Source organism: Megascapheus bottae, chromosome 2 (assembly GCF_031878675.1).
Source record: "Megascapheus bottae isolate mThoBot1 chromosome 2, mThoBot2.hap1, whole genome shotgun sequence".
NCBI classification, from domain to species: domain Eukaryota; kingdom Metazoa; phylum Chordata; class Mammalia; order Rodentia; family Geomyidae; genus Megascapheus; species Megascapheus bottae.
Window position 1 is genome coordinate 57,846,413 of NC_143510.1, and position 53,875 is coordinate 57,900,287.

At 40.4% G+C, this 53,875-nt stretch overlaps 1 protein-coding gene across 1 annotated transcript; it reads right to left on the reverse strand.

The window, feature by feature from the left end:
* Positions 1-5,814: 5,814 nt before the first annotated feature.
* C2H12orf56 (chromosome 2 C12orf56 homolog) lies at positions 5,815-49,107 on the reverse strand. Its single transcript, XM_090353616.1, has 13 exons — positions 48,856-49,107; positions 42,425-42,587; positions 36,564-36,636; positions 30,956-31,358; positions 28,226-28,299; positions 26,708-26,852; positions 21,317-21,423; positions 20,156-20,245; positions 15,201-15,321; positions 11,685-11,759; positions 10,337-10,411; positions 8,850-9,028; positions 5,815-5,944 (listed from the first exon to the last, which is right to left on the reverse strand). Exons 1-13 carry the CDS (start codon positions 49,105-49,107, stop codon positions 5,815-5,817), a joined length of 1,887 nt encoding a protein of 628 aa, XP_090209742.1.
* Between the last annotated feature and the right edge of the window lie 4,768 nt (positions 49,108-53,875).

The following is a 53,875-nucleotide window of genomic DNA, read 5'->3' on the forward strand; positions in this document are numbered from 1 at the left end:
GTATAAATGAGTGCCAATGGCTATCTACTTAACCTCCTAGCTCCTTAGGAGACTGAGATTTTAGGATCATGCTTCAAAACCAACCTAGATAGGAAAGTCATGAAAGATTCCATGTAACTAGCAAAAAGCCAGAAATATATATATATATATATATGGATTAGTAGTAGAATGCCAGCTTTGAGCAATAAATAAATAAAATAAAAAATAAAAGAAGCCAAGGGACAATGCCCCAGGCCCTGCATTAAAATCTCAGTACCAGCATAAGAAAATAAGAAAGCAAAGAAAAGAGGAAAGGCAAGGCAAGGCTCTCAAACTTTCAGACAACATCCAAGTATTGCCCCCACACTCTGTGCCAATGTCAGAGATAGATGGTACATTTTCCCTTCTTCTCTGACTCTTGAGTTGCCCTAGTTGGAACTTGATAAATATGAAATAATGCTAATAATAGTCCTCCTCTGAAGGAATGAGGACTTGAGGTTGCCAGGATACTAACATTAGTTTTGCTGCAACAAACAATTTGTGTATTTCAGTTTGGGTGTCACTTTAGTTCTTGGATCAGATCCAATTCACACACTCACAGACACACCCACTCCCATGCTTTGTTCTAGAACCACTGCATATATTTTTTAGAGAGAGCTTACTCGGCCTCCTTAAAAATGACTGTTTCATGTCATCTTTTCCATTTTGTTTACACTGAATCATCTAAAGTCAGGCTGGCAACTGGATCCTGTCTTGAGACTTGGCACTGAGGAGTCATTTTATTGTGTTGCAATCCCCTACTCACAATGTCAGCCAAATTGTGTCATCTGGTTATAAAACTACTATCCAGTCTTCCAACTTTTTTCAGTAAATGTGATTATCTCAGAAGTTTTGTTTCTAAAATGACTTTGTATGCTTTCAGGAATAAATGGAACTAATACAACGAAATCGTAGCACAAGGAGTTTTCTCACACCTAGATTTATAAAGTAGATATTAAAGACAGAAAGAAATATGATTTGATTTTGAAGGTTTATAGATTTTAGGGTTTGAGGATTAATGCTGATAGAATATCACAAATACAGGGAAAAATGAAAAGGAGACAAGTGAGATAAAACCAAACTAGGAAATTTCCATATAACAAAGGAAATGATCCATAAAATGGAAAGAGATGGAATAAGATAAAAACTGTTGCAAATCATATTGATAATAGAGTAATATTCAAAACAGATAAGGAGTTCATTCAGTTCAAAGCAAAAGGATGATGTGATTTAAAAATCAGCAAAAGCTCTGATCATATAAAATGATATTTATCAAAAATAATTCTAGGTGGGGCCAGGAGTTTAGCCTAGTGGTAGAGTGCTTGCCTAGCATGCACGAAGACTCAGGTTCAATTCCACCGTACCATATACATAGAAAAAAGGTCAGAAATGATGCTGTGGCTCAAGTGATAGAGCTCTAACCTTGAGAAAGCCCAAGGACAGTGCCCAGGCCCTGAGTTCAAGGCTCAGGACTGACAAAAAAAATAACAATAATAATTCTAGGCAATAGAGTTGTTTCTTTGTTGTTGCTTTTGTTTTCTGTTTCTCTTGTTTATCTGTCTTTGGGAGAGCAAAGAGGGCACAGAAAGGGGCAAAGTGAGAAATAGGGCTGGAGTGTGGCCTAGTGGTAAAAGTGCTTGCCTAGCATGCACAAAGACCCTGGGTTCAATTTCTCAATACCACATACATAGGAAAAGCTGGAAGTGATGTTGTTGTTCAGATGGTAGAGTGCTAGCCTTGAAGAAAGCCCAAGGACAGTGCTCAGGTACTGAGTTCAGTCCCCAGAACTGGCGCGCACGCGCACACACACACACACACACACACACACACACACACACACAAAATGAAAAAAATACAGCAGTGATATGAGACACTTGAAAATGAACTATAACTTGTGGGTGGGGATGGGAGGAAAAAACTGGGAGAGAGCAAGGGAAGGGATGGCATTGTCCAAAAAGAAATGTACTTATTACTTGACTTATGCAACTAACCCCTCTGTACATCACCCTTATAAAAACAATTTTTTAAAAAATGAGCAGAGGGCCAGGTGCCAGTCACTCATGCCTTTATCCCATTTACCAGGCTGAGATCTGAGGGCTGACTTCAGTTAACCACCAAAAACTAAAAGTAGTTCATCTGAGCACTATTCACAACAGCCAGGCAATGGAAACAATCCAGATGCCCTACTGCAGATGAATGGATACAGAAAATGTGGTATATATACACAATGGAATTCTACATAGCCAACAGACAAGATAAAATAATGGCATTTGCAGGGAAGTGGATGAATCTAAAGCGAATCATGTTGAGTGAGACAAGTCAAGACCAAAGGAACAAAAAGCGCATGGTATCCTTAATATGTGGCTATTAGATCCAAACAGTACAAGAGCGAGGACTCATTATTCATGTACCCAATGCTATGGACATCGTATTGGAAATATAAACATAACTACATAGACATAAAAACCTATGACCCTATAGACATAATGTTTTATTACATAGATTAATATGTATCTATGACATATAAACCCTCAGCCTAATTTTAATTATGGTCTAAAATCTAAGTGCCATTGATTGTATATAGAGAGTCTCTTCCTAAATACTTGTTTGTTCAACATGTCATTTGAAATATGATGTAAAAATCAATGTTAATAAACTATTTAATAAATTTTTTTATTTAAAAAAAGCCAAAAGTGAAGCTCTGGATCAAGTAGGAGGGTACTAGCCTTGAGCAAAAATCCCTGAGTTCAAGCTCCGGAACCAGCACCACAAAGTGAAGAGAGGAACAAAAAACCTGAAGAGATATATTTCCAAAGAAGGCACACAAATATGTGAACAACAGTTACATTCAAAGACACCCAACATCTCTAATCATCAGGGACACATAAATCACAGTATGCTTTCACTGCTCACTGCCAGGACAGCCATTATCAAAATGACATAAAATAATGAGGGTGACCAGGATATGAAAAATTAGAATCTCTGTGCACTGTCGGTAGGAATGTAAAATGATGCAGCCATCCTAGAAAACAGTATAAAGACTCCTCAAAAAGAAAATTAGAAATTGAGCTGCCACATAACCCAGCAATCCAAAATTATTTAAAACAGGATTTCAGAAATTTGAATTTGTGTGTTCATTACAGCATTATTAATAGTGGTGAAGAAGAAACAGCCTGAATGTCTAATAAAGACATAAAGAAAATAATAATAAATATGCAACCTATGGTGAATAGGCAGCCTTAGAAAAAAAAAAGTAAAGTCTGTTATATACGACAGCCTGGATTTTGAGCACATTATACTAAGTAAAATAAATTAGTCACAAAATAAACAAATACTGCATGTTCACACAAATATGAGACCAAAAGTAATCAAATTTAAGGAAGCACAAAGTAGAAAGGGGTTCTTAATAGGTAAAGAGTTTCAGCAATGCAAAATGAGAGTTCTTTTTTTTCCATACATTTTTATTGTAATTAATAGAAGGGTTACATTGTATTCACCAGATAGAAGGTGCATTACTTCACAAACATTGATACCCTTTCTCATGTCTTGCAAAATGAAAAAGTTCTAAAGATCTGCTATGTGAAAAAGTACATATATTTTTGACAAGGTATATATACCTAAAAATTTTTGGATAGTTTCCTTTTTAAAAATGAAATTGTGTGTATTTGAGGCAGACAACATAATAACATACATAATGTAACACAATAATTGCTTTAGTTAGTAAAATTAACATATGCAGTATTTTTAACAAATCAGTGTTCCATGGTGATGCCATAATTGGGTCTTTCTCTCCTTAATCCACTTATGCCCTCTGGTGGTTATAGTTGCCAATGGAAATAAAATACTCTATGATTATAAATATATGCTTTCCAAAACATTTGTAGAAGGGCAGTATAGAAGACAAGATAAGTTTCATATAGAAACAATGTTATATGGGCTGGGAGTTTGGCCTAGTGGTAGAGTGCTTGCCTAGCATGCATGAAGACCCAGGTTCGATTCCTAAGTACCACATACATAGAAAAAAGCCGGAAATGGTGCTGAGGCTCAAGTGGTAGAGCTCTAGCCTTGAGAAAGTCCAAGGACAGTGCTCAGGCCCTGTGCTCAAGCCCAGGACTGGCAAAAAAAAAAAAAAAAAAGAAAAAAGAAACAATGTTATATGAAATGGCAAGTATTCCAAGACAGCCTGGGAAAACTCAACATTTACAATTATCACATAATTTACAATTATCACATAATTTACAATTATCACATCCATATTAGACAAATGCCCTACCACTGAACTATACTCCTAGTTCAAACACGTCTGGTTTTTGTTTTTTGGTTTTTTTTTTGCCAATCCTGGGGCTTGAACTCAGGGCCTGAGCACTGTTCTTGGGCTTTCTCAAGGCTAGAGCTCTACCTTTTGAGCTACAGCACCACTTCCAGGTTTTTCTATGTATGTGGTACCCAGGAACTGAACCTGAGTCTTTGTGTATGCTAGGCAAGCACTCTACCACTAGGCCAAACTCCAGACCCCCAAAAGTCAGTTTTTACATCAACTGTATACAAAGCTATATAAACACTGAATCTAAGACACCATCTTAGAAAAATCAGTAACAATCAATACAAATGAGATCATCTGTGAGATTTATCATTATAAAATTAAATATTATGGAACCAGTTAATAAAAACTGTTAAGTCTTCTCAACAAACGTTAACGTTACACGCAAAGGCAAGTCTGGCCAGGGATCTTTGAGGTAGATTTTTCCTCAATTCCTAGTAAGTTTGAATGGAAAGCCTATTTCCTAGGTTCCTGGAAGTCCAAATTCTATATAATTCACAAAGTTAAGTATTTGCTTGGTTAGTTCGTAGCTGTAGGATAGAACAGAGATTATTTTTTAATAGTGTGGAGAGGCATAACCACTCAAAACAATGTCTGCTCAGATGGACTCAGAAATGCCTGAGGCAGAGTGACAGAATACATTTCATTTTGTCAGAGAAAGGCCAGCCTTCTTTCCCTGTGACAGATGAGGAACTGGCACTCTGGTGCAGCTATGTGTTTGTTCTCTTGTTCCTTCCTCCATGGATACTTGATCACTAGGACTTGAACAGGGGGAGAAGGCTTTTGTCCTATTCATTGTGTCTCTGTAGTTTATACTTTCCACAACAACCTTTCTCTGGTGGTTGCAGTTAATGGCTTCACACCACTAACCATTATGACACCAACAAAACACCAGGTATTAGTTTCTTTCTGTGGGCTTAATTTCATTTTGTAGATTTTCATATCTTTAAAAACTTCTCTTCAAGGGCTGGGAGTTTGGCCTAGTGGTAGAGTGCTTGCCTAGCATGTATAAAGACTGGGGTTCAATTTCTCAGTACCACGATACATAGAAAAGCCAGAAGTGGTGCTATGGCTTAAGTGACAGAGCCCTAGTCTTCAGGGAAAAGCCCAAGGATAATGCCCAGGCCCTGAGTTCAAGCCCCAGGACTGGCAAAAAAAAAAAAAAAGAAAAAAAATTCACAAACTTTTCTTCATAAGAAATGCTAGTTTTGTTTGTTTTGTTTTTGTTTTGTTAGCACCACTTCTTGTATTCAGAATGGATTAGGATGTTTTTTACTGAGTAAAATTTCTCAAGATATATTGTATTCATAAACTGCTTTGTTAAATGGCAACTCCCTTATATAACTACTTAAATAAAAACAAACAAAAACCAAGTGATAAATTGTTTTGTCTTCATCCCGACAATTCAGGTGACCAGGAACTCCTTTAAAGAAGTTTCTTATAAATATTAACTTCCACTTAACATTTTTATGTCCTTAAAAATGTTTTACACATTGTTCCTGTTCAATCAATTTCAGAACTTCATGAAAGAGCTGAGTGGTCGGCTGGGCAATTGGATAACACCATGGGAGCCTCTTTTCCAAGGCTGGCATGTGAATGAAGTACCTGCAATTATTTTTTTAAAAAAAGAAAAAAAGGGGGGAGGAGGAGGGGAGGGGAAGAAGGGAAGAAACAAACAAACAAAACAGCTTTAAGATTAAGAATTTTCACACTGGTCTCATCAATACAGTCACAGTCCCTGGCACAGGATTGTGGTATGGGAATCTTAACCACAACCTTCAGTCAGCATTTTCACCTCTCTCCTCCATTAAAAAAAAAAAAGTGACCTAGAAAAATCTTTGATACATGGTGACTTTCTGCTCCCTGAAGCACTTTACTTTAGCAAAGGAAATGAATTTCATTAATAATGTATTAGCCACTCAAAGCATTACTGAGGAAGCCAGGACTGTCCTCAGCACAGCAAGTTCTGAGGCTCCAGCTTCCTGGTTTTTCTACCAGTACAGAGTAGGGAGCTGATAGCAGGGACAAGGAAAGAGGAAGGGGTGGTTTTTATGCCCAGGGCCTCTGTAAAATGATAGGAAAAGCCCAGGAAGAGACAGAACTAAGTCTTCAGATAACTCAATGGATATCATAAAAGAATGGTTCTCAGCCCTGAGTTCTGGAAAGCTTTTTTAAAAACACTGCCAAGGGGGCCTGGAGTTTGGTCTACTGGTGGAGTGCTTGCCTAGCACGCATGAACACCCTGGTTCGATTCCTCAGTACATAGAAAAAAGCCAGAAGTGGTGCTGAGGCTCAAGTGGTAGAGAAAGTCTAAGGACAGTGCTCAGGCCCTGAGCTCAAGCGCAGGACTGGCAAAAAAAAAAAAAAAAAAAAAAAACCACTGCCAAGGACCTACTCCAGATAAACGGAAACAAATTTTATATACGAGACCAGTATTGTGATGTGCATGCATGCATGTGGTACTGACTTGAACTTGGGGCCTAGGACACCATCCCTGAGTTTTTGCTCAAGGCTAGTGCTTTACATTTGAGCCTCAGCTCAACTTTCAGTTTTTTGGTGGTTAATTGCAGTCCCAATGACTTTTTTTTTTTTTTGGTGGATCACAGGGCTTGAACTCTGGGTCTGGGGGCTATCCCTGAGCTCTTCAGCTCAAGGCTACCCACCCTAAACCTTAAGCCACAGCCCCACTTCACCTTTTCTGGTGGTTAATTGAAAATAAGAATCTTACAGTCTTTAGAGCTCAGACTGGCTTTGAACCATGATCCTCATATCTCAGCCTCCTGAGTAGCTAGGATTACTGGCGTTAGTGTGCCTGGTATCTCAATGACTTTTCTACTTGATCTGGCTTTGAACCATGATCCACAGATCTTAGCCTCTTGAGTAGCTATCTGGTTTGAGGCCAGTATTTTTAATAGTTACTGAAATATTTTAAAAGTAAGTCGAAAACCAGTTCAAACTTAAGCTGGGGGCTGGGAGTTCATGCCTGTAGTCCTCAGACTGTGACACCACTTTTGCCAGTTATCCTGATTTTTATATATTAATAATTTTAAAAAACTGAATGTCATATATGCTATACCATGGATAAACCCTAAAACCATCCTAAATAAAAGGCATCACACATAAAAAAGGCCATGTTTCCAGGTGATGTCATTTAGACAATCCATAAAGATAGAAAATAGATTAGTGGTTGCTAGAGGCTGAGTGAGGGAAGAATGAGATGTACTTAACCAGTACTGAGTTTCTGTTGGGCTAATGGCAATGTTCTGCAGTTCAATAATAATGATAGTTATAACCATTGTGAAAAGTATTTTAAAACTCACTGAATTATACACTATTTCAGGCTATGTGAGGTTTTCCTTACTACAAAGGAAAAAAGATGCTGGGCACAGTGGCTCACGCCTGTAATCCTAGCTACTTAGGAGGCTGAGATCTGAGGATCAAGCTTCAAAACCAACTGGGGCACTAGAAAACGCAAAGTGGGGCTGTGTGGTTCCAGGGGTAGATTGGTAGCTTTGAGCTGAAGAGCTCAGGGACAGCGTCCAGGCCCAGAGTTCAAGCCCCATGACCCCCCTCCCCCCAAAAAAAAGAGGAAAAAAGGGAGGAGAGGCTAGGAGTGGGAACTAAACTATTGGGACCAGCTCAGAGCCAGGCAAATCACTTTTATGGTATATGAAATGTACCGTATAGTGGAACACATATGAAGCAAAAATAAAGTCTACCAATAGGGATGAATTTTATTTAAAAGCCAATCTAAGGCCAAAGTGTAGGTCTTCACATCCTTTGTATCTCCCTCCAAGCTAATGACAAAGCTGTGCTGGCTGCATTCTTTTTATCTGAAGGTAGACAGGACATGGGTTTCTCCTTCAGTACTAATGCAGGTGTGCTGCTAAGGGCACTTGACTTTGCCAGCCTTTAAATAGAAGTGGCACCCCTGAGGTGCAAGAGAAAAGGCTGGCTGATGAAACCAGCCTCCTCTGCTTTTGTCAGAATGAGAGAAGGGAAAATGAAACAAGAAAAACAGAGAGGCATTCATTGTTCCTCCTTTATGAGGTTTTTTTCCAGTGACTCAAGTAAATTTACAGTCCATAATTTTGATCACCACACAAAATTTGTTGCCCTTAAGTATAGCAGAATAACAATTATTTCAACTTCTGTGAGATGATGGATTTAAGAAAAGACAGTGAATGAGAATTAGCTCTTCCAAGAGTTTCACTAGTGATTTTTGGCCTGAAAGTAACCATCAAAGGACAATAATTCTTACAATTTTCTCCTATCCTATCTTGCCTCTGATCAAAATATATATTCAAATATATTATTATAGTCATATTTGTGATATTCCTATATTATTCAAATATATTTTATTTATATAAAAAATACATTCAAATATATTCAAAGCAAAGATAGAAATGTCCACCACTTGATCTTCTGATGGTTGGACTATGGTGCAAGTTTGCATGAAAATCAGAAATGAGCAGTTTTGTTGCAGATTAGATGCAGACAGTTCTTTTACCTGAATTCTTCACTGTAGTCATTGCTAATATACTCAGCAAGAGTCTTGCTGTACTTCAGGCAGCTCTTGAGGATATAAAATTGCTGGTACAACAGCACTGCCTGGCACGGACTCAGCAGCTGAAATGAAGCTGAAAGCCCCTTCATGACGCGTTTCACAATACTGGCCACAAAAGTAATCTAGACAAGGAAAATGTGGTTATATGTAGGTTACATGTCACCCACAAAGGCCCCAAGTTTAGCTGAAGCCTCATTTGCAAATCTGCTTGAAACCTTCAACTATACACCTACATATTTGTATTATATCTCACTGAAACAGTACTCTGAAATACCAGATAACAGACCCACTGGGGATGTCATGTTATAAGTTCCCTCCTAGCCTCGTGTTTCAGCTAGCAAAAACAGTCCAAGCTTGTTTGTACATTCAGCGCATACTATAGTTACTTTACTTGCAAATTTCTCTCTGCCAGCCTCCTGCCCTCTATTTAGAACTGGGTTAATATGGAAGCTCTAGATGGGGTCAGTGATCCTTTCTCCTTTGCTATCTTTGATCCTAACATGCTTCATGGTGACAGGCAGGAATCAGCTCTAGAGGTTGATCTAAGGACAGTGCCCAGGCCCTGAGTTCAAGCCTCAGCACTAGCCAAAAGAAAAAAAAGAAAAAAAAAAAAGGAACTCATCAAAATGAAAGCTTAGTGTGGATAACTATCCTTTGAAGACATTTCCAATTAAATATATGGTGATTATGGTGATTATGAATGAATAAAGAGAAATTTGGTTCAGGGAGGTGGAATGAGATTTTTTTAGAATTCAGCATGTGTTTTGACAGTTATTCTGCATCCTTGTTACCCTTATAGCACTTGCAGTCTGTTCAGAGAAAAAGCCATTATATCAGTCATGATGAATTGGATTATACAGCAAACCTCTCAAAACTACCAATGCTTTACACAGAATAGAATAGGTTTATTATTCGTTCTCAGGATATGTTCCCATGGTTCAGTATGTTCACTGTAATTAGTGCCGGAAGCTAGGGGAACAGTCAGTCTCCATGCCAAAGGAAAGGGAAATGTACAGAAGCCATGCACTGGTTCTTACAGCCTCTGCAGTACAAAGGGTTCCTCCTTATACATGGATTAGTTAGTTCATTGTTCATATGGATAATAGGTAATGGATATATCATAGATAATAGATAATTCACTGGAGTAAATTCATTATTAAAGGCAAGTTTGTTATAAAAATAGTTCACATCTCACCTCAAATGTATTCTGGTTTCCTTAAAACCAAATCATGTTTAAGATATTTCAGTACCCTATTTCAGATCTCAAATGTAAAACATTTTAATCAAATAATAGGATTATCGAATTGGTATTTTGTTTGTTTCATAAACCTGATCACATCATAGAGAAAATTTGTGTTTTATTGATTAAGCACAAAAATATCTGTTTAGGTTTAAGTGGTAGTATTTTTTTTTAACTTCTAGGTACTTACTATGGTAGGACAACTTTGTAGAAAGGACATCATCCAGCTAATAGCAAACTTCGTTGATCCCAATCCAAGATTTCCCTAAAAACTCAAGGAAATAAATTATACTTGTTAAGTTTAATTTTTATCTAAAAGGATACCTATTCTCAAATGTTTATCTTGATTAAATCAGGATTTATAAAATGAGCTAGATATGCATTTAAGAGCAAAGACCTGCCAGGTGTGGTGGTTCACACCTGTAATCCTAGCTACTCAGGAGGCTGAGATCAGAGGATCTCCATTCAAAGTCAGCCCCGGCTCATTAACCACTAGAAACCTGGAAGTGGCACTGTAGCTCAAGGGCAGTACCCAGGCCCAGAGTTCAAGCCCCACAACCGACAAAAAAAAGAAAGGAAAAAAGGCAAAGACAGTGTAATTTAAATGTGTGTGGTAATCACAGTACTGTGAAGGTTGAAGTAGGAGGATCAAGAGTTTACCCTATGTCTGGGGCCGCTCTTTAGCTGAAGGCTATCACCCTACCCTTGAGACAAGCCCACTTCCCATTTTCGAGAGGTTAATTGGAGATAAGAGTCTCAGGTCCTTTTGTGTCCAGGCTGGCTTTGAACCTTGATCCTCAGATCTCAGCCTCCTAAGTAGCTAGGATTACAGGAATGAGCCACCAGGCTTGACTCCAGTCTCAAATTTAAAAAAATAATAAAAGCGGTCAGGTGCCAGTGGGTTATGCCTATAATTCTAGCCACTCAGGAGGCTGAGATCTGAGGATTATGTTAAACACCAGCCCAGGCAAGAAAGTCCATAAGACTGTGATCTCTATTAGTCACCAGAAAGGCCAGAATTAGAGCTGTGGCTCGAGTGTTAGAGCACTATCCTTGAGTTTCTGAAGCTCAAGGATGGCACCCAAGCTACGAATTCAAGCCCCAGAACCCACAACCCCCCAAAAAAAATTGAAAAAGAGAAAAAAGGTGGTAGTATTTAAATCAACTGGTTTTGGAGACCTTCTTTTTTTGCCCTTGCTTGTGGGACTTAAATTCACAGCCTGAGAGCTGTCCTTCAGCTCTTTCACTCAAGGCTAGCACCCTACTACTTGGAGCCACAGCTCCACTTCTGGTTTTCTGGTGCTTAGTTGAAGACAAGAGGAGTCTCATGGATGTCTCCTGCCTGGGATGTCTTTGGACCTTCATCCTCAGATCTCAGCCTCCTGAGGATTCAAGATTACAGGTGTGAGCCACCAACACCCAGCAATGCGCTCTTTAATACAAGCTTCTCTTGTATCCTGTTAATCATTATATATGTGTATGTGCATGAGTATGTATACATAATCACATACGATATGTAATAAGAATGTGTACTATACCTGCTGAAAGACAAGAAGTATCTCATATAAAAGTGCTGTCGCTGTATCGGTGTATTCCCAGATAAGCTTCTGTAACTAGAAATTTCAAGAGTAATCAATACAATAGAACAGGCTGAGTCAGAAAAACAGTCGTTTCTTCTGGTTTCATTTAATACTTCTAAAAGATTTTAAACTAAAATTGTAATTAATATGGTGCATTTTTCTATTGCATTCTTAAGAAAGTGAGTCTCATACAGAAACTAAGGGGCCATTTAATAATGGTAAAAAAAAATAGGTCAGGGAAAGGAAACATAATGGCTCATAGAATGCTAGCACATAACTACACATTAATTTGCAAAATCAGTGAGATCCACAAAGAACTGGGATTTCTTCTGTAGTATAAAGGTCTTAGAAACATCTGATTGCTCTCAAGAACTCAAGACAATTGGAGAGCCTATCTTGTGGACCATCACTCTGAACGTGAGAATTCTATTTGGGGAAGAGCTTCAGTTTGAAATGCCCTTCTCTCTTAAGCCTTGGACTCAAAATTTAGATTCTCTCTTGATGGCCACACTAACTTTCCATATGCAACAGATCAGACAATCCAAATGAATATTAGACTGGTGTATTCTGTCCAATAGATACTTTCATTTGGAAACACCATTGGTAAATCAAGTTAAAAAAAAAAATTCCCCCTTTGAGCCTATCTTCTTGTAATTCCCATCTGAATCAGGCCATGATCTAAATGTCATCTCATCTTGATACTTTATTTTCACTTAGTGCAATTTACTAAGAACTTCTGACATCTTCTTCCTTGACACTTGTCATGTTTCCTCTTTGCTTCATGACTATATTCAACACATTTGCATAGACACTGTGTTAGGTCTGGGAATGTAATGAAGAACAACATAGACATAGTCCTTGCTTAGGGACTAAACAATCTAGTTGAAAAACTGATAGCAGTTTAGCAATCAAATAAACGAGTAGATAGCTCAAAACGGAGTCAAATGTGATGACAGATAAACAAAGGAAGTTAAGAGAGCTCATGGGCTGGGAATGTGGCCTACTGGTAGAGAATTTGCCTGGCATGCATGAAGCCCTGGGTTTGATTCCTTTGTACCACATAAACAGAAAGAGCTGGAAGCAGTGCTACAGCTCAAGTGGAAGTGGTAATCTTGAGCAAAAGAAGCTCAATGAGAGTGCCTAAGCCCTGAGTTCAAGCCACAAGACTGGCAAATAAATAAAGGAAGGGAGGAAGGAAGGAAGGAAGGAAGCAAGCCCAGCCAGGCACGGTGGTTCATGCCTATAATCCTAGCTATTCAGGAGGCTGAGATCTGAGGATCAAGGTTCAAAACCAGCGTAGGCACTAAAGACTGTGAGACTCTTATCTCTGATTAACCACTAGAAAACAGGATGTGGGGCTGTGGCTCCAGGGGTAGGGCAATAGCCTCTAGCTGAAGAGCTCAGGGACAGCACCCAGGCCCAGAGTTCAAGCCTACTGCCCTACCCTTGGAGCCACAGCCCCACAAAAATAAATAAATAAACAAACAAACAAACAAATAAATAAGGAGGGCCAGGAGTCTGGCTTAGTGGTAGAGTGCTTGCCTAGCATGCACGAATACCCAGGTTTGATTTCTCGGTACCACGTATTTAGAAAAAATGGTGCTATGGCTCAAGTGGTAGAGTTCTAGCTTTGAGAAAGCCCAAGGACAGCACTCAGGCCCTGAGTTCAAGCCTCAGACCTGGAAAATAATAATAATAATAATATAAATAAAAAATAAGTAAAATGGAGAGAGCTCTAAAGAGGGAAGCTTCCATCTAGCCTGTGTCATCTCTCATCTAAACTTCAGCACTAGCTTTCTTGATTTATTTATTATTTTTCTTGTAAAACAAGTTATTAGCCAGGACTATAGTAATGCACACCTATATTCTCAATAATTCCAGCCTGGATTATGCAGCAATACTTTCTCAAAAAAAAAAAAAGTGAAAGAACCATTAGGATGTTGTTCAAGGCTGGCCTTGAACTGACTCTCTTCCTGCCTTAGCTTCCCAACTGCTGGGATTACAGGAATGTACCACCACACCCAGAATGTATTAGCTTCTTAAACAGTTCTGCCTATCTGTATCTTGAGTCTAACTCTAACCCTAATCCAGTGAGTGAGTTGAAAATAGTTGGCAGACACGTCACATACAGACTGTAATTATACATTCATGAGTATTTGATTAATGTCTGTTTCCCATTACTTTATAAACTACTGAAGCAAAGAATGTATCTGGGTTTTTTTGTTTGTTTTTTGTTTTGTTTTGTTTTGAACTCAGGGCCTGAGCACTGTCCTTGGGCTTTTCTCAAGGCTAGCATTCTGCCACTTGAGCCACAGCACCACTTCCAGCTATTTTCTATGTATATGAAACTGCGGAATTGAACCCAGGTCTTTGTGCACGCTAGCCAAGCACTCTACCACTAGGCCAAACTCCTGGCCATATTTTTTTTCTTTTTCTCCTACTTGTGCAATCTGCCTAACACAGTTTGATGTTTGTATGTGCTCAGTCAATATTTTCTGAATAGACGAGTTTTCTAAAACATAATTCTAATTGCATGTTCAAGAACTATCAAATCATGTTTCATCTTTTAAAAACATGTATGTTGACTTGTTTTTTTAAAAAAAAAAACTCTAGAAAATGGAAAGTGGGGCTTGGCACAAGGGTAGGGTGGTAGCCTTCAGTTGAAGAGCTAGGGGACAATGCCCAGGCCCAGGGGTAGGATGGTAGCCTTGAGCTGAATAGCTCAGGGACAGTGCCCAGGCCAAGTCCAAGCCTCCTGACCCACAAAAAAAAAATCCTCATAATAAGCTGATTTATTCTGTAAGAAAACACACTAGACAGTTTGATATTTCTCATGATTTACTATAACCTCCCCCCCCCAAAAAAAAATAGCTCAAGCTGGGAGCAAGTCCTACAGTGTTTTACATAAGTAGAGAGATCGTAAGTTAAATCCCAGGTTAACCCTAAAATTTCTAAGACAGTACTGGTACTTTTTGCCATTTGCAACCTTAATATTAAATTAATATATATCAATATTATAATCTTTTAGTCTGACAGAAACAGATTTATATAATTTCTAAAGAACACTATTTCCCTCAGTTGATATATATATATATTTTTTTTTTTAATTTATTTTTGTGGGTCGTGGTATTGAACTCTGTCCCTGAGCTCTTCAGCTCAAGGCTTCTGCTCTACCCCTCAAGCCACAGGTTAATTGGAGACAAGAGTTTCACATTCTTTTGTGCCTAAGCTGGCTTTGAACTTCGATCCTCAGTCTCCTGAGTAGCTAGGATTACAGGCGCGAGCCACCTCAGTCGGCATCTCAGTTTATATTCTTAAAACATATAAAAGGTATATAGTAACATTTACAGAATAGTTATGTGAGCTCTTAGGTTAGTAACAAAACATTTACTCTTTGATTTATTTCCATGTTCTATATCATCATGAGCCACATTATAAACTATATTTAATCTATTCTCAAAATGTTCATCTCACCTCAGCATCAAAAGACATTTCAACTAAAGTTGAATCATCCACCTGGATGTCAAACAAGGAACAAGATTTTGGAATTTGAGGCTTACTAATTAAAATGACCAAGAGATTAAAGAGAGTTCCCCTGAAAAATAAATTAAAAGATCACTAATTAGTCAGGTTTTAAAAGGGAAAACAGTAAATTCAAACATGCACACACTTCTTAACTGATTTTTGAGCCCTTGAACTGGCAGAAAAATATCTGGAATGAGAAATAGATTATTTTTTTGAAGTAAGAAATGTAAGTGAAAATGCAATTTCTGATCTTTTTTTTTGCTCAGAGGAAGGATATTTCTACTAATTCACATAATTATATGTCTTGATTTAAGTGAAAATTGGTAATTTCAATAATAGCAATATTTTTCAAAGGACTTTTTATGGATCAACTATTTATGGATTATTAATTATTTATGGTTTAATGATTAGATTAATTCTAATTCCAAGCAAAATTTGCAAACAAAATAGGATCTATGCTCAAAGGAAGTAGAGGCAGTACTGGGTTAAACTAAGTTGATTGGGAATTCTGGTAGCTAAACAAACCAGAAGGAAATTGGCGAGACTAGAAAGGATGGGAAGAGATGGAAAATAGGTGTAGAATCACTTAAGACAGGGCATTAAACAGTGTTAGAGGAGTTACAAAAAGAGTTAAGAAAATAAAATGGAAACAGAATGTGAAGCTAAAAACTTTTAAGAGGAAGCTTGTCCATAAATCATATGCCAATAAATGCATTTATGGCATAAAAACCACTTTAGGGTCCAGGAGTTTGGTCTAGTGGTAGTGTGCTTGCCTAGCATGCACAAAGACCCGGGTTCAATTCCTCTGCACCACATACGTAGAAAAATGCCAGAAGTGGTTCTGTGGCTCAAGTGGTAGAGCTCTAGCTTTGAGAAAGTCCAAGGACAGCGCTCAGGTCCTGAGCTCAAGCCCAGGACTGGCAAAAACAAACAAACAAACAAACACCTTTAAAAAGGTGATTTCTCTACATCTTACACATTTTATTTACAGCATATATATTTATCTTAATTTAAATATTTTATAATTTAAAAGACTAAGGAAAGAACAGCTTAGAATAGAAGAAAAAAGACAGAAAAGGAGAAAGGAAAAAGAAAGGGAAGAGAATGTTGGGTGTGGTGGCTCATGCCTGTAATCCTAGCTATTCAGGAGGCTGAGATGGCAGTTCAAAGCCAGCCCAGGCACTAAAGACTGTGAGATTCTTCTTATCCATAGTTAACCACTAGAAAACTGGAAGTGGCACTGTGGCTCAGGGAGTAGGGGGTAGCCTTGAGCTGAAGAGCATAGGAACAGTGCCCAGGCCCAGAGTCCAAGCCCCATGATCACCAAAAAAAGAAAGAAAGAAAGAGAAGGAATTAGAAAGGAAAGATATCAACAAAAGTGAAGCGGCTATTTAACATAACATATTATCAAGCAGCTTAGAGGCAGAAAAGTTGTAAAATAATTTAAAGGTGGAACTTCATATAAAAATTCTCTGTATCCATAAGCACTCTTTTCATAATGGGATGCTATAAACAATAGTTGTTAAGTAATCCTAGAGGCTTCCTACTCTTCTTTTTTTTTTTTTTTTTTTTTGCCAGTCCTGGGCTTGGGCTCAGGGCCTGAGCACGGTCCCTGGATTTTTTCTCAAGGCTAGGGCTCTACCACTTGAGCCACAGCACCACTTCTGACTTTTTGCTACGTATGTGGTACCGAGGAATCGAACCCAGTCTTCCTGCATGCTAGGCAAGCACTCTACCACTAGGCCAAACTCCCGGCCCACTTCCTACTCTTTTTGCAATCATTTAAATCATTGTCGTGATCAGAAGTTCATGACAAAGAACATTTCTAACAAAAATACAATTTTCTTTCACACCCCCCCCCTTTTTTTTTTTTTTTGCCAGTCCTGGGCTTAAGCTCAGGGCCTGAGCACTGTCCTTGGATTTTCTCAAGGCTAGAGCTCTACCACCTGAGCCTCAGCACCACTTCCGGCTTTTTTCTATGTATGTGGTACTGAGGAATTGAACTCGGGTCTTCGTGCATGCTAGGCGAAACTCCCAGCCCCTTCCCCTATTTTTTTACAACTCAACAAGCAAGTAAAATTCTTCAGTATGGAGAATAAAACCTACATTGTTTTATTTCTTGGAAGAGAAAAATTGGCAGAATAGACCATGCATCTGAGCTATTTAAAATGGCTAGGCTTATTTTTAGAACAACCTTTAAAAATCACCAGAAGGGCTGGGTGTGGTAGCTCATGCCTGTAATCCTAGCTACTCAGGAGGCTGAGATCTGAGGATGATGGTTCAAAGCCAGCCCTGCACCATAAGACTCTTATCCCCAGTTAACCATTAGAAAACTGGAAGTGGTGCTGTGGCTCAAGGGGTAAGTCAGTAGCCTTGAGCTGAAGAGCTCAGGGCCAATGCCCAGGCCCAGAGTTCAAGCCCCATGACCAATCAAGAAAAAAAAAAAATCACCAGAAAAGGGGCTGGGAATGTGACTTAATGGAAGAGTGCTTGCCCAGCATTCATGAAGCCCTCTGTTTGATTCCTCAGTACCACATAAAGAGAAAGAACTGGAACTGGTGCTGTGGTTCAAGTGGTAGAGTGCTAACCTTGAGCAAAAGAAGCTCAAGAACAATGCCCAGGCCCTGAGTTCAAGGACCCCAGGACTGGCAAAAAAAAAAAAATCACCTGAAACTCCTTTCAGAATAAAGCATTTCCAGGGGCCGGGAGTTTTGCCTAGTGGTTAAAGTGCTTGCCTAGCATGCATGAAGACCCGGGTTCGATTCCTCGGTACCACATACATAGAAAAAAGCCAGAAATGGTGCTGAGGCTCTAGTGGTAGAGCTCTAGCCTTGAGAAAGTCCAAGGACAGTGCTCAGGCCCTGAGCTCAAGCCCAGGACTGGCAAAAAAAAAAAAAAAAAAAAGAATAAAGCATTTCCAGATATTAAGTTTAAATTGGCATTCTGTTCACTGGTATATTTAATCAAAGTCCTTTATTTTCAGTAACAGTTCTTTTAAAGTTAAGAGAGGGAATGCTCAAATTTTCAGCCACTTACTGTGACAGCATATGAAATCATCCCTAACAATGCTGAAATATGAATATGACACATTTCAAGTATACAGCAACATGGACCGAGCTAGTAAGATCTCCACTTACGAAAACAAAAGGGAATCTGCTAAAATGAATAACACCTTTTTTATGTTCTTAAATGGAATTTAAGCCAACATACCTAATTTAAAATCCACTAAGCCAATAATTTTAATCAAAATGGTTCTTTCATCCTGACAATAGACTTCCATAATTGACATTGCAGGCTTAATAATGGTCCCAACAATTTAATATTTTTATTATTCAGATAGTTACTATTTCCACTGTGTGAATTTCAGATACAGGTTTTGAAGAGCAAATTAGAGTCTTGTTTTTCAGTCTATGCTATTCTGGAAGCCAGAATTCAAATATGGCTTTCTCTACATAATCCTTACTAAGTATGGGTAGGACCTGGGAATGTGTTTAACTATCACTGTTATGATGGCTAGATTAGATGCAAAAGGTGAAGGGGCTTTGCAAATACAATGAAGAATCTTCATTAACTAATCAAAAGCAAAATATTATGGGAGGAACAATAGGTTATTTACTCTGTATTCGTGTGTGTGTGTGTGTGTGTGTGTGTGTGGTGTGTATACATGCATGTATCCATGTATACTATATAGTATAGGTCTGTTCTAGGCTATGCCATCTAGGTTTGTGGGGGGGGTGTTGTTGTTGTTTTTGTTTTTCTTGGTCGTGGGACTTGAACTCTGGCCTTGGGCATTGTCCCTGAGCTCTTTAGCTCAAGGCTAGCACCTAGCTCAAGCCACAGCTCCATTTCCACCATCTAGGTTTAAGTAAGTACACCCTTGTCATTAAGGAGCACATAACCATGTATATAATATATGTGGCACTATAACTCCTGCCTTTGAAATGTGGGCTTGGGCATATCCTAGAAATTTGTAGTAGAGACTCCCTGGTTGTTAATGTATGATGGATCACTTTGTTGTTGATGTTTTTCAAGTTCACTCGACTAGAAAAAAAAGATAAAATTATATTCTGAAATGTTTTGTACCCTTAATAATTCAGAGGGACAGAGCACTCTGTGTGTCAGTGAATGTACTCATCACAGAAAGGTTAGAGACAAAGTGGTAGAGTGCTAACCTTGAGCTAGAGAGCTCAGGGACAGTGCCCATGGCCAGAGTTCAAGTCCCATAACTGACAAAGAGAAAAAAGAAAAAGAAAGAAGAAAGGTTAGAGACAAGAGGGTAATATGCTTCCAAGAGGGGTTGAGCAGAGAAGTTACAGACTTGAGAGAGTTAGGGCTACTCAACAAGAGTGGTGAATGAAGCCAGATGCCTGGTTACCCCGTAATCCTAAGTCCTCAGGAAACTGAGATATAAGGACCAAAATTCAAAGCCAGCCTGAGGAAAGTCTATGAAACTTTTACCTATAATTAAACACACTCAGAAAAAACCCAGGAGTGGAGCTGTGGCTCAAGTGGTAGAGCACCAAACCCTAAATTAAAGCTCCAATATTGGTGTAATGGAGAAGAGAGAGGGGGGCGGGTATAAATGGACTGAAACTACAAGGGCCAATGTCTTCTAAAAACAAACAATTTTGCTGTGGGGGGCGGATTATAGGGCTTGATCTCAGCCTGGGTGCTGTCTGTGAACTCTTCAGCTCAAGGCTACTGCCCTACCCTTGAGCTATGCACCACTTCCCATTTTCTAGAGGTTAATTGGAGATAAGAGTCTCAGGTCCTTTTGCGCCTGGAAAGGCTTTGAATCTTCATTCTCAGATCTCTCAGCCGCCTGAGTAGCTAGGATCATAGGCATGAGCCACCTCACCCAGCTACGAATCATTTTTAAAAAAAAAAAATAAAAGAAACTTTACTTCTTAGCTGCTAGTGTATTCAGACGTGATGATTCAATTTCTGTTTCTCTAAACATCAGTCCTAGAGTTTGTATAATTCCAATGCATGCCCTAGAAAACATGAAAAAGGAAAAATAATGGAAATGAGATGATTTCATTAAAAATTCAGAATTGCACAAATCAATAATCCTGAATATAATTGCTTTCAGATATTCATAGAGGAAAAAAGCATGAGAAAGAAATCCTTTACATCAAATTGGCAGCATTGGCTAAGCGCTGGGTGTGTGACTGCCGCATAGTAAACATTTAAATACATCTGGTGAATGAATGAATAATAGTTGCAAGTCAGGATTAAGTCATCCTCATATTTTTTGTATGCATATTTTCCCAAAATTTTCAGGATGATGACACATTATTATTATTATTTTTGCCAATCGTGGGGCTTGAACTCAGGGCCTGAGCACTGTCCTTGGACTTTTCTCAAGGCTAGAACTCTATCACTTGAGCCATAACACAACTTCCAGCTTTTTTTTTTTTTAAAGTATGTGGTACCAAGGAATCGAACCCAGGTCTTCATGCATGCTAGGCAAGCACTCTACCACTAGGCCAAACTCCTGGCCCCCACATTATTTTTAAATGATTTTAATATCTTACTTTTTTCAAACTGTTAAAGGCCAAAGGGAAACACAGCAAGAGCTATCTCTCCTTCAATCACATGCTTTGTTGTATCCTCAATCACTGGTTTCTTACTCATCCTCCCATTCAAACAAAACAAAAGGAATATTTCTTTATAGTTTAAAAAAAATCTTTGACCCTAGGCACCAGTGGCTCATACTTGTAATCTTAGCTTCTCAAAAGGCTGAGATCTGAGGATCATAGTTCAAAGCCAACCGAGCAGGAAAGTCTGGAGACTCAGCTCTATAAGCCAGAAATGGAACTTGGCCTCAAGTGTTAGATCATTATCCTTGAGCAAAAAAATCTCAGAGACAGTGTTTTTGTGTTCAAGCCCCAAGACTGGTACATGCACACACACACACACACATCTCTGGATCTTAGTTTTTAAAAATATGAGAAGCAAAACATGTCATACCATTAATCATTAATATTGTATATATTTTGTCTGATATCTTCCATTTATACTTACCATCAGAGGGAACATCTGAGTATCTAATTAATACTTACGCCAACTCATCAGCCCTTTGACTTTTATTTTGAAGTGCGTTTTTATCCTTAGACTCTGGCAAATACTCATGAAGTTTGTTCACTAGGAAATAGAAAAGGTCACTGGTCTGTGAAAGCAAATGAGAAACATAAGAAGAATTAAAATATCACCTGGTAGAACTCCCCATCCTTATGCAAAAGTATGAAAAAATTTAATTATAATAACTTTCATTAATATCATTAATATGAGCATAATCCCAATTGAAAACGCACGTTTTGCTTACAATCAGACCACTATTCTTCTGAACAGAGTAAGAGCTAAGGGATGGTGCTAAGGGATGCAATTTAAGCCTGGTTCAACCATTAATACTGAAGAGCATAGAGAAGTAAGTTTATAAACTCAGCCAAGTCAAGCTATTACCTTGGAAAATAAGGCTTCAGTAATTTCTGCTTTTTCAATGTAATTTGTCTTTCTTAAGGCTAGAGTGAAACAGTGGACAGAAAACCTCTAGTTTAAAAATACTTAATAAGCTGAGAATGGTGCAGCAAATCTCTAATTTCAGCCACGTAAGAGTTTTAAGAGTAAAGATTGCAGTTTGAAGTCAACTCTGACAAAGGTGGCATGAGACCCTATCTGAAAACAAAACAAAAGCAAGGAACAGGGACAGTGACAGGGCAGGGTAGGTATAGCTCAAGCAGTAGAGTATTTGCTTAGCATGTATGAAGCCCTGAAGTCAATACTCAGTAACACATATACACACCACACACACACTCTCTCACACACACACATACATACACACTACATACTCAATGTGAAGCACTAAAAAATGCTGCAAGATAATTTCAACACTTCTTATAATACTGTAGAGAGGTTGCCATTTCTGTCTAAATAAACACTGACTCAGTTAAACAACTACTCTTTTTCTTTTCTTATCTAGCCTCATGAGACAAACAAGCATGAAAATAATCATTGGCCCATAAAATCTAGCAAGTGGGTACTGATGAGGAGGATAATGTAATTTCTTCCTTCTTCTATTCCTCTAGTGTCACCTTTTTGTCCCCTGGAATTATCATGGCTAGTGACAAATTAGACTCTGTTTAGACAAATACATCGTGTCCTTGTTAAGAAGAGGCTGGGTGGTGATGGAAAAAAAGAAGAGGAGGAGCCAGAAGAATGCCAGACACTCTGAAAGTGCTTGGGCTTGCCCCAAAGCGTGATAAATCAGTAGATGGGTCAGTTTAGTACAATGACTCTGGAACCAGGGTCTGCCACTTATTAGCTACATGTTTGACAAATGATGTATGTGCAGTGTGACTCAGTTTCCTTGTCTCTACTTGGTCTTAGCCAAAAGGCCAAGAATCAATATTTTCCTCATATCAAAAATATGGCGAGCAGGAGTGTGGCTTAGTGGTAGAGGGCCTGCTTAGCTAGCATGCACAAAGCCCCGGGTTTGATTCCTCAGAAAAAGCCAAAAGTGGTGCTATGGCTCAAGTGGAAGAGCACTAGCCTGAGTAAAAGTGATCAAGAACAGAGAGTAGGCCCTGAATTCAAACCCCAGGACTAGGAAAAAAAAAAAAAGTAGAGTGAATATTATCATGTTGTAGGGTGGATGTCAGGAGTAAATATCAACGTTAGTAAAGCTTGACAAATGCATAGCCTTTCCTAAGTGCTTAACAAATATCCATTGTAGTGATCCACCACCTTCATACTGGTCAGGAATGTCATTCTTAAAATAGCATCTACCTACCTGCTGCAACATGGAGAAATCTCAGAAGTAACACCACAAAAGAATAAACAACATAACACCATGTCAATAGAATAGTAAGACAGGCAACACAAATGTATAACAGTAACAGAAAACATGCCCATGGTTGCCAGTAGAGTAAGGTTACTGGCTGCCCAAGGATGCAAGGTAGCCTTCTGGGATGATAATATGTTATAACTCTTTTTTGGTGGGGGATGGGGGGAAGTACTGAAGTTCATACACAGCCTCATATTTGCTCCCCACATGCACGACACCACTGTTCTGGCACTTTTGTACACCATTTTTTTTTTTTTTTTTTGCCAGTCCTGGGCTTGAGCTCAGGGCCTGAGCGCTGTCCTTGGACTTTCTCAAGGCTAGAGCTCTACCACTTGAGCCTCAGCACCATTTCCGGCTTTTTTCTATGTATGTGGTACTGAGGAATTGAACCGGGTCTTCATGCATTCGAGGCAAGCACTTTAACCACTAGGCCAAACTCCCGGCCCGATTTTTGTACACCATTTTTAGCTTTGTTTTGTTGCCAGTCCTGACTGAGGCTTGAACTCAAGGCCTGAGCATTGTCCCTGAGCTTCATTTTTTTTTTTTTTTTTGCTCAAGACTAGTACTCTACCACTTGAGCCACAGCACCACTTCCAGCTTTTTCTGTGAATGTGGCACTAAGGAACTGAACTTCATGCATGCTAGGCTAGTACTCTACCACCAAGCCACATTCCCAGTCCCAGGTTGTTGCTTGTTGTTGTTATTATTATTATTATTATTATCATTATCATTATTTGTCAGTCCTGGGCTTAAGCTCAAGGCCTAAGCACTGTCCTTGGACTTTCTCAAGGCTAAAGCTCTACCATTTGAGCCGCAACACCACTTCTGGCTTTTTTCTATGTATATGGTACCGAGGAATTGAACCCAGGGCTTCCCGCATGCTAGGCAAGCACTCTACCAATAGGCCAAACTCCCTGCCCCCCAAGTTATTTTTAAGATAGGATCTTGTTTCCTCTATGGGCACATTCCTGGAGCACAGTCTGCCTGTTTTAGGCTTCCTGTTATTGCTGAGATGACAAGCAAACACAATGCCCAACTTCTTTCCACAGAGACAGATTCCTGTGGATGTTTCTTCCCAGGGTGGCTTGGAACTATAATCCTCCCATTCTCAGCCTTACACATACGTTAAGGTGGCAAGCATACAACACTGTACCCAAATGTAGATTGAGAAAGCTAAGAGAGAAGAATATAGAGCTCTTTCATTTATCCATGTATCCATTTGCTGAACATATACCTACCTATATATGAAAGCTATGTAGCAGGTTCTATGTCAGGTAACATAAAATCTTCAGCAAAATAGACACAAGTCATGTGTCTATAGTCCCAAAACATAAAGTCAACCTGTGAAAAGGTGTTCTAATAATTAAAATTCTACCTGTAATAAAATAAAAAAAACTAAAGATGGCCCCCCAAAATGGAATTATAAAAGGGAAGACATATACCTGTAAAACCTTCCATCTTCTTACCCAGGAATCAGATATTAAGGATTACTCTGTGTGGTTTCCTGATAAAGCTTTAATGCTTAGAAAGTTCAAAATAAATTTAGAAAATCAGGGCCAGGAGTTTGGTCAAGTGGTAGAGTGCTTGCCTAGCATACACAAAGACCCAGGTTCAATTCCTCTGTACCACATACACAAAAAAAAGCCAGAAGTGGTACTGTGGCTCAAGAAGTAAAGCTCTAGCCTTGAGGAAAAAGCCCAAGGACAGTGCTCAGGCCCTGAGTTCATGCCCCAGGACTGGCAAAAAAAAAAAAAAAAAAAAAAAAAAATCCATCAATAAATAAGTATAGTTAGAAAATCATGACTTAAATTTAAAACTGTGAAAAAAAACTATTTAAACTATTTTTGGTAAAACTGGAAAAAATATGGGCCGGGAGTTTGGCCTAGTGGTTAAAGTGCTTGCCTAGCATGCATGGAGACCCAGGTTCGATTCCTCGGTACCACATACATAGAAAAAAAAAAAAAAGCCGGAAGTGGTGCTGAGGCTCAAGTGGCAGAGCTCTAGCCTTGAGAAAGTCCAAGGACAGTGCTCAGGCCCTGAGCTCAAGCCCAGGACTGGCAAAAAAAAAAAAAGAAAAACTGGAAAAAATAAAGTAAGGACAAGTGGAGCACGGTGGTTCAGGCCTGTAATCCTAACTATTCTGGAGGCTGAGATCTGAGGATCTCAGTTAAAAGCCAGATCAGGCACTAAAGACCAACAGACTCTTATCTCCAATTAATCACTAGAAAAGGGGATGTAGGTTTGTGGCTCAAGGGATAGGGTGGTAGCCTTAAGCTAAAGAGCTAGGGACAACATCCAGGTCCAGGGGTAGGGCTGTAGCCTTGGGCTGAAGAGCTCAGGGACAGTGCCCAGGCCAAGTTCAACCCCCATAACTCACACACACACACACAAAAGAATGAATTTTGATAGTGGATCAAAGAGAATGTAAAGATACCAGGTTTGGCCCAGGCGCAGAGTTCAAGTCCCACGACTGACAGACAGTCATAGGGAAGACAGACTCCCTACCACGCCTCCCCGAGGCACACCAAATGAGGAGCCTACCCATTTGCCTTTATCTCCTTTTACATTCACTCTGAACTTTCATTTTTGACAACTGAATTAAAGGATCTGTCTATCTAAAGTGCTCTGAGAGAGGCCACAGAGTCCCTAGGACTGCATTGCACAGCACAGTAGTCACTGTCCACACTGGGGTATTTAAATTAATTAGATGAAAATTAACATCTTACTTCCTTGGTCTTTGGCTACATTTGATTACTTCATACCCATAAGCAGGTAGTATCTACCTTATTGAACACCCAGAACCATAAAAGCACCAAGGAAAGTTCTGCAGACAGAGCTGCCAACCAAAAAAACATGAAAAACAAGAAGCTATCGAAGGTCCTTTCTGGGGATGTCAGGAAGAAACCTAGCATTTGAGTTGAACCTTGAAGAATGAGTAGGACTTTGGCAAGAGAAAATGTTCAGCATACCCTAGATGAAGCAAACAGCATAGGGAAAGGTAGAGAGCTAGAGGACCCCTCTTGGCTCAAACTCTTATTTCTATTCCACAGCAAGACACCTGCCTGTGTTTTTAATACATGTAACCTACAGAATAACATTATGAAATCCCCTTTCTCATTTTACATTTCCCTGGCAGAAGCTTTGCCTCTAATAGTGCTATTCCTTAATTGCTACCCTCCCCTCTTTTTTCCCCCACCACCATATTATATTACTGATTACCTCACAGGCTTTCAAGTGTTAATTGACATTTCGAGTACAGCACCAACATGCAAGACAACTGTTGTTTCTATTTTAATCGATACTTAAATATAGTAGCCTGGTGCATTGTATGTACATTTATCTGAATTAGGGAAGGGAGGGGAACAACAAAATGGTGAGAAAAGGACAAAGGGTAAACCAATGCAACAGCAATACTCTCAAGAGGATGCGTTGGAAATGAACTTTACAACTTGGGGGGTGGGGAGGGAAAGTGAGAGAAAAATGTTGGACAAGAAATGTATTTACTGCATTACATATGTAACTGTAACCCCTCTGTACATCATCTTGATGATAAAGTTAACATTTTAAAAAATTTAGTAACCAGACAAAATAAAAGAGATAAAACGCTTACTTTCCAGAAAAGCCTTTTCAGAATGAAATTCTTCTGGGCTGCTACTTTAAGTTCTGTAATTAAACAAAGTATCTTCCTCAAAGTATTGTCTTCAAGAAACAGTTCAGATTTCAGTTGTCTGAAGTGCTTAATTTTCTCTTCAGATCTACAGAAACACACACACAACAAAGAAAATCTAGGTAAAAACAAGAAACAGCAATTTACAAATAACTGAATGGTAAAACTTTATGGAATTTTTGTATTGTTTTTGTACACCTGGTTTAATTACTCATCAGTAGTAAACCATGCACCTCCCAAAGTGGACTGTTTATTGACACCTTTTTTTGTTTTTCTTGTGTGTCATGGGGCTTGAACCCTGCCTGGGCACTGTCCGTGAGCTCTTTAGCCCAAGGCTACCACCCAACCCTTGAGCCAAGCCCCACTTCCCATTTTCTAGAGGTTAATGGGAGATAAGAGTCTCAGGTCCTTTTGTGCCGGGGCTGACTTTGAACCTTAATTCTCAGATCTCAGCCTCCTGAGTAGCTAGGATTTTACAGTCATGAGCCACCCCACTCTGCTTATTGACACCTTTTTCACTTGTGCCCTTGACTCTAGCTCTACCCACCCAAGAATACAGTCAGTATCCTTTCTTAGCCAAGCCCATGTTATTTACTATAATGCATAGTGCTTGTTAATATAGTATAGTGTTTGTTTAATGTTTTTCTTTCAGATTTTTGTTGTTTATATAAAATATGCTTCTTTATATGAAAACAAAAAAAATGGTATCTCTGCTTGACAGAGAAAGTTAGTATTGCTTGACTGAAAACTATTAAGAAATAAGGAAGCAAAGAAAAAACTCTGATAGGTGGGCACTGGTGGCTCATGCCTGTAATTCTAGCTACTCAATAGTCTGAGAGCTGAGGATCACAGTTCAAAGCCTGGACAGTGAAGTTAATGAGAGTCATATCTCCAATTAACCACCAAAAAACGAGAAGTAAAGTTATGGCTCAAGTGGTAGATTGCTACTCTTGAGTGAAGTTAAAAATGGTTGCTATAGGGGCCAGGAGTTTGGCCTTGTGGTTAAAGTGCTTGCTTAGCATGCATCAAGACCCGGGTTCGATTCCTCGGTACCACATACATAGAAAAAAGTCGAAAGTGGTGCTGAGGCTCAAGTGGTAGAGCTCTAGCCTTGAGAAAATCCAAGGACAGGGCTCAGGGCCTGAGCTCAAGCCCAGGACTGGCAAAAAAAAAAAAATGGTTGCTATAGGCTGAGAGTTTGGCATAGTGGTAGAGTGCTTGCCTAGCACGCACAAAGACCCAGGTTCAATCCCTCAGTACCACATACATAGAAAAAGCTGGAAATGATGCTGTGGCTCAGGTGATAGAGCTCTAGCCTTGAGAAAGACCAAGGACAATGCTCAGGCCCTGAACTCAAGCCCATGACTGGCAAAGAGGGGTGGGGGGGGAAGACATCATGAACATCTTTACAACTTGCTGATAGTTCAGACTTTCCCCTGAAAGCATACCATCATCCCTTACCTATATGGCTTTTGACTTTCTGTAACAGCACTATACTCACTAGCATACACAGGATCTTGTAAAAGAGTAGCCTTCTGAAAAAAGGAAGAAAGTGAGAATTATTAGAATTTGTATTTGATGAAAATCACTTATTTCTATCTTTAGCTAATATCACACATCTACTCTTTCAATGCATCTATGGTACAAGATTTATTTATATAGTTCATTCTAGTTGGTAATACCACAGGGAATTTTTTATTACCTAATTTGTAAAATGTTGTTTTTGGTTTTTTCCTTTTTTCTTTCTTTGAACTCAGGGCCTAGGCATTGTCCCTGAGCTTGTTTGGCTCAGAGCTAGTGCTCTACCACTTGAGTCACAACACCACTTCTGGCCTTTTGTTTGTTTGTTTGTTTTTTAATAAGTGTCTCACAGACTTCCATGTCCAAGCTGGCTTCGAAGTGAGATCCTCTGATCTCAGCCTCCAGAGTGGATTACAGGTTTAAGCCACCAGTACCCAGCTGTATAAAATTTCAAAAATAACATTTCTCATTACTTATCAAATAATAAATACATACAAAATAAATTTCCTTTTATCTGCAGTTGCCCTCCTGCCTCCCCTGGAAAGTTACTAGGTAAGCCAGTACTGGTAGCTGATGCCTCTAATCCTAGCTACTCAGGAGGCTGAGAACTGAGGAACATTGTTTGAAGCCAACTTAGGCATAAAATTCTATTATACTGATACCTCCAGTTAACCAGTAAAAGTTAAAAGTGGTGCTTTGGCTCAAGTGGTAAAGTGTTTAGCCTTGAGCAAAGAGCGAGGTTATAAGACCTCAAGTTCAAACCCTTAAACTGGCTACACACACACACACACACACACACACACACACACAGGCACATGCACACACACATGCATGCACACACGCACACACACAATACTGTGTAATCTTGAATAAGCCACTTAGAAATTTTGTATTTCAGCAATTGTGAGGCCCTGATTTCAAAGAGAAGGAAAGCATAGGAAGGAGAGAGGGAAGGAAATTGAGAGGGAGAAGAGAAGGGAAAGAACTGAAGTTTGTTTTAGTTTCCTAATATGTAAAATAACCTGGGTTAGTGATTGTTACATAAAATTATATGATCTTATAACAGTACTTGTTAACCTGGTGAAGCAAAGATATGCAGAAACCTATTGATAAAATTTATTTATTTTTATATTTTTATGTTTTTGTCAGTCATGGGGCTTGAACTCTGGGCCTGGATGCTGTCCCTGAGTTCTTCAGCTCAAGGCCATCCCCTGACCCCTTAAGCCACAGCGCCACTTCTAGTTTTCTAGTGATTAATTGGAGATAAGAGTCTCAGAGTCTTTAGTGCCTGGACTGGCTTTGAACTGCAATTCTCAGATCTCAGCCTCCTGAGTAGCTAGGATTACAGGCATGAACCACCATGCCTGGCAATAAAGTATATTTTTATCTGAGAAGGTCTTTGTTAACCTAGTTGACTTTGAAGTGACTACGTTGCTTACTTCCCTCTAAAAAACTGGGGTTCTTCTGTAAGACACTACTCATTAACAAGCAGCTCTCTAGCTAGGCACCAGTAGCTATGTTTATAATCCTAGTAGCTACAGGATTTCAGGAGGCAAGATCTGAGAATCAGTGTTGAAAGCCAGTCTGGAAGACTTTTAAAATGCCCTATTAGCCTCAAAAAGATATAAGTGGAGCTGGGTGCTGGTGGCTTGCCTGTAATCCCAGCTGCTCATAGGCTGAGATCTGAGGATCCTGGTTCAAAGGCAGATCAGGCAGGAAAGTTGGTGAGACTCTTGTCTACAATAAACTCTCAGAAAGGGCCAGAAATGGCACGTATGGCTCATGTGATAGAGCACTAACCTTGAGTATAAAGAACCTCAGGGACAGAACCCAAGACCTGAGGTAAAACCCCAGAACTGGCACCAAAAAAAAAAAGGGTATCAGTAGAGCTTTAGTCCAAGTGGTAGAGTGCCAACCTTGAGTAAAAAATGCTAAGGAATAGGGCCGGGAGTTTGGCCTAGTGATAGAGTGCCTGCCTAGCACGCATGAAGACCTGGGTTCGATTCTTCCATACCACATACATAGAAAAAGAGCTGGAAATGGTGCTATGGCTCAAGTTGTTGAGCTCTAACCTTGAGAAAACCCAAGGACAGTGCTCAGGCCTTGAGTTTAAGCCCCAGGACTGGGAAAAAAAATGCTAAGGAATAGCATCCAGGCCAAGTTCAACCCATATCAACACACACACACACACACACACACACACACACACACACACACACAAAACAGTTCTTCCTATTATAACAGGCTGAATGAAATATCCCCTGAAAAGAGAAAGAAAGAAAGAAAGAAAGAAAGAAAGAAAGAAAGAAAGATCTCCTGAATTTTCCAGTGCATTTGTCTTTCATAGTAATTAAATTTCAAGGCCAAATTTCCAAAATGAGGAGACAACATAGAGAAGGCATGGTTAGCTTTAAAAAAAAATACTGAAGTCAGGGCTGGGAGTGTGGCCTAATGGTACAGTGTTTGCCTATCATGCACAAAGTCTTGGGTTTGATTCCTTGATTCCACATACAGAAAAAGCCACAAGTGGTACTCAGGCTCAAGTGGTAGAGCACTGGCTTTGAGAAAGCCCAAGGACAGTGCACAGCCCCTGAATTCAAGCCCCAAGACTGGAAAATTAAAAAATAAATACTGAGATCAAGATCAAGGTTAATTTATAAGAGTACTTACTATAATATAATTGTTCCATGAACTTTTTAAGTGCAGAAATATTGATGAAGTTTGGGAAATAACATACAAATGAAGTTCCAACTCTTTTTTCACTGGATTTGAATTATTCTGTAAAGCCAGGAGAGTATTTCCAAAGTAAAACTCATCCCCGATCCCATAGCACTTGAGAGCGACTTCACTTGGCAAGTCCGAGGGATCTAGAAATCCCTGGGTCTCTTCTGGGTTTGTTGTACAAGTTAGCGAGCTGACAGCCTTGCCAGGTGCTGCTGTGCACTGACTGCTTGTCCTTTCGGGAGTAGGTAAGGTTCGAAAGACAGCTTGATCACCAAGAGACTGTTGCCTGAGGTCTGAAGAAGGATGGAGCATTGAGTCCTTGGACGGTATATTCCTCTCCTGGTAGTACCTGTGGATAGAAGTTAGTGTTACGAGTAATACTCACAATATAACAGGACAGGACAGGCACATGGTGGGTTTTACCATAAAATCTGTTTGACCATAGCACTGATCATTTTAGTGCCAGCTTCTAAAATTGTCCTATGTTGTCTTGAGTTGAAGGCTTCTCTTCTTTTTAGTAAGGTATGTATCTTTCCTGGTACGTCATGAAAGAGAAAAAGAGAGAGGAAAGAAAGAAGGGAGGGAAGGAGAAAGGAACTTGGAGACCTCTTCAAGACTCTTCCTTTTTTTTTTTTTTGGCCAGTTCTGGAGCTTAAACCATCCTTGGGCTTTCTCAAAGCTAGCACTCTACCATTTGAGCCACAGCACCACTTCTGGCTTTTCTTATGTATGTACTACCGAGGAATCAAACCTGGGACTTCATGCATGCTAGGCAAGCACTCTACCACTAGGCCCCACTACCAGCCCTCTTTGAAACAGATAATTTGCAATCCAGATGAGGGCTTTCACCATTCTACTAGATGGATGTCAGACTTCCAGCCTCCAGAACTGTGAGAAATAAATTTCTAAAGGCCACAAAGTCTGTTGTACTTCTTATAGCATCCCACACTGACAGTGACGAATATGTCTCACTTAGAAATGAAATGCTGCTGGGCACCGTGGCTCTAATCCTAGCTACTCAGGAAGCTTAATATCTGAGGATGAAGATTCAAAGCCTACCCAGGCACAAAAGAACCTGAGACTCTTATCTCCAACTAACCTCTAGAAAATGGAAAGTGGGGCTTGGCTCAAGGGTAGGGTGGTAGCTTTGAGCTGAAGAGCTCGGGGATAGTGCCCAAGTGGAGTTCAAGCCCCATGACCAACCCCCACCCCCCAAAAAGAAGAAATGAAATGCATACTTGAATATTCCATACCTATTGTCTGCATATGTGTCATGTGTATCCACACATGCTCATACATGCACTAATACTGAGTTTGAAATCAGGACCTGGGTACTATTCCTTAAGCTTATTCACTCAGGGCTAGAACTCAGCCACTTGAGCCACAGCTCCATTTCTGGCTTTGTGGTGGTTAATTGGAGGTGTCTCATGGAGTTTCCTGCCCAGTGTGGATTCAAAAGGTGACCCTCAGATCTCAGCCTAGCCAAATGCCAGTGGCTCACAACTGTAATCCTATTTACTCAGAAGGATGAGATCTGAGGATTGCAGTTCAAAGCCAGCCAGGGAGAAATGTCCCTATGAGAGTCTTATCTCCAATTAACCCACTCAAAAACCAGAAGTGGAGCTGTGATTCAAAGTGGTACAGTGCTATCCTTGAGCTAAAGAGCTCAGAGACAGTGCCCAGGCCTGAGTTCAAACCCCCACAGCTACCACCACAACAACATAACATCACAGTCTCCCTATTAGCTAGAAATACAGGCATGATCCACTAATGCCCAGCTCTTGTACCTTTTTTATGGTGGGGAAAGGGCGTGGAGAGGGTGGTCCTGGTGCTTGAACTCAGGATGGGGCATTGTCTCTGAGCTTTTTTCCATTCAACACTAGAGCTCTATCACTTTGAGTCCCAAATTCACTTCCAGGTTTCTGGTGGTTAATTGGAGATGAGCGTCTCAGAGACTTTCCTTCCCCAGGCTGGCTTCAAACAACAATCCTGAGATCTCAGCCTTCTGAGTAGCTAGGATTACAAAATGAGCCACCATCACCTAGCTTCCCATACCTTTTAAAGACAGTATGAAATAAGAATACTGGATCTAACGGTACCATCTTGTTTTCATGGTGGATGATAGGGAATTGGGTTTAACTGGCACCATCTTGTCTTCATGGCACAGGCAGAGAAGTTCCATCCCCAGGTGATGGGTGACCCTGAATTCCTAAAGGCAGGGGCTCGGAATGGGATGATAGATGACTGGACCTGTCAGTCCTATGCCTTAAACCCCTGAGTCTCAAGTTTCCTGTGATCTTGCCCACTGACTCTGACCCTATTAGGTCCAACCTAGCTCAGATTCCATTTACACCATGCCTCCTGTCTTGTGTCTCCTGGCTCCCCTCTGGTCACCATGGCATTCCATTTCAGCTCTCCATCGGGGTTGACTGATTTGTTGGTATTGTTTTTCTGCTCTTTCTTTCCTGTCCTGCTCTCATTGCTCAGTTTCCTAACAGTGTTAAGTGCATTTGAGGGGCTGCAGGTCTTTGTGATGAGGCCATCTGCATCTGCCAGCTTTCCAATAAAGACTACCGATTAGACCTCTCAAAATGTGGCCTCTCTGTTTCTCATGACTGAGTTCTAGTTCAGTACTTTTTCTCTTTCCCCAGTCCCAACTAGGGATCAAACTCAGGGCATAGAATAGCTTTACCATGCATCCAGTTCTAAGATCCTAATTACTAATTTTCAGTTGGTAAAATGTATAAGCTGCTTAATTGACTCTTTATGACTTGGGCAAGGTTCATTGATAAAAATAAAGAAAATGAGACTTGCAAAAATGCTTGAGATGGGGCTGGGAGTTTGGCCTAGTAGTAGAATGCTTGCCTAGCAAGCTCAAGTGGTAGAGCTCTAGCCTTGAGAAAGTCTAAGGACAGTACTCAGGCCCTGAGCTCAAGCCCAGGACTGGCAAAAAAAAAAAGAAAAAAAAATGCTTGACATTTCTGAGTACTCCCGATTTCATTTTCAATAGATAAGTAATATCTTATGAAACAAATGAAGCTAATCTGATTCATAACTTCATGTGAAACCACATTTAAGCCTTAGTTTTAGAAACTGAATATGATAGCCTAGTAATCAATATTTTGAGATGCTATGGCTTTATTTCTGATAAACTTTGTTATTCTAATTGAAATTTGGCTATAATCCTTAAAGTTTCATCACATCCCAATCTTCTGCCCTAAATATATGTGAACATTTGGTAATCACTTAAATTACATAAATGAGATTAATCTTCAGAGGAATCCGAGGTACATCTTATTTGTGAATTTACAAAATTTGATAAGCTTATTATAGACTAGCTTAAAAAACTCTAGCTAGGAATGAATATTACTTATTTAAAATCTAGTAGCAACCATTTTTTTTTTTTTTTGGCTAGACCTGGGTTTGAGCTCAGAGCCTGAGCACTGTCCTTGGACTTTCTCAAGGCTATAACTCTACCACTTGAGCCTCAGCACCAATTCCAGCTTTTTCCTATGTATGTGGTACTGAGGAATCGAACCTAGGTCTTCATGCATGCTAGGCAAGCACTCTACCACTATGCCAAACTCCCAGCCTATAACAACTATTTTTAACTTCGCAAAAAACAGTTGTGAAGTTGTCAGAAATAAGTTTCTGTTAGGTAATACAAAAGAGACTGTAGATCATGTCATAGGGAGGGACATTAATCTCCAAAAAGTAAAAACAAGTACCATGAACTTTCTCTACAGTAAATAAACACCAGCTAGCTCCTTGGAGAGTAATTGGCATTCATGAAGTGACTCAATTCTACTAAAAGTGTCCCTGCACTAAGGTGAATTTCCTTATCTTGTGTATTTTTTTGTACAGCACAAACTACCCTAATATTGTAGAGATATAGTGTAACAAAAGAAGATTCCTATCTTTGTCTAAGATGTGTGTTAATACTGAAAAGAGAGAACTTATGATTATCCAAGAAAAAAAGAGGTGTTCAATAGTTTATCCTTGTTATTTTTCCCATTGTTATTTCTTTGATTTCTGTCCTTATCAATGTCATTTTGTTCTTTCTTGCCTTTTTTTTTTCTTAAGGCAGGGTCTCATTACATAGCTTAAATTGGCCTCAAACTAGGAGCCTCCTGCCTCTGCATCCCAGGCGCTGACATGACAGCATGCACCACCACTAAAGCAAAATGTGCTTGTACTGAGGTCTGGAAAGGAGGAAATAGCTAAAGTAGAAAATCCTTGGCCTGGGCCGGGAGTTTGGCCTAGTGGTTAAAGTGCTTGCCTAGCATGCATGAAGACCCGGGTTCGATTCCTCGGTACCACATACATAGAAAAAAGCCAGAAGAACCTAATTACTAATTTTCAGTTGGTAAAATGTATAAGCTGCTTAATTGACTCTTTATGACTTGGGCAAGGTTCATTGATAAAAATAAAGAAAATGAGACTTGCAAAAATGCTTGAGATGGGGCTGGGAGTTTGGCCTAGTAGTAGAATGCTTGCCTAGCAAGCTCAAGTGGTAGAGCTCTAGCCTTGAGAAAGTCCAAGGACAGTGCTCAGGCCCTGAGCTCAAGCCCAGGACTGGCAAAAAAAAAAAAAGAAAATCCTTGGCCTTCAGAACACCATTTCTGCATACGTGGAGAAGTCAGCTCATGCTTCTGCTAAGATCTAAGTTTTTTTTTTTTAAATGTTGTTGAAATAACTACTTGTATTTTCTTTTGTAAAATACATGTGAATTCATGAGCCTAACTAATAATGAATTACCCTCAACAGAGAGAAAGCCGAATATGAATCTCATGAACAGAGATCACTAGTCTGTCCCTTAGGTGTTTAAAAGCCTGTTGTTTATTATTGCCCTGAAAAGTAATCATATTTATGTAAGTCTGATGTCCCAAGATAACAGCATCCTTCTCATGACCTGCAGCTTCTCATAATTAGGCATCAATTCTACACCTAAGAGAAGTTTCAGAGCTCTGCACATGTTAGCATCTTTTAATGCTCTAATTAGTGTTTGCTATCCAGTCTGCCTTTTGTTTAGACTTCTGATTCACATGCTTAATTATGGAGATGACAGTGCTAGAAAACAACAGAATGTTGGAATTGGCTCCCTCCCCACCCCTTCATCTGAAAACTACTCATCCACTTCACATGTGGGGTACACAGAAGCTGACATGTTTAAAAAGAAAGAAAAAAAAAATCTTCCTTTCTTGTGGGCCAGGTGTTAGTGGCTAATCTTAGTTAGTCAGGATGCTGAGATCTGAGAATTATAGTTCAAAGCCAGCCTGGGCAAGAAAGTCTATGAGACTTTATTGCCAACTAGGCAACAAAAAGCAGAAATGGAGCCATGGCTTAAGTAGTAAGCACCAGTCTTGAGTAAATATAGCTAAGAGACATTGCCCAGGTCCCAAGTTCAAGCCCCAGAACACTCAAAAAAAATTTCTCCCTTCTTATTATATTACATGTATGAAATCAGAATCCAGTCAGAAGGCATAAAGAAAAATAAATTGAATATAAATAAATTTTGGCCAACAAGTTAAAAACAAACTCCACCCAATCTCACCTGAGAGACGATTCATCCAGACTTCTAGACTCTTTTCCTCTCCAATAAATAGGGCTACTATTTTCTTCCTTAACTTAAAAAAAAAAAAGGTATTTGATCATCAAATAATAATTTGAGTTTATGAAAAAGACTTACTATCATCAAGGGGTTATGACAAAACCATTTGGTGTCACTGGCCCTTCCTCTCTCTGTTAGATTTCGATTTGCATTTATAACCACGAGTTGTAGAATGTCAGGTTCATCTGTGTTGTCTACTTGGAAATGAATGATAGTTTAATCTCTGTTCCTACACTTGCTGGAATTTCTGGTCTCCTAGACACCAGAGACCTGAGTCTGGCAGGTAAAGGCAAGAATGAGGAGATACCCAGAAGACAGGGTCACCTGCATCTGTATTCCCTGGAATGCATATAGTGCTTTGCACTCTTCTGTAGTTTGGACATGAAGTCCTTAGTCAGCAAAATGCATTCCTGATGGTATGCTCAGGAGTTCTGACCAGCTGCAAACAGTCTTTAGACGGGACACTGCAAAAATAACACATCTGGGCTGGGAAGATGGCTCAGTGGTAGAGTGCTTGTCTAGCATGCGTGAAGCCCTGGGTTCATTCCCTCCATACACATAAACAGAAAAGGCTGGAAGTGGTACTGTGGCTCAAGTGGTAGGGTGCTAGCCTTGAGAAAGCCCAAGGACAGTGCCCAGGTCCTGAGTTCAAGCCCAGGACCGGAAAAAAAAAATCTGCCTTCTCAATTGCAGAAGGTTCATTATGTTTATCAAAGCTCTATGTCCAGGGAGAAGACTTTCAAGTTTCCATATGTAAAAGCTACTCAGTAAGCATAAGAGACTCATGGGTGCATTGTTGGTTTAGTTTTAGATTTACCCAACATCATTGATTTTAGGAAATGTCCTAGATTTTAGCCAACATATGTGTGTATATATAAGCAAATATATGTATATATATATATATAAACTCATCATGCACATATAAACGTATGTGTGTATATATCAATAGCTATTTCTTTGCTTCAGTTTATAACTCATTAAATTATGTTTCGTTCTGTTGGAGGAGTTAGCCTAGTCTCTTTATACTGAAATTACAAAATATATCAATAAACCTTGAAGGTTCTGTAATGCCAGAGCTACAGTAAATATGTAGTAGACACCACACAAGTAGCTATTTAAACTTAAAGTATTATTAAATTTAGTTGCTGGGTGACCACATGTGTCAGTATTAGACATGATTAGAAAATGCATAAAACATTTCCATCATTACAGCATTTGGTAATGCTGTTCTAGAATAAATATACCTCAAACTAAGGAATTTATTTTTCAGTATTTGGGCTTTGGATTTCCTAGGTAAACACTATATCTTCAGTCATTTTGCTTTAGGTTATTTTTTTCAGATAAGGTCTTCTGCTTTTTTTATGGGGTGGGCTTCACACCACATTCCTCTTACTGATACCTCTATCATAACTGGGATTTCTCAAATGTGCCTTCCCCTCCTCATCTTCGTCTAGAGAGGGTAGTCACACTAACTTTTTGCCTATGCTAGCCCTGAACTTTGAGCTCCCTGATCTCTGCCCCCTGAATAGCTGGGATTCCCACTATGAGCCACCATCCCTGGACTTCAAACTAAATAATAACTCAATGCATTCAACAGCTTTGGGCATAAATACAGTTCATAAATATCAATATTTTCCCATCAGTATTGTTCATTTATAGTTTGTTATAATTTAGATCTGGAATGTCTCCTAAAAGTTCATGGGTTAAAAGCTTGGGCCCCAGCTTGTGGCACCCTTGGCAGACAAAGGAAAGTTTAAGACATGGAGACCAGGAAGAGGAAGTTAGGTCATTCAGAACCCATGAAGGAGATATTGAAACGTGAGTTCCTTCTTCTCTTCCTTTTTGCCTCCCAACTGCCACAGGAAAGCAGCTAGTCTACTACATGCTCTATTATATCGTATGCTGACTTGCCACAGGCCCCCAAAACTGGCCCAGCAGACCATGGACTGAACATGTGAGCCAAGATAATCCTCAGGTATTGGTTCTGTAGTAGAAAGCTAATACTGCGTTTAATGACCATTTTATCTATCTAAAAAGAAAATGTGCAGTTTTCTGGATGCTAATGGCTGGTGCATGTAATCCTAGTTACTTGGGCCAATGTGGGCAAAATGTCCAAGTCTCAAGAGAAGAAGCTAGACATAGTGGCACACGCTTATCATCCCAATGACACTGGGAATCCTAGAATAGGCCAATCGTGGTGCAGGTTCCTCCTGGCAGGAATGGAGACTCTAGCTCAAAAATACTAGCATAGCCTGGTACCGGCGGCTCACACCTGTAATCCTAGCTAGTCAGGAGGCTGAGATCTGAGGATCACAGCTCAAAGCCAGCCCCGGCACAAAAGTCCATGAGACTCATCTCCAATTAACCAACAGAAAACTGGAAGTGATGCTGTGGCTCAAGGGGTAGAGCCCTTGCCTTGAGCTGAAGAACTCTGCGACAGTACCCAAGTCCAGAGTTCAAGCTCCATGACAGACAAAAAAAAAAAAAAACCATCAAAAAGTGTTGACTCCATGTAGAATGCCTGCCTGGCAAGCATCCGACAATAAGTACAAACTCTAGTACTGCTATTCTGCTAAAGGTCAGGGAGGGAGAAGGGAGATTAACACTTTGATTATCCAGCATTTCCTTGCAATCACTTAATAAATGAATACCTCATGTTTATCTATTAATTCAAAAAATAATTATGGTTAAATTGCTAACTGTAGCCCACATAAAGACAGTACACTAAAGATGATTTTTTTTTTACTTTTTAGATTTTATTTATTTATATTTTTCATTTAGCATAATTCTCTGGAGCTTGAGGTTTTTTTTTTTTTTGGTTGGGTCAAATTTGTATCCTTTTATTGCTGAGCAGTATTAAAGATGAAAATTTTTTTTTTTGCCAGTCCTGGGGCTTGAGCTCAGGGCCTGAGCACTGTCCTTGGACTTTCTCAAGGCTAGAGCTCTACCACTTGAGCCTCAGCACCACTTCCAGCTTTTTTCTATATATGGTATCGAGGAATCGAACCCAGGTCTTCATGCATGCTAGGCAAGCACTTTAACCACTAGGCCAAACTCCCAGCCCAAGATGAAATATTTTTTATATCTGCAGAAATGTTTTGCCTAATTAAAAATCCTGTAAAAATGTGGTGATTTAAAAACTAGGTATTTTTACTATAAATAATTCACTATTTCAAGCTTTCTTTGTTCAGGCAATCAGGTTGACTGGAACATGGACACCTTTGCCATATGATAAAAATATTCCCTGGGCTTTCACCCAAGAGGTTTGGAGTCAGTCCTAATAATTACCTTTATTTAAATGTGCAGTAGTTAATGCTCGCTGCTCCTCTAGGCATCACCAGTAACATTAAAGATTTTGGTAATACCACTGTCAAACCAACAGCACAACACGTTTGAGCCTATCTCTTGCTCAGGGTCCAGTATTACTGTCTAGGAGTTGAACAAGATGCCCAATGTGTACGGCAAAATGGAACTCAAAACAAACAGCTTGGAGAAGAGCAGAAAATACAGAGAATATCACCATTCACATGATGGGAAGGGGAAAGCTTTTTGTGCATCTGGTAATCTAGGTTGCAGTTGTAGTTGTGTGCCTCAGACACCCCTACAGATTGTGTCAGATCCTCTTTGGGAATGCAAGAACAGGCAGGAAAGGCAGCCTAAGAATAGTGCTGTGTATGCAAGTACAGAAGACAAACCTCTTCATTTAAGTTCATTTGCAAAACGTCAAGGAATTTAGATTTTGTAAGACTTTTACCTACCTTATTGAAAGCATTATTTTAATCCATTTTTATGTTTCAATACATGTTGAAGAAAAGCCAAGAAAAAATTATGCTTGTGGATGGGATAAATATGCACTCAAGACAACTGACACCAGTTACACACCCTAATTAGTGTAACAAGAGACCAGGTGAGCAACCAGGGATTTTGGAAACATGCTAATTACAACGTGTACAGTTTCTGTGTATGTGTGGAACAGTGCTTGTCCAGGAAAGGGTACAAACACCATATTTTTAAAAAACATTTTGCGGGTACTTCACACTTTGTAAGGCTCTGAGTCTGACTTGGATTGAAGTCTGAGGAACAATAAATGGGCAGTTACAAATGCCAGAAATAGAAGGGATCATTGATAGGCTACCTTAGACTTTCATTCTCCCTTTGTTCTTCCTTATATCTTAGTATACCTTAGTATATGATCCTTCCTCATGAGTCTGAGGTCATCTTGGGCTCCATAGAGGGCCCTGGATCAACAACACACAAGCAACAACAGACATAAAGCCAACCAACAGTGGCTCAGGATATTTAAAAGGGTAAGATTTGAGGATTGAGATTCAAAGCCAGCTGGGGGAGGAAAGTCTGAGAGACTCTCTAGCCAATTAGAAGCAAAAGTGCTGGATAGAAGTGTGGCTCAAGTGGTAGAACCAGTCATGAACATAAAAGTATATCTAGGCCCTAAAGTCAAGTCCAGTCCAGGCAACTCTTACCCAATAACAAACCAAACCAACACCAACAAAATAAACTAGAGTCGGGTGTGGTGGCTCATGGTTGTAATCCAGCTACTCAGGAGGCTGAGATTTGACAGCCTGGGTACTAAAGTCCATGAGACTAAACTCCAATTAACTACCAGAAAACTGGAAGCGGTGCTGTGACTCAAGAAGAGGCAAGGTCCAGAGTTCAAATCCCATGAATAGACAAAAAAATATAAATAAATAAACTAGAAACTCTCATCCCATCATTCACTCTGTCTAATTGGGTTCTTCAGATGATGTTTGGTTACATTAGCCTTTAGGTCTATTTAGCCAGTATCCTCTTTACTGACTCTTACTGTTTGCTTGCTTGTTTGGCTTCACACTTGCTAGGCATGTACTCTGCTGCTGAACCATGCCCCCAGCCTTTTTTCGGTGCAAATAAGTTTTGAGATAGTCTTCTGGCTATGTACTGATCTGCTTTCCATCATAGGTTGGATGAGAGGCATGTGCTATCATTTCCAGCTTCTGTGGATGTGGAAGCTCCAACTTTTCTACTGTGGGTAGCTTGGAAGCACAGTCCTCCAGATCTCAGTCTCTCCTGTAGCTCCGATACCAGTTGGGAAGAGATCTAGACAATTTTGGTGCCAGGCTGGCTTGGAACCAACTTCTTCCGAATCTCAACCTGAAACAGAATCTAGATACTAGCTCCTTCTCCTTTTTTGGGGGGGGTGGGGGGTATGGGGCTTGAACTCTGGACCTAGGTGCTGTCCCTGAGCTCTTGAGCTCAAGGTTTACTACCCTAACCCTGGAGCCAGAGCCCTACTTCCCATTTTCTAGTGATTAATTGGAGATAAGAGTCTCACTGTCTTTTGTGCCCAGGCTGGCTTTGAAACATGATACTCAGATCTCAGCCTCTATAGTAGCTAGAACTACAGCCGGTTCTGCTCCCTCTTCTAAAACCAATATTGAACATGATTTTCTCTGTTTCTCCTGTCTTCCTTTCTCTCTTTCTTCCCTACTTCCTTCCTTTCTTCCTTTGTTGGCTTCCTTTCCTTCTTTTCTACTTACAGGGTATTTTGGGGGTTTTTTTTTAGCTGCAAAAGGGTCCCAGACACTCAACTGATGATAATGAAAGGATCAGCTCACCTTCAATGTACAGAACATTAGCTTTGTGCTTCATAAATAAACTGACCTTTGCATATGTGTGTGTGTGTGTGTATATATATATATATATATATATCACATACCTTTTTTATTTTTGTATTTTTTATTGTAATTAATAGAAGGGTTACATTATATTTGCCAGATAGAAGGTGCATTACTTCACATATCACATACCTTTTTTGTTGTTAGCATTGGCATTATGAAATGGAAATAGGAATTTCCTCACACCTTTTTGCTTTTCACACTCTTTTTTCAAAACAGTTGAAGAATAGAGGATACGAATGTGTTGGTTGGTTTCTCTATCTGGTGATCTCAAAAATTCTGGGTAGTCGTCAATCTGGAAAAAAAATAAATTGAGATCATTGAAGACAAATATGACTGCTTGCTCCTTTGAGGGTAATAATACCTTAAAGCCAAGGGCAAATGTAAACTATTCTTCCTTTTCACATTTCCCACTGGGAGACTTTTTCTCTTCTTGTTGTTACATTTCCCAATCATTCTATTTACTTTACTCCTTATTACAAGTGTGCTCAGCAACAGAACCCAAGAAACTATTTACACTATAGGATTACTGAATAAATAGTAACAGTGTTTCGTTGTGTTAAAAGATATCCCTTCTCTATTTCCATTTTGAAAATATTATTTCCCAAAAAAAGATCGCATGTACTCTAATATTATGACTATATTCACCTAATAATGTACATATGTGAAAATGGAAGCAGGTAATGTAAGGGGATGCAAGGGATTGAAGTAGATAGGAGAGTAGAAAGATGGAAAGGGTAACACTGATCAAGATGCATTGTACTCATATATTGACATGCTGAATTGACACTCATTTGGACAAGAGAAGATATTTTTTTTTTGCCAGTCCTGGGAGTTTGAACTCAGGGCCTGGCCACTGTCTTTCGGTTTTCTCAAGGCTAGTGCTCTACCACTTGAGCCACAATACCACTTCGGGCCTGGGCTTCATGCATGCTAGCCAAGCACTCTACTACTAGGCCACACTCCTGGCTCCAACTAAAGATAATTTTAAAATAAATTTTAGGCCAGCCATTGGTGGCTCACGCCTGTTATCCTAGCTACTCAGGAGGGTGAGATCTGAGGACTGCAATTCAGAGGCAGCCCACTCAAGAAAATGCATGAGTTATCTCTAATAAACTACTCAGAAAAAGCTGGATGTGGCACTTTGGCTCAAGTGATAGAGCACTAGCCTTGAGCACAAGGAGGGTTAGGGACAGTGTCCAGGCCCTGAATTCAAGCAAAAGGACCAGCAAAAATAAATGAATACAATTTTAAAAGCATAATTTAATGCAAAAAAGCATAATTTAATGAACCATAAATTGGGAGTTTTTCTATCCGGGAGACAATGTCCTGAAATATACAGTGAGCATAAACATCAAAGTTTGAACCATTGAAAATGTTCTCCATTTTTTCTAAAGTCCTCTGTTTTCTAGTCTTGATTTCACTTGTTTTATTAACTTTATTTGTGTATTTTGTGCTGATACTGGAGCTAGAACTCAGGGTATCACACTCTCCCTTGGCTGGCACTCTACCAGGTGAACCACAGCTCCACTTGTAACTGGCTAACTGGAAATAAAAATCTGAGGAGCTTTTTTGCTGAGCTAGCTTTGAACTAGAATCCTCAGAGCTTAGCCTCTTGAGTAGCAAGGATTAGAGAAATGAGCCACAAGCATTGGCATTCGTGTGTGTGTGTGTGTGTGTGTGTGTGTGTGTGTGTGTGTGTGTGTGTGTGTGTGTTCTGTACCAGGGCTTGAAATCAGGACCTGGACACCATCCCTGAGCTTTTTTGGCTCAAGACTAGCACTTTACCACTTGAGCTACATCTGCAATTCCAGCTTTCTGGTGGTTAATTGGAGATAAGAATCTTGGGAACTTCTCTGTCCAGGCTGGCAGATTCAAAGCCAGCCCAGGCACAAAAGAACCTGAGACTCTTATTGCCAATTAACCTCTAGAAAACTGGGAACTGGGGCTTAGCTCAAAGGTAGGGCAGTAGCCTTGAACTGAAGAGCTCAGGGACAATGCCCAGGCCAAGTTCAAGCCCCATGACCTACAAGAAAACAAACAAACAAACAAACAAACAAACTTAAATCTCTCTAAAGAAGTGTCTTAAGTTTGAAGAAGGCAAACATCACTCTGTGTATAGTGGTTGAAGAATACTAACACAGGCCAAAAGACCTGGACTTGCCTTCCAGTTCAGGTTGCTTAGAAACAGGTGACCTCATAGAAGTGTTTACCCTTATTTTTGTGTTTGCCCCTGTATCCTCATCTGTGAAAGACAAATAACATACCTTTTTATAAAGCTAATAAGATTATGTATTTAAAGAGTTTTGCACAATACAGAAGGTGTCCAATTGATTTTCGTTATTTTTAATAACCATTGTCCATAAGAAATTCAGCAATACTAAGCCAATATTCATGTTCCGCTTGGTTCAAAATGTCTCTCAATATCTCATGGCAGCAAAGGGAATTTTTGGGAGAAAAGCTAATTTGTTATCTCAAATGAATATGATGAATCTATCCCTAACTTGTTTGGAGATATCCTAACTTCTTTAAGAATACTATTTATATACATTTTGATCACATTTATATTTGTAACCTTTTCTTTTCTTTTTATTTATATTTTCCCAGTCCTGGGGCTTGAACTCAGGGCCTGAGCCCTGTCCTTGGGCTTTTTCCTCAGACTAGCACTCTGACACTTGAGCCACAGCACAACTTCTAGCTTTTCTATGTATATGTATATGGTACCAAGGAATTGAACCCAAGTCTTCGTGCATGTTAGGCAAGTACTCTACCACTAGGCCAAACTTCTGGTCCCTTGCAACTGGTTTTAATTTCTCCTACATTAAAATAGAACTTTCAAATTGTAAGGGGTATATTTTCTAGATTTCCAGTATTTTGGGAACAAATCCATATTTTATCCCTTCATCTGATTTTATTACCTTGGCTCAGATATCGTCTATCAACTTTTAAATATCTATAAACCTTCACAGTTGATTTTCTAGTTTCTAATTTATTCATCATATATATATATTATTGAGCTACAATGTTACAAACTGAGATACATAAAATCTGAGATGGGTTTCTATTTTCGAAGAGCTGAGAATCTTGTAGGGATTCAATCAACCACAAAACAATTTTTCCAGTGCTAGGAATTGAACTGAGTCTTTCACTTGCTAATAAGCAAGAGCTCTCTGACTGAAGTATTATCTCAGCCCTTGGGTTTGTATTTTTATTTTGTTTTCCTACTCATGGGGTTTGAACCCAGTGCCTGGGCTGAGTCCCTGAGCTTCTTTTGCTCAAGGCTAGCATACTACCACTTGAGCCACAGTGCTACCTCTGGCTTTTTTCTATTTGTGTGGTACTGAGGAATGAAACCCAGGGCTTCATGCATGCTAGGCAAGCTTGCTACCACTAAGTCAAATTCCCAACCCCAGCCCTTGGATTTTGGAGGCAGCATCTCAATAGAGTCCAGGCTGGCTTTGAACTCATAACCATCCTGTCTCTGCCTCCAAAGTGCTGGGATTATAGGTGTGTACCACCATGTCTGGCCTTGCATCTAATTTTTTTTTTTGTAGGTGCTGTCCCTGAGCTCCTCAGCTCAAGGCTACTGTCCTACACTTGAGCCAAGCCCCATTTCCAGGTTCTAAGGTTAATTGGAGATAAGAGTCTCAGGTCCTTTTGTGCCTGGGCTGATTTTGAGACTTGATCCTCAGATCTCAGCTTCCTGAGTAGCTAAGATTACAGGCATGAGCCACTGCACCCAGCTTTTGCATCTAATTTTTAAGTGTTTCTGTCATCAGTTATGAATTTCAAATGTAATTTTGTCAATTAAACATTATTAATTGAACATGATAGAGCACTACTAAAAGTATAAGTACACCTAGTAAATGCTTCGTCATATGTATTCTAGATTTTTTTTTTTTTTTTTTGCTAGTCCTGGGCTTGGGCTCAGGGCTTGAGCACTGTCCTTGGGCTTTCTCAAGGCTAGAGCTCTACCACTTGAGCCTCAGCACCACTTCCGGCTTTTTGCTAGGTATGTGGGGTACTGAGGAATTGAACCCGGGTCTTCATGAATGCTAGGCAAGCACTCTACTAGGCCAAACTCCCAGCCCCTCTAGATATTTATTTATTTATTTATTTATTTATTTATTTATTTATTTATTTATTTTACCAGTCCTGGGCTTGAGCTCAGGGCCTGAGCACTGTCCTTGGACTTTCTCAAGGCTAGAGCTCTACCACTTGAGCCTCAGCACCATTTCCACCTTTTTGTATGTATGTGGTACCAAGGAATTGAACCCGGGTCTTCGTGCATGCAAGGCAAGCACTTTAACCACTAGGCCAAACTCCCAGCCTGTAGATATTTTTTTAAATGTCAGTTTCTTTTCCTGTTCTCATCTTTTCTCACTAGAAGCAACCATTCTCTTTAATGATTAACATTTCCATTAATTGTCTTCACTAGAACTAAATATGTATCTCTAAGGTACAAACTATCTTGGTCTATTTTATGTCAATGACATACTGAAATGGGTTCCGGAGCAGGGTTTTTTTTTTAATTCTATTCAGCATTATGTTACTGAGATGCAGCAATGTTGATATAATCTAATTCACCCTTTTCATTATGGAGTAGTACTTATTTACCCATATACTATTGAGGGATGTTTAATTTTTCCTATTATAAACATTACTGTTATAAACACAGTATTTTAAGATTATGCACATTTTTGGACTAGCCTAAAAATAGAAGATGGTTACAAAGTAGTCTAAGCATACTGTACATGGGCTGATTGTTCATGCCTGTGATCTTACTCATTAAGGAGTCTGAAATCTAAAAATCTCAGTTCAAAGCCAGCCAAGGCAGGGAAAAAAAAAAAAACCAAGACTTTTATCTCTAATAGTATTTACACTAAACACTAAAAAAAGACACTAGCAAAATAAAGAATATTTAAAACTCTAAAATATTTGGAGGTCAGGATGTAGAGTCCTTCTCTAATGAGGCCTGAGCACAATCCAAAGAAATCAAGCAAGCAAGAAGGAAAGAAAGAGAGAGAGAGAGAGAGAGAGAGAGAGAGAGAGAGAGAGAGAGAGAGAGAGAGAGAGAGGAAAGGAATTTAATTTTTTAAAAATCGCTTCAAGAAAATGGATGTATAGCAAGGTTTGACTAGTCATTTTTACTCATGGTTTAGTTGTCTCAGAAAAAAAAAATCCTGCCACACTCGGTGGCTCACACCTGTAATCCTAGCTACTCAGGAGGCTGCGATCTGAGGATCAAGGTTCAAAGCTAGATAAGAGTCTCTAGAAAATGGGAAGTGGGGCTTGGCTCAAGGGCAGGGTGGTAACCTTGAGCTAAAGAAATCAGGACAGCACCCAGGCCCAGGGGTAGGGCAGTAACCTTGAGTTGAAGAGCTCAGGAACAGTGTCCAGGCTGAGTTCAAGCCTCATGACCCACAAAGAAAGAAAGAAAGAAAGAAAGAAAGAAAGAAAGAAAGAAAGAAAGAAAGAAAGAAAGAAAGAAAGAAAGAAAGAAAGAAAGGAAGGAAGAAAGAAAGAGAGAGAAAGAGAGAGAGAAAGAGAGAGAGAGAGAGAGAAAGAAAGAAAGAAAGAAAGAAAGAAAGAAAGAAAGAAAGAAAGGAAGGAAGGAAGGAAGGAAGGAAGAAAATGATCCTTCTGTTTGTATTACTTTCCTACAGGTGTCTTCCAAGCAAGCTATGATTCTTCTTCAGGCAAACCAAGGCCATCAAGACTTGCCAGCGTTCCCTTGGGGACACAGACTCAGGCAAGGGAAAAGAAAAAAGGAGGCTAGACATCTGGACTCAGTGGAAAAAGGAAGAACACACCTGTGAAGCACTTCAGGCAGTGGGGCCTTCAGGAAATGGGAGAGGAGGCTGTGCTTCCAATCTGTGGCTGGATTCTAAAGTAAATCCATTCCCGGAGGACAAGTACACTATAAACTGGGGATCAGCCTGGGCTCTGGGGAAACTCTTTCCATGAAGTTTTCCCAGCGTGCCCCGAGCCCAGTTTGGATTGCACTTCCAAGCCTACTGTGCACATCTCATTAATGCAGTCGTTCTTTCCTTTATTCATTCACTTGGTCCTATTTTTCAGGAGCATCTACCATGCTCTAAAGCTGCTTGGGGGTGGGGGGAACACCCTCCGGCCATTTATTTATTGGTGTGGTCTTCTGATGTCGCCCACGACTAGAGAGAATCCCCGTATCATTTTGGTTGCGTTCCTCTGGGTTTAGCACCGTGTCTGTGCATACTGGGTGCCTTCCTCCACAAAAGAATGGCTAGGAGTGTTTTTGGTGAGGGGATGCGTGGGCAGCGCTGTGGCCGCATGCAGCGGAGGACGAGTGGACCGGGGGGGGGGGGGGAGGGCATCTTCACTCAAAATAGTGCGGCAACCCCGCAGGGTTCCAGCGCAGCTGCTGGAACCAGAGGAAGAGAAAAGTTCTGGGAGAGATGAGAAAGTCTGCCTCCTCCACCTCCTCTTTCCCTCCTCCTCCTCCACCTCGAGGGCAGGAGGGATCGGGGCCTGGGGGGTCCGGCTGTGCCTCCCGAGGCCCCCTGCCCGCCAGGGCTCCTTACCAAGTCGATGGCCACGACGTCTCGCCACGCCACGACCCCCCGGATGGACTTGGGCGGGTTCTCGGTTAGGTAGATGAGCCGATCGCTGAGCACCACGTACTTCGAGGTGTGCTTCTCCGACTCGGACACCACGACGCACGGTTCGTAGGCGCGGATGGCATCGTAGACCTCCGGTGGCAAATGCCGCCGCAGGAACGCCTCCAAGCGGCTATTCGTCCGCGCCGGGAAGCCAGGGCGCGCGGGGCTGGCCATGCGGCCGCCCCAACCAACCCGAGCGCCGGGTCGCTGGGCGCCTCTGCTGGACCGGATCCCCGCGCCACCCGCAAATGGAACCTAAGGGCGCCACAAAGGCACCGCCGCCACCTCTCCCGGGCGCCGGGAGCCAGCCCCCGCCCCGCCGGCCCCGCCAGCTTCAAGGAGCGACTCAGGGTTCCGCCCCTCATCTTTGTCCTAAACTCAGACTGCCATGGGCGGGGCAAGATGCTGGTCCTCCGTGCCGGGTGGACCGGGCGCGGGAATTACACACGGCCAAACCCTCTCCCCTGGTCCGGGAAAGACTTTGGGGGTACTTTCTCCCCACCTCTTCCCCTCGCGCCATCCAGGGTTGTGGAGCACACCAGCCACAGGCTAACTTTACGAAGGGAAGCCGGATTTCATCTCGTGTGCTCCAAAACAGAAACTTGAAAGAAATGGAATTTACCCCTTCATTATTTTTTTTTCTAGAACACTATAAAGACGCAGATTTTTCGCATTTGGTTATGACATTGCCTGGTATAGTTCTCGAATTTGTCTAGCGTAACTCCCAATTAGTTAGCTGGAAGCTCTCTCAAAGGATTCCTGGATTGCTTGCACAACTCAAGCTTGTCTGAGAGCTATTCTTTCATGTTCCCAGCGCTCCGGATATTCTACAGAGGCTCACTTATGAGCTGACTGCATAATCCTGAAGATGCAGAGCCATGCAAGACCTGATTAGTGCAGACGGGTCAGAAATAACATAACAGGTTAAGGGCATGAGAGGAGCAAAGAAAATTGAGTAAGCATTACCATTATTATTTCAAACCTTAGAAGAAGGAATAAAAACAACTCTTCCCCCTCTTCTCCATTCACTCCAAAACCTGATAATGAGAATCATGATGCACCTGCTCACCCACAGCCCTAAATCGAATTTGATCTTCTTTATGGTCATTTATGGTCTACTTTCCTTGGCATTTGACAGTGGTATAATAGATACTTATAGAAATGTCAAATCCTTTGTGGAAAGAGGGTATAAATGTTTCTCATAATTGTACGACAAGCCAGGTGCAGTGAGTGGCTCACACCTGTAATCCTAGCTACCTCAGAAGGCTGAGATCTGAGGATCAAGGTCCAAAACCAGAGTGGGCACTAAAGTCGGTGAGACTCATCTCCAATTAACCACTAGGAAAACCGGAAGTGGCACTGGGCTCCAGGGGTAGGGCAGTAGCCTTGAGCTAAAGATCCTAATATATATAGATACAGATATGGATATTATATATAGAGATGTATATAGATCAACTGCTTACAAAGGGAAGAGAGAAGTGCTTTGGCCTGGCTAAACTTGAGTCTTACATCATTCTGAAGGCCTGAATAACAGCAAAATAAATGGGGACAGTAGTTCCCTTTCTTGGACAAGCTGTATTTGTTAAGAATAGGAGAGAAGTGCCACCTGCTGGCAAAATCTCAAATGGCATTTTTAAAGGATTTGATTGGACTTGATCTGACCCTTCATAACTGGATAAAGTGAGTGAAGCACACTATACATTAAACTGTACTGATACAGAAAGTGGCAAAGGCTCCTGATTTGTGTTTCCCTCCCGCCATATTACATTACTAACAGCAAATGACTACAACAGAAGTGAAATCAAAAGTCCAAGTAGGGAAGAAAGTTTTCACTCCAGATGGCTGTTGCCTCTGAGACTTTTTCTTTCATACCTGCTTCCTAAGACTAAGAGAAACCAGGACCAGAAAGGACAGCATACCTGATCTGTCTGCCAAGAGGCCCATCGTGAGTAAGCTTTTTGTGACAAAGGACTAAGCTTACCAAACCTTAAAAGATGAAGGATACAAAGAAGAGAACTTGACACAGAGGTGGATTAAGACGACCTAGTTAAGCTCTCTGGCACACAGAGAAGGTAGTATCATGGTTTCCAGGCACTCAGTGTTCAACATTGTTGCCAAGGTAATAGCAAAGTTCAGGTTGCAAGAATGGAGTTTAATACAGAAGAAAGATCACAGGTTTGGGAGTCCAAAGATCTGGATAGAGTACTAACTCTTGTTGTGCCATATGTAAAATCACTTAACATTTCTGAGCCTCAGTGTCATCATCTGGAAAAGGAAATTGCTTGTATTTGCCCACCTCCTTCAAAGAGGGATTTGAGGATCAAATGTGATAAATTGTAGACAGTGTAGGCTTCAACTATCCGTGTTTTAAGATTTATACAGAAAGTTAATCAACTGCATCTGGAATAAACATTTTTTATCGTGTGTGTGTGTGTGTGTGTGTGTGTGTGTGTGTGTGTGTGTCATGGGGCTTGAACTCAACCTGGGTGTTGTTCCTGAGCTTTTCAGCTCAAGGCTACCACCCTACCCTTGAGCCAAGCCCCATTTCCTGTTTTCTAGAAGTTAATTGGAGATAAGAGTCTCAGGTCCTTTTATACCCCTGCTGACTTTGAACCTTGATCCTTAGATCTCAGCCTCCTAAGTAGCTAGGATTACAGGTGTGAGCCACCATGCCCAGAAACATTTTTTTTTTTTTTGCCATGGGGCTTGAACTTGGCCTGTACAATGTCTTTGGGCTTTCTTCAAGGCTAGTGCTCTACCACTTGAGCCACAGCATCACTTCTGGTTTTTCTAGGTATGTGGTACCAGGAATCAAAACTGGGTCATCGTGCATGCTAGGCAGGCACTACACCACTAGGCCAAACTCCTGACCCCAGAAACTAGAGTCAAAGCTCGGTGGCAAAGCATGTCCTTTACAAGCATGAGACCCTGAATTCAAACCCTAGTACAAACAAATGAATATACACATGTATATGTATATATACACATATATACATATGTATACACACATATATACACATATATACATGTGTATATATAAATGTGTGTGTGTGTGTGTGTGTGTGTGTGTCCCTAGTAATTTGGGAAGAAGACATTGGAAGGAGCAGAAGTGGCACTGCGGCTCAGGTGGTAAATCACCAGGTCACTAACCTTGAACTGAAGAGCTCAGGGACAGTGCCCAGGCCCAGAATTCAAGACCAATGACGGACCAAAAAAATAAAGGAGATTGGAAGGATCTCGTTTGAGTTCAGCTTAGGCAAAATGGTTCCAAGATCCCATTTGAACAAATAGCTAGGTGTGGTAGGATTATCCCAACTATGGTAGGAAACATAAATAGGACTGTGATCCAGGTTGGGATGGGCAAAAAATGAGACCAAAAATAATCAGAGGGAAAAGTGCTGGAGGAATGGTTTAAGTGCTTGACTTATTAAGTTTGAAGCTGAATTCAAATTCTTTTTCTCTTTTTTTCTTTCATTTTTTGGTTGGTCATGGGGCTTGAACTCTGGTCTAGGCTCTGTCCCTGAGCTCTTCACCTCAAGGTTATCACCCTACCCCTGGGCCTGCAAGCTGTCCCTGAATTCCTCAGCTCAAGGCTACCGCCCTACCCTTGAGCCTCAGCCCCACTTCCCATTTTCTAGTGATTAATTGAAAATAAGAGTCTCACAGCTTGTATTGCCTGGGCTGGCTTTGAACCTTGATCCTCAGATCTCAGTCTCCTGAACAGCTAGGATTACAGGCTTGAGTTCAAATTCTATACTGGGAAGAAAAAAGGATTAGTTACTAAGACAACCACACAAATTGAACATACAACAAAAATATTAAAATATATATTAAAAACATTAAAGGTGCCAGGCACTGGTGGCTCATGCCTATAATCCTAGCTACTCAGGAGACTGAGATCTGAGGCTTGCAGTTCAAGTCGCTGAAACTTAGTCTCCAATCACCAGAAAACAGGAAGTGGGACTGTGGCTCAAAGTGGTAGAGAACAAAAGGAGCTCAAGAACAGAGCCCAGGCCCAGAGTTTTAAACCCAGGCCTAATCAAAACAAACAAATCTATACTAAGATTCCATTTCACACCAAGCCAGAATGGCTAATGTAACAAATGGGAGGGGCAGGAACCTTTCCCTCCACCCCTTCATATACTGTTGATGGGAACAAAATCACTGTGGAAACCATTACAGAGAATGCTCAAAAACTGAATATAACGGGGGGGGGGGGGGGGGGGAGGTGGAGGGCAGTAGCTCACACCTGTAATCCTAGCTACTCAGGAGGCTGACATCTGAGGATCAAGGTTCAAAGCCAGCCTAAGTACACAAAAGGACCTGAGACTCTTATCTCCAATTAACGTCTAGAAACCGGCAAGTGGGGTTTGGCTCAAGGGTAGCGAGGTAGCCTTGAGCTGAAGAGCTCGGGGATAGCTCCTAGACCGAGTTCAAGCCCCACAACCCCCCACCCCCCAAAAAATGTACAGGAATTTTATCCTACTTCTGCTTTCATCCCCTCCCACTCCAAGATTTTGGGCAAAGTGACTGCTTCTAGTCTGTGTCCGGTATACATTAAATCATCAACAAAGCACCCTAAATACTGAGCACTTGTATGCCAATCACATGCATTAATAATGCAACAACCCTCTAAGGTTGGAATTATTCCATTCACACATGGCTGCACTGAAATAGACTTAGTGACCTGCTAGGTCAGCGACACTAAGGAGCAAGTGGCTTGGGATTCTGATCTTGGAAGCTGAAGCCTACTTGTATCTAAGACAGCATTAGTAGCAAATTTTTAAACAGAGACTGAATAAATGGGACAACACTTGGTGCCATTGAAACACCTGGGAGTAGGCCTTCCTCTTCACGAACAAAATATTAGGATGCTTGATTAAAAAACAACAACAACAACAACTGTCAGGACTCAGATCCTCCATGCTGTAGGACCGGACAC

Bases quoted from the DNA above. Each gene is read 5' to 3' on its own strand.
- C2H12orf56 (XM_090353616.1), bottom strand. From the start codon at position 49,107: ATGGCCAGCCCCGCGCGCCCTGGCTTCCCGGCGCGGACGAATAGCCGC. The intron at 42,588-48,855 runs GTAAGGAGCCCT...TTTTTTTTCCAG, and splicing joins ACGTCGTGGCCATCGACTTG to ATTGACGACTACCCAGAATT. The intron at 5,945-8,849 runs GTAAAAGAACTG...AAATAATTGCAG, and splicing joins GACTACAGTGAAGAATTCAG to GTACTTCATTCACATGCCAG.